The 54,026-nt window shown below is 41.1% G+C and overlaps 3 protein-coding genes across 3 annotated transcripts; all 3 read right to left on the bottom strand.

The window, feature by feature from the left end:
* Positions 1 to 7,258: 7,258 nt before the first annotated feature.
* Positions 7,259 to 9,198, bottom strand: LOC121984268 (glycerol-3-phosphate 2-O-acyltransferase 6-like). The gene is made up of 2 exons (XM_042537120.1): positions 8,428 to 9,198; positions 7,259 to 8,272 (listed from the first exon to the last, which is right to left on the bottom strand). Exons 1-2 carry the CDS (start codon positions 9,043 to 9,045, stop codon positions 7,373 to 7,375), a joined length of 1,518 nt encoding a protein of 505 aa, XP_042393054.1. The 5' UTR covers positions 9,046 to 9,198; the 3' UTR covers positions 7,259 to 7,372.
* Positions 9,199 to 14,710: 5,512 nt separating this feature from the next.
* On the bottom strand, positions 14,711 to 15,896 carry LOC121986579. Its single transcript, XM_042540540.1, has 3 exons — positions 15,368 to 15,896; positions 15,056 to 15,260; positions 14,711 to 14,975 (listed from the first exon to the last, which is right to left on the bottom strand). Exons 1-3 carry the CDS (start codon positions 15,894 to 15,896, stop codon positions 14,711 to 14,713), a joined length of 999 nt encoding a protein of 332 aa, XP_042396474.1.
* Positions 15,897 to 22,550: 6,654 nt separating this feature from the next.
* On the bottom strand, positions 22,551 to 23,537 carry LOC121986578. Its single transcript, XM_042540538.1, has one exon. The coding sequence runs from the start codon at positions 23,535 to 23,537 to the stop codon at positions 22,551 to 22,553; it is 987 nt and encodes a 328-aa protein (XP_042396472.1).
* Positions 23,538 to 54,026: the final 30,489 nt, after the last annotated feature.

Below are 54,026 nucleotides of genomic sequence, written 5' to 3'. Positions count from 1 at the left end.
GAAGCGGCTCTCAAAAGCCATTCTGAATCTGGCCCAAGTGATGTTCTGCTCACCGATGATGGAATGCTGAGTAACCTACCAAGTGTCGGCCTCGTCCCATAAGTGAAAAGCAGCCAGCTCTGCTTTCTCCCACTCTGAGCAAGCCATGTAAAAGAAGGTCCGCTCCATAGTCTCTATCCATGACAGGGCCACACTCGGATCAAGGTCTCCTCGGAAGAGTGTAAATCGACTCTTCATCGACTCTGCTAATGCTGGGATCCGAGCTCGTGCCGCGACAATGCTAGTGAGATGTGTCGGAATGGCTGCCTGAACTGGCGGAAGCACTGGAGCTGATGCTACAGGTGGTACCGCTGGATAGACCGGGGGAGATACTCCCGGTGCTGCTGTATAAACTGGAGCATATGCCACCGGTGGCACTGTAGGGTGAACATAGGTGGTCGCGGCTGGTTGTACGGTAGGTAGTGGTACCGGATGTGGAGCAACCGGTATCGCTGGTGTAGGTGCTGCGGGGTATACAGTAGCTACTGGTGGTACATCGTGAGGCTGCGCTGGAGCAGATGTCGAGTACACCAATGGTACCCCCGATGGTACCGTAAAGGGTAGGGATAGGTACACTTGGCCAACTGAGGTAGGTATCTCTATAGGAGCTATCGGGATTTGAGAGCCCGACGTGCCCGCAGCATGCTGAGTCTGTCCCTGACCGACAGGCTCACTAACAGTGGGCATCTCTGGCATATCCGGAGATCCCGTGGTCCTCGCACGTGGTCGTCCAGACCACGTCTAGCAGCAATCTGAGTAGATCATCTCATATCTGTTAAATTAAATTACGGATATCAATACCAATATAACAACCATAAAATAACAACATACCTATTTGTCGTCTGGAGATGTTCCGTCGTCTGACTCAAAACTAATTCGTAACCTTCTCGATACCAAAAATATGAATCAAATAAATCCAAAATCCAAAACAAAAAGCAAATATCGATAACCTGCTCTGATACCAAAAATATTGGTATCAGATAAACTCACAAATCCATAACACAGAAGCGGTATCATAACCGCTCGATACCAAATAAATTGGTATCGATAACCGAAAATCCAAAATACGAAACAAAAGATCGTAAAACTTGGCTCGATACCACTAAATTGTCACGCCCGGAGGGTCCTCAGAAAATTTGACATCTCCCTGCAGGTGGACAATCGAAACTTTCTACATCTCAAAATACCTCGACCACAAGTACGGAATAATAACGATAAATAAAATCAATCACCACGCGGTTTATATATATATTCAACAACCACGCAATTAATAAAAATAAACAACATAGTAATACTCGAAAAAATCAACCCTACTCAACTACACTCGTAAAGCCCAAATCCGATTTTCTTACCTCGCAGGCATGTAGTTGAGTAAATCCAAATCATACTAAAAGTCCATCCAACGGAAAGATTCCATACAATATCCATATGTAAGTCCAAAACAAAACTAACACAAACACAAACAGTAAATGCATCATGCATATGATGCATATGTCATGATCACCCCGACGCCATCACCGACTCACAACAGTGGGACCGAGTGGGTAGGGCAGCCACACTACTCCCGATGAGTGATCGAGTGGACGGGATGCTGTCGGAGTACATACGTACTCCTACCCCAAATCATAAATGAGGGAGCGCAATGCTCTCATCTCCCGGTACGCTATGACGGGGAGGAATCTCTAACGTGCTACACGCTGCGTCACACTACCCCTGAGCGGATCACAGAACTGACGTGCTCACAACAGAGCACCGAACAGTGATGAAAACTGGCAAAGTGCTCGACAATAATGGAGCAATCTATCGCACAGCATGCGATCATGCAAATGGTGCATGTCACTAAGCATGACAATATACTAAACCAACCTCTAGGCATATAACAATGGCACCATAGTGGATAGATCAAATCAAGACATACTGATCAAAAAGGTATCAAACCTAGGTCCTGAACATGTGAAACATGGTTATATCACTACCCATAAGCATGATAAATCAGGTATAAGATCAATAAGAGATGCAATCAAATAATCAATTAAACAGGTAACATGTATTGGGCAGTGATTAACCGAAACAAGTAAGAAACACAATTAATGCATCTTGTTAATTTAATTACTAAGCATATCAAAGACAATAAGTCAAAAGTACCCGCCTCCAAAAAATAGAAAGGTCAAATCTGACTCTGAGATACTCGTCTCGCGTCAAAGTCCTGTAATACCAAACATATACGAATTATTTAGCTAAATTCCTATAAATAGCTAAATAAATTCTTTAACCTTAATTAATTATCAATTAACTTGTCCACATCAAAACCTAAATCCATAAACATTAAACAAGAACCTTACCTTTCAATCGCTCCTATTAGTCCACAACCAAGGAAGTTTGTTGTCGGAAAGGATTAGTCGCTGCTGGAGACCAAAAGCAATCCCACAACAAGTCCTACTTCATCTCACGATCAAAATTCCAACACCACAGTATCAACCCACAGCACACAATCCTGTTGAATAAACCCTCACTGCTGAAATCAAACATATCAAGAAGAAGACCAGGACTAGGGCTCGGCAGAACCTGGTGGCCGGAATGCAGAGGTGCGGCGGCGGCTGGGATGCACCCACTGTGCCGGCGATAGTGCTCGGGGTGGCCGCCTGTGGTGGCGACGCGAGATGCTAGGGCACAGGGACGGCGTTGCTGGAGTCGGGGCAGAGGCTAGAGTCGGGTCCTCGGCTGCGTTGGCTCGAGAGTCGCCGGCGTTGTCCCGTGCGGCGACGTCGCTGTCGAGTAGAGAAGGCGGCTCGGCAAAGACCCGAGAGAGAAGAGGGCTCGGCAGAAGTCGGCAGCGTTGAGACGCTCCGCGAGTGGTTTGTGCCGTCAAAGGAAGAGGAGAAGAGGAAGGAGAAGAACCACCGAGTGGCCGGCGGTTAGTGCACGCCGGCGGTTAGGGCTTCGGCGCGAGAAGAATCGGCGTCGGGGCCGAGTGAGGCTCGGGAGAGAAGGAAATATAGGCACGGAAAAAATAATAATAAATGAAAAAGAAAAGGAAATAAGGAATTTATAAAAGAAACAATTCCTCGCTTAAATGGGGTAACCTAAACAGGCTTTTCTGGGCCCCGTTTTTATCCCCGTCAACTCGTTCGTACGAGCTCCGAAAAATTCCCGAAAAATGTCCAAAAATTCCGGAAAATTCACTTATTAATATTCGTCTATTTTCGGTATTTTACACTTTAACTTAATTATTACCAAAGGAATTTATATACATTCATAATGATATGTTATTATCTATTTTGGACATAAACCCTCAAAGATGTATTTTTGAGTTCTATCTAAAAGATCTCATATCAATATAGATATTTTTCATCTTATAAACAATGATTTTATATATATTTCTAATGTGATATTTTAATTGTATTCCCAACAAATGTTATAGCAACCCTTAAATACTATAGCAAATCCTTAAATACCGTAGTAAACTCTAAATACTATTCATAATGCTCAAAACCTCTTGATGTGGCAATAAGGAGGAGCCTACCATTGGCCAATTACCAAGGTGTAAGTCAAAGTCAAGGCGATCAACACCAAGGCTTAAGCAAGGCTCGTACGCATGGCTTAAGCAAGGCTAACTCGTGTGGGAGGTGGCTACATCAGCCGATCGGATAAACCACTATTCGGTCGGTCGTCTGGATGAACCAGTGTTTGGTCAGCCCGATCGGTAGGAGAGCAGGCCGAGCAAGCTACCTGTCCGGCTTAGGATATGGCATGACACGTATTAATAACGAACTGATAAAATAATAAAAGAGGAAAAGACTGAAATACTTAATAAGGAGAAGAGGAAATAAAAGAGAACATTCCATCTATCATTGAATGCAACGAAGCCAAGACAAAATAGTCTTCTGCCGATGATTGATACTAGTTCCATAAATGTAAGAAGCTAAGACAAAGATGTCTTCTGTTGGTAATTAATATGGAAGATGGAGGGTCACTAAGAAAAGTATAAAAGAGTATGCTAAGTATGAAGAAAGTAAGATTCATCTCTGTTCTTATTATTTTCAATTTCTCTTTTTCTGTTTCTAACTTGAGCGTCAGAGGGACAACGTCAAGGACCCCTTTCCTGATTTAGTTTGTTTTGCATAGAGGAGTGAGGTCTTTATCTAGTCAGCATAGTCGTCACCTCCCTGACTTTCCAGCTTCACACTTTCGGTTAGGATCACCTCTCAAACTCTAATTTCGAGATTTAGATTTCATCAATTGATTGATATTGATATTCTTGTTTCAGCATTATCAAAGCTTAATTCTTGCCTCATTGCCTAAATTTGAGTAATCTTGACCTATTGAGACTTTATGCCTCATGTCAACTCCTAATTAAACTTCTAATCACTATGTGTCCAGTCAACCGTGACCCACTTAGATTTATTCTAGAGATGACTGGCCCAACCCCATGAAAATTTTTCACCGATCATCAAAATAAATTAGAAAGTGTAAATGAATCGAAAAATATAGATAGATCCAGACAAACAATCCTAGAACCCTAGACCTAACATCACAAGTTTTTTCAAATTTTTTAGATTTAATGTGTCCTACGTTAGATTTGATCCCTCATTTCCGAAAAAAAACTCATCTCATCTCTTACCATCCTACTATAACCTGGGGCCACTTCTTCTTTATGTGGATCCATTGGTATTTTCCATCAATGAATAATCTCCAAGTTACTTACATCATTTGCAAATTAGTTTAAAATATTCTATCTCATTCTTCTCATGTAGCCAGATCAATAAATTTATCCAAATTTAGGATGTGAATGACCTCACTAACTATCATCACATTGAATTATATGAATAATATTTAAAGATCTATTTTTTTTAATTTACGATTTTCAGTTAGATACAAATTCATACGAGTGATGAAGGGGGATCTATTAAGATGGGTCAAAGTATGAAAGAGTGGCTAACATAAAGGTCAAAATTAAAGCGGCCAAAAGCCTAGTACTACAAATTAGATGAGGTTGGCTGAACGAGCCTTCCACGTCGGTTGGACATGACCGATTGAACGATCGTTCATCGAAGACTTGCAACTGGGAGTAAAAGACAAACAGTAAATTGCCTAGTCCATTGTCCCTACCGATCGGATAGCATGTCCGGTCGAGCAAGAGGCAACCCTCCTACAAAAGAGACGCCGAGTGAAGGACATGTTGATAGCTCTATAGATTATATACAGAGGAGGTAAATCACGGGTAGCTACTAGCCTTTGGGATAGTGATTGATGCTTAAGGGAGGTATTTACCTCATCTATGCCGAGATTCGGACCCCAGACTTCATGGTGGCAACATCTCATGAGCGCTGGCCACTAGACCATCTTGAGGGGATTGCACGCTCACTGCTATAGCTTTTTTACTATTCTTCACTGAACTGAGGACTGACTTGAGCATCGGAGGGCCAACGCCGAGGACCCCTTCCCAGTCTGGCACTAACGCTTTTGGTTTTTCAGGACAATATGGAGTATTTATCTAGTCAACCATAGAGCCATCCATATTCCCAACCTACTATCTTCTAACTTTCGGACAGGATCACAGATGCTGAAAATCAAATGGTGATTAGGAGAAACCGATACTATAATAAATCAACAAAGGAGCATAATTTTGTCACAGTTCATACTTGGTGTGATTTGGTAAACTGCTTAAGGGTGTTGGTGCGATTTGCACTAACAGTTTAACTCAAGTTTTGATGAATGACAAGTGAGTTAAGTTAAGTACCTTTGTGATCTAAATGCTTTACGAAGCATGCAGGAATTGACTAGTTTGGAGGACCAGACACCAGGTTGAAATCCAGCTAGTTCCGTGTGGTCGGATAGCTGGTACAAAGTCCAGATAGGTCAACAGGCTGACCCGATATCTGGCAAGAAGTCCGGTTAGGTTTGCGGGATCTGACAACCGACAGAAATCTAGTTGGATCTATGGACCTGACAACTAGCATGAAGACCTAGTGGGTCAAGAGGCTAATCAAACCGACTACAAGTTGGTAAGTAAAGGTAAGACACTAGAAGAGAGTAACTCAGTAATGACGTATCCCGATTACGAGATAGTATGAGTCGGTCTAGTTTAAGTCTATTTTGGATCCCTAAACTGAGACCTTGACTAAATCATAGTCTCAGGAGAGATAAAGTCTAATTGCTACTCAGTATCTTTATGCTAACACTTGTCTTGTAGGTTATTATTTAGTCTATGAGACTAACATATTTTGCAAGGCAAGAAGAGCACAAAAAGTCTCGGATACACAGTACCTGAGGCGCCTTCCAAAAGATGGAAGGCGCCTTCAAATAGTGGAAGGCGTCTTGACACTGTTCATAGAAGGTGCCTTCAATGTATGGAAGGCGACTTCTGCAAGATAAGAATCAGACCTCGTCGTGGATAAGAGCTAATTTGTTCAGGATCAAATTTGTCGAGTTGGAGGCGCCTTCAACAACCTTTATAAGGGCTTCTCGACCTAAACTTCTATAACAACTTCTATATAAACTTCTACGCGTCCATTTGAGGTTTTGATTGCTCCGATTTTCTGCTATGACTCTGCTATGACTCTATTGCACTCGACTATTGCCGAGGAGCTGACCGACACATAGCCTAAGCTGACAATCTTTAAAGGTGTTGGGTAACGAACTTGTAATTTGTGTACTTAATTATTTGCAAAAGGACAAGTACAGTGTGTTGCACTTGTTCCATTTTTTTGTGTACTCGATTCTTTTTTCTGAAGGTATCGGAAAAGATTTTTTAGTAAATTACTTATCGATAGGTCCACAGGACCTGAGTCTTGGAATAGAAGTCGTCGAAGACTTTGAAGCAAATAAACCGACCGAATTTACGTATTTGTTTGCTTGTTCTTTTACTTCGCTTTCTAACTTCCTTTTTCCGTTGCATACTTTGCTTTTAAATTTGAAAAGGAAAGATAAAATTTTTAAAATCATGTGATTCACTATCTCTTACATGCGACTCGATCCAACAAAGGATGCTTTTAGGCATCCGCTTGTAGCTTTCTGATGATCTTCAAAAACAGAAATTTATAGTCGGAGAATCATAATCAGTTGCCTAACCACTTAAAACAGCTACTTATTGTTGCCTGATATTAATTATTTTGCAATTGGATGGGAATTTCTTGTGTTCTATATTTTTTTTTTCTTTCTTTCAGAGGAATCAATTTGGTGATAGTAAAAGCTAATTGACAATACGATGGTACAAAGAGACAGAAGAACTATACGGTCAACAAAGTATCAAGCCAACAAATACAGTAGGAGGTTTTAAGCAACAACTTGTATTATCCAATTCATACTTAATTACTCAAGACTGATTCCATAATCAAGCCTTGTCCTGTTTTTGCTTCTCCTCCTCATTGCTTTCCTTCTTCGAGAGGACCCGGCCGTCGGTGCCGGCGAGCAGACCGTACTTGTCCTTCCTGGTGTAGATGGTGCACTCGAAGCCGAGCGTGACGGCGATCACTCGCTGTATGTAGTTGGCGACTTCGATGGGCGACTTGCCGCCGGCGCAGGTGAACTCCCTCGGCAGCTGGTTCAGGAACGTGATCTCGTAGACGGGCCTCGGGTTCATGAAGAAGAAGTAAGGATCGAATAGCTTCCAGCCCCTGGCGCTGGTGCCGTGGAACATGCTCTGCTTGGTGTTGATGGCCACGGGGACGATGCGGTCGGTGAGCTCGGCGAAGAGGGCGCTGAAGCGAAGCAGGAAGGGCTCGCGGCAGGTGGTGCCCTCGGGGCAGATCACCAGGTCCCCCTCCTCCAGCACCCGCCGGATGTAGGCGGCGTCCTTGTCGCGCTCCCGCGTCAGCGCCACGGTCTTGATGGGCGCGGTTAGCTCCGAGAACTTGCTGATGCTGTAGGTGACGCAGCTGATCTTTCGGCGCAGGGCGACGGCGGTGACCACCGGGTCCAGCATCGTGCGGTGGTTGCAGACGAAGAGCACGCCCGGGTGACCCTTCTTGGGCGGCGGCGGCGGTGTGCCCTTCACCACCAGTTTGATGCCCATGAGGCGGTAGTTGTGGAAGACGATGCGCTCCGGCAGGGGAAGGTTGATGTAGACGCGCAGGAGGGAGAGGAGGAAGCCGAAGGGAATCCACAGGAATGTGACCAGCGCCACCATCGGCTCCGGCTTGTGGACGAACCGGCCGTCGTGGAGGATCACCCGGTTCAGTAGTTGGTTCTTCGGAACCGGCTTCTGTTTGCTGTGCGGCACCATGTACGCTTCCTTAAAAAAAAAAAACAATACAAAGTAAAATTATTAATTTAACCTTGATTTAATTAATATCTACATTAAAAAAAAAGTAATTATCCAATCGATCAAGTCAGTTCAAAAGATATTTTTTTAAAAAAAAACTGAGTTCGTGAGGAATATAATCAGACCTTGCAAATGGACATGAAATCGAAATCGGTCTCGCGGTCGCCAATGCCGACGTCCGGCGAGGCCTCTCCGAACTCTCTCTCGACCGCCTTCCTTTTGAGGTCGGCGATGAGTACGCCGGGGTTCTTGACGAAGCCGGTGGCGCGGCCGGACTTGGTAACCTCCAGCTCCGTCCCCAGCACGGCGTCGGCCCCGAGGAACCCCCGCACGAAGGGCTCCACCATCACGGTGGGGTTGGCGGTGACGACGCAGCGCCGGCCGCCGCAGGCGTTGAAGACGCGCCACGTCTCCGGGTGGACGTCGGCAGCGTAGAAGCGCGGGAGGACGGAGCGCGCCACCATCTCGATGTCGCGCAGCCTGAGGCGCGCGAAGGCGATGAACACGAGGGTCTTGATGGCGAGGGACTCGGACAGGAACACGTAGGTGAGGTAGACGAAGGGGACGGAGAGGAGGAGGAGGAGGCCGCGGAGGAGACTGCCGGCCTCCACCGCCACCAGCATGAAGTAAGGGAAGGCGCTGCGCGAGAGAAGCAGGGTGCCGTCGAGATCGGCGGCGACTGAATGGCCGGACCGCCCCTGGGAGCTGCATTGCTCTATGGACTTGAAGCGAGAGGATCCCATGGCGATCAGTTCAATCTCCGGCGACCTGAATGGACTCAAAGGTGGCGAGAGGAGGAGGAGGAGAAGGAAGAGTTTATAGAGACGCAGTAGGAGCGAACTGTGTCCGATCTCGTTTGGTTTCTTCCTCAATTGTGGCGGCAGAAGTAACAGTAGTAGCCGCGGCACTGCGTAGGAATACTTCACTGATTACCGAGTCATTCATTTAATACATCCCTGTTCTTTTACCGGAAGAGCGGCAAGTCATTCGTTTCGTATAGGAAGGACACAAATGGAACGCACCTATCTCGATCTTCTCCATTGTGGCCAACTGGCCATGCATCCTGTCGTTATTTTTCTTACTTTGCGAGAATGCATTAAGTCGCAACGACTCAACCCATGAGAAAAGGGGAAGGGAAAGTAGATGCAGAGATTCATTTTTACCTATTTATTTATTACTCCACATGCTTCCCACTGACTCGGTCTCCTTTGGCATTGGACGACCATCCACGTACTTGTTCAATACTCCAAGTTAATTACTTCCAGTTACAATCAACCGCCCATGCAACGCTCTAAACATTGTGGGCAGGTGAAAAATATATAAACAAATCATATTGGTTCCAGGTAAAACACTGACTAAAGCAGTGGCTGTTAGACACGGCTCCTTTGTTTGTTCGGTGGGTGACCAGAATCACGATATACAGACAAAAAGTAAGTACGAAAAGTTCAGGCTAATTCACTGATCGCAACACGCATAGAATGTGTTGGAAGAAATACTAGAATTTGAACAAATGCAATTAAATTCCCAGAAAACCAACCAAACTTAACCACAATTTGGGTAGTGGTAGTAATAATAATAATAAATAAATAAATAAAGGAAAATGATGGTTGTCACGAGTTAACCAAAAAACTCGGCCACTAAATGCGAGGGGGACCCAGAACAAGAACGAATTATAAAACTTGCGATAATGGCGGTTAGGTGAGGCGGCTATGACATTTATTGTAAACAACTGCATGTATGGTCCAGTAAAACAACCGCCATTTAATGCATGCACATTATCAAAATAAAATGAAGGGATCATGAACGTACGCCTTCAGGCAAGCAAGACGAGACAAGATGAAATGTGAAATGAGATGGTTCCAACGAGATGAAAACCCAATTCTGTGGATCTACCTCACCTGCACGTATGAATATATTGCTTTAGCGCTGTGCATGGTCCTCTCAGCAAATTGATATACATCATTTACATGATAGAAAAGAAAAGAAAGCCGCCAGTAGGGGTATATTCGGATGATAGATTTATTAGATTGGACATAGGTCGTTCGGGGATAATATCACCTTGAATATGCCCTCCCATTTAGGATGTCATTGTGTACCATGATTTTCTGTTTATATCTCACTATAGATCGATGATATTTGATTACAAAATAGAACTTAATATAAATCAAACAGATATAAATATGTTTAATTTAATAATCTATTGAATTATCCGCGGTTCCTTCCTCAGCAGTTGGCTTCTACATAGACGGTTGATTGCATTTGACTGTTGAATTTATCATACGAACCTAATTTCTAGAGATTTTTTTATAACAACATCAATTATCAATTGATTGACTCATTAAACCAATTCAATTTAATCTATTTAATTAAATTTTAAAATTTAAAATAAAGAACATCAGTCAACCCTATCACCAGGGGCGGATCTACATTAGGACATGATTTTTTTTAATAACATATTTTTATAGAGGGTTTTTTAATATTTTATTAGTATATATATTATTTTACCCCAATTTATAATATATGTATAGTTGGTCTAATGGTAAATTTTATTTTTATTTTAACACACCTCTTGAGTTCGAATCTTTGTAGGACTGAATTTTAATTTTTTTTCTCCTTTATTTTTCATATTTTAACAAATACACATTATGTATTTTGAAAGTTTGGAGAGGTCATTATTATATAATACATTTAATAATTAAATTCATCACTTAGTATACGACCTCTCCAAACCTAAAATCCTAGATCTACCCCTGTGTGTCACTGAATTATTCATTTGTAAATATCAGTCAATCTGAAACAGGTATCAGATTGACCAAATTCGAGTCGACTTTGGTTAAATTTTAAAGTTTGATTGATATATTATTTGGGCATCAATTAGGTCAAGATTAATCGGATACTTAACTATTGATCAATATGTAAGTCGGCAAGAGGAAAGCCAAATGGATCACGACAGACTAGACATTTAGTGTTCAAAAGTCTAACATGAAGTTAGCATGAGGTGAGAACTCCAAGTGGGTCACAGTTGGCCAGATATTTGATGATTGAAAGTCTAACAAGGAGTTGATAAGGGCGAAGTTCAAGTGAGTCATGGAGAACCAGAAACTTGACAATGAGGGAAGTCCTAACAGGTCATGGTTGACTGGATGTTAGGTGTTCTTGTCCGAAAGCGGAGAAGATGACAAGCTGGGGATGTGGCTGAAAGTTTGACGAGGTGAAGACTCCACGTGGTTCGACAACACAACAACATTAGTGTCGGGCTGGTAAGGGTTTCCCAATGTTGGCCCTCCGACGCTCAAGTCAGTTTCCGATGATGTAGAGAATAGTAGAAAATTGTGGCTAAAGTGTGTAGAATAACGAAGTTGTGCATAGCTTTTCCTGTAGATGGGAACCCCCTTTTATAGTGCTACTATAGTGTCTGTGCACACATCTCAAAGCATGCACACATTTTTCTAAGTGTCTTATGAAAAGATAAGTTAAAAAATGTCCCTGACACATTTCCTTAAGCGAGCATGCATATTTCTAATGTAACAGTCTAGAAGCTTCTACCGTACGATTTGCTTGAGGAACATGTTCTATTGTTAGTGACACAAACCTACAAAAGACTATGAGGAGATATACGGGTGGGTCCCACTGTTTGTCGATCGGTGGATGCTCGGCTAGGACACGCTCACTTAGCTGTGTTGCACTGAGTACTCTCCCTTTACTTATCTTTCTCGTTGTGGAAGGGCTGTCTTTCATTCCGACGGACACGCCTCTTGCTTGGCAGGGATGGCGACGGGGGGTGTATTGCCTGTTTGTCTCTTAACCTCGAGTTATCCATTTGGCCATGCTCGTCCGCTCGAACATGCCATCCGCTCAGCCGTAACTGGCCCACTCGACCGACTTTGACTCCTTCCTTGACTTTGACTTTCCCATCAGTCGGTTTTCTTTGCTTTGACCTATCTTTGGTGGGATCCCTCTTCATCACCGCATCACAAACCTTCCTCTCAAGTCTAGTCGAAGGAAGCTACAAGTCCGACTGACTAGACAATTAGTGTGGCCTAGCCTTTCGGGTGTCCTAGGGTTTAGAGCCATCGTTCTGCTGTGATGTTTACTACTCCAGGTTTTATAGTCGTCGCTCGACAATATCATGGCTGTTTTTTGCTTTGCTTTGATCTCTTCTCCAACCGCTCAACCCACGTAGTGCCTTTTAATTATCGCTGACATCACCATAATTTCTCGAAAGTCGTTCAAATCCCCCCATTAATGCAAAGCACGCTTGGCTACGTCCTATAATCATACTTTCTGCCTCCTCGTTAATGCCACCTGTAACCAAATGTCATGTGTTGCCCTTGCATGTCGCCGCATGCGTGACGTGACAAGCGATTGTTTGGATTTGATGTGACGGTTGCCTTTTCGAATTTGACGGTCATGATAAAGCTTCGTTTTCTAAAGCCCTCGATGGGATGGTTAGGGTCAATCGTCCACAGGGTTTTTAAACCCTTAACCTTTTTCTTTCACGTTATTGCCTTCTTCGTCTTCGTCTTCATTGCCTCCCTACTTTCTTTTCTCTATTCATTGCCGATGATATCTTTTTCTCTAGTAAGTCTCTTCTCTTTTCTTCCTTTCAACCTTCGCTTTCTATCCTTTATTCGGCGGCAGTTTCTCCTTCCCCACCTTGGCTGTCCTCGGGCCGTGGTACATCTCCACCGAGTCTAAATTTAATAGGTATGAGGTCGACCAAATGAAACTCATCTATCGCTCCCTTGATGGTTATCAAATCGTCATTCCCTCTGCATACGATCGCCCTCACATGCCTCTATGTTCGTTTTGCCCTTTTTCAAAGACTAATTTTACGCTGGCCTTTAATTTCCTATCCATCCTTTTTTCTCTAAAATTTGCACATACTTTCACATTCCCATCCCATGCATCAGTTAGTACCTAATTTCTTTAGACTATTCTGCAGGGTTGTGGTACTATTCCGTCTGTACTGAATTCCTTTTGTGTATCATATTTTTTATTACTTCTATTACTCGAAACTTTCTCAGCCGAGTACCTTCCTCTTCTAAGCCTAAGTGGGGGCTGTGTATTTTGACAAAATGCCCTCCTCCAATAAACACTAGAAGGAGCATTATTTCTATGTTCATTTGCCCATTCGGCCTGCCTTTCTGATCGACTGGCAAATTGAACTGTCGAAGCCTCCCCCACTCCGGAGGCATCGAAGAGCGCTGGCCTACCTTGAAACAGTTGCGATTATGGTCAGTCAGAAATACCATATATACAGGTTGCTCTTAGAGGGAGTCTTGTATGTGTTCGGGTTGAGCCCTATCCGAACACGGCTATTCGTCCCTCTAGGTATACCCTTTTTCTTCCGGTCATCTTTGAATCTAACTAACTTCTATTTCTTTTTTATAGATCGAATCATGATCCATGCGTTGTTGAGCGGCAAGTGTAGAAGATTTGATGCATACATTAATGCCAAAGGAGTGGTCGAGCTGGAGAGTCATGGCCTGTTGCCTGTCGAACACTCCGACGAGCTGACAGGTGAGGCAAAGGGAAGCTGGGTGGCGGCTAGCGACGCAGTGGTCACCACTGGCGATCTTCCTCCCAAGCACCTCTACATGGTGCTAATCACCGTTCCGTCCGAATCGACCATGTTGGGCGAACCTTTGATCCAACACTGCAAGCGACACCGAGTGAAATCATCTTCCCGTTCAACTACCTTGGCTCTTCAGGTGTGCGCTCCAGTACCAGCTTCCTAACCTTCTTCCGAGTGAGAGGAATCCTCCACTTCTGTGAATCCTGAGAGAGAGGCTGCGCTGCCAACTTCTCCTTCCAATCAGACCCCCTCGCTATCCGCATTACTGTCCAGGATAATAATCGTGTCGTCGGTCGCCTATTTTCCACCTCCACCGACTAGCGTAGAAGCGCTCCTATCCATTATTCGCTCCTCCCTAATGCCCAAATCTAAGAGCCCGGCTACTTCGGCGCCTTTAACTCTGAGCGACGATAGACACTTCAAGGCTATCCTCCGTTTGCCGATCGACTACTGGCACCAACCAGACGACACCATTCCACGCTCCCCACAACATCAAATTACCATACAAATCAATGTTGTCAAAACTGTTTCGTGCACCGTTTCATTTTTCTTATTGAAACGATATATTTCGGTACTGGCTTGTTTCAGTGCACTATTTCAGAGTACACCGTTATAACTAAAATATCCATAATTATGATCCATACACACAAAATACACATATTTTTCATACATTCCATTGATAATAATATTTAACAACGCTACTTATATTATTCATACATTTCACACAATAATGTTTATATTGTTCATGCATTCCACATAGTAGTAATATTATCTAAGCATTTATAAAAGCTACTAATTGTTAAAAGTTCAATATGTAGACAAATAAGCTACTAATCATCATCAAATACATAAATAGAAGGATCAAAATCTCGTATAGGTGCAATATCATCATCTCCTTCATTATCATCTTCATCATTAAAATTAGGAGCTTCTTCATCATCATCCAAGCTCAATGAAGCAAATGGTGCATCAACCATCTCCCAACTCAAATCTTCTCCATCAAGAAGGCTGGGTTCTTCACTTATCCAATCTTCTAACAAGTCAATATTATCAAGACTAATTGGATCCAAAGAGCTCTTTGTCTTACTTAAATTCCTATAGTTAAAACATTGGCATACTAAATAAACCAATTTTAAATATAAATTGACAAATAAATAGTGAGAATATCATTTCACCTTTCTCGAAGCTTGAGATTATAACGAACAAATACCAAGTCATTTAGCCTTTTATGATCAAGTCTATTTCGTTTCTTAGAATGAATGAACTCAAAAACGCTCCAATTTTTTTCGCATCCAGTGGCACTACAACATTGGCTAAGAACTCGAATAGCAAACTTTTGAAGCTCCGAAGCATCATTACCAAATTGAGCCCACCATGCAACTAATAAAAGCATAAAACATAAATTCAATTTAAAGTAGTTCATGAAACATGTACAATCTATATAGTTATGTAAGACTAACATAATAAATGAAATATTGCTATTATACCTGGATTTAACTTCTCACGTTGACGAATAGCTATAGACAAGCCAAAGTCCCCAGTTGAGGTCTTGTACTCTTCAAGTTGTGCACTAATTTTATCTTGAACATCATCATCAGGAACAAGCCTAGTAATTGTTGTAAGCAATCCTCGAGCAACCTCTTTTTGTTTTGTGAATGATGGACTGAAATAAATTGCAGGATTAAGAAAGCAACCAGCTGCATGCAATGGACTATGAAGTTGTTTATCCCATCTTGCATCAATCACCCTAATGTAAGGGCCATATTGTGTAATCTTATTCCTCAACCTTACTTTAATTGTTTCTTTAGCTTTTTCCATTGCCTCAAACAGATATCCCATTGCTGGTTTTTCCTCACTGTCCACCAATCGAAGAACTCGCACCAAAGGTTTGGTGACCTTAATTATATACTGACATTGCACCCAATACTCTTTGTCTTGCAAAATAATTGCAATTATTTCTTTCCCAACACTACCTTTAGCATAGTTTGATCCCACCCATTTATCACAAGTGAACATTTGGCGAAGTTCTTTCTTATATTTAATCAAACATTGAAGACTCAAAAAGTGAGTTGCAAATCTTGTAATACCAGGACGACATAAATCTCTACCATTAGTGAAATCCTTTCTCATCAAAGATAGAACCCAAGCATGATTATATATAAACTTTGTAATTTTGCTTGATTTCTTAATGGTCTCATCAATTAAAGGAAAATATCTAGCATCTGAAATATTCTCCAACATCAAATCAATACAATGTGCAGCACAAGGTGACCAAAAGAAAGTCCCATACCTTTGTTGTAATTGTTGGGATCGTTCGTACTCGGCTAGAGAGGGGGGTGTGAATAGCCGCCCCAAATCGCTCGTTTTTCTTCCTACAATTCGTTAGCGCAGCGGAAAAACAAACAAGGAAACGAAAACAAGAAGATCAAACCTCAATGCGTCGATGTAACGAGGTTCGGAGATTAGGGCTCCTACTCCTCGGCGTGTCCGTAAGGTGGACGAGTCCAGTCAATCCGTCGGTGGATGAGTCCCCGGAGAACCGGCTAATACAATATACTCCTTCTGGGTGGAGAAACCTCGCCACAATATTCTTGCAACAGCAAGAAAGGAATACAACAAGAAATACAAGAAGACAAGAACAATGAATGTAAAAACACAGGTTTTCTTGCCTCCTCGCCGACTGGATTTCGTTGAAGCAGCAGCTCCTCAGAACACCTACAACAGCAGGATATCCCAGTCGAGAAGCTCACGCGAAGCTTGCGAAGAAGAGCTCAACAAAGCTCAAGCACCGTAACGCCTGGGCCAGAAAGAGAAGAGAAGAAGAAGAAGTTGTCGCGCAGCGGCCCTCGACCCCTTTATACCTGCGAAGAAGACGGCGAAGAAACTAGCCGCTTGCGTAGCAGCTAGAACCTGATCGGTCTACGGACCGATCAGCTATCGGCCGATCGGTCCCCGCACCGATCGGTTACTCGTGTAACCTTCATGCGTTCGACGGTCGATGCGTGGACCGATCTCTACCGCGATCGGTCCACGGACCGATCCCAACTCGCGCTGCTCGCGACATCCGTCTCTGATCGGTCCCGACCGATCAGGACATCCGTCGGTCGACCCGTGGACCGATCGGCACCGCCTCTTTTCGCCTCATGCCGCTGCGATCGGTCACGGCCGATCGATAACCAATCGAAGAGTTTGTTGATCGATATCGATCGGTCACCGACCGATCGAGCAAACAGTATCCCGGATCGGTCGGTGACCGATCCGAGCTTTTTTGCCCAAACCAAGTCCCAAGACTTCAAACCAATATCCGGTCAACCTTGACCTATTGGTACTTCATCCTAGCATCCGGTCACTCCTTGACCTGCTAGAACTCCCCGCCAAGTGTCCGGTTAATCCCTGACCTACTTGGACTTTCCAACACCAGTCCGATCCTCGATCCATCTGGATTTTTCCTTGCCGGCTTCACTCACCGGGACTTTCACAGCTTCACTCACCGAGATTTCCACTTCACCACCTAGCTTGACTTTCTACCGCCCGCTTCACTCACTCAGACTTTCCCTTGGCTTCCCTTCACTCACCAGGACTTTCTCATTGCCTAACATCCCAGTTAGGACTTTCCCTCGTGCCAAGCTCCCTGCTTGGACTTCTCCGTGCCAAGTCTCCATACTTGGACTTTTCCCGTGCCAAGTCTCCATACTTGGACTTTTCGCGTGCCAAGCTCCCTGCTTGGACTTTTCCGTGCCAAGTCTTCATACTTGGACTTTTCCCGAATCAGGTCAACCAGGTCAACCTTGACCTACGGTTGCACCAATAATCTCCCAAACATCTATTCTTGTCCCACATCAAGAATAGAACTCTCTCACGAGTGTCAAACATCAACATGCAACACAACTAGGTCAACCTTGACCTAAGGTTGCACCAACAATCTCCCCCTTTTTGATGTTTGACAAAACCATAATCAAGTTAGGTTAACCCGATAACCTAACTTAGGTTTTCAATCATCTTCCAATGTCCAATGTTCTTTCCTTGAACATTCTCTGGACATTCTCCCCTTAGGTTAACCCAATAACCTAACTTGGGCTCTCCAATAATTCTCCCCCTTTTTGACACACATCAAAAAGAATTCCAATGTTCTTCCTTGAACATTCCTTGACATTCTTTCCCTAGCTTAGGTTAACCCGATAACCTAACTTGGGTTCTCAATAATTTCAATGAATACTCTCTTTTGACACACATCAAAAGACAAAGAGGAAGTCAAGGTCAAGAGTTTCTTCTAATGAAAGTCCCATACCTTTCATTGAAACTCTTAATTTCCCCTTGATACTAAACTCAACAATCAACTTAGTGATAATCCCATATCACTAATCCTCAAGAGTCTTAAGGAGTACAAACTCCCCTAAAAATCAACTCCTCTTGACAATTAGGTAAGACTCCCCTAGAGGTCAACTCCCCTTGACCATTGCACCAACAATGTTTTGAGAGTTCCAAACCTTAGAAATCCACAAAACCCAACTTCCAGCTGAAATTTCAGTCAACAATCGAAACCTGATCGGTCCCGGACCGATCAGAATCCCCGATCGGTCCCGCACCGATCCACGCTTCATGATCGCATCGATCACCGATCGGTCACCGGATCAGAACTTCTGGATCGGTCCGGTGACCGATCCACACTCTGAAATCGAGATTTCCTTCCCGAAATTCAGAAATTCCTAAAAATTCCAAAATTCGAAAAATGTGAAATTTTGAGGATACATTCCTCATAACATATACTATCATGGAAAAATAGTTTTCTATGAGAATAACTTCCATTTTCAAATCTTGATACAAAATTCAAAAACTTTGAAATAGTTCAAAGTTAAGTCAACTTTGTATCACAATGTTCCATGATGAATGCTATCACTAGGAAAGCTTCATCAAGGTTTTTCAAAACAATTTTGAAATGATTTCAAACCCTTTAATTTGGGACCACAATCTTAGGGCTATATGTACATGACTTGTACACAAGCTTTCCCTATGATCCTCCTTTTCTTGAATTAGGCTCATCTAGGTACAAAAACTATGCACCTTGATTCTAACTCATGATCCTAATATCTCACACACATCTAAGGTGTATCAAACCACATTCAAGTCAATTTGATGTGAGATATGGGTTAAGGTCAACTTAGGCTAAGTTCTCATGCATTTTCTAAACTACATTTTGATCTCAATACCAAAATGTGTTTTTATCCTTAAATTAATTTCATTGATTCTTAATGCAAGAGATGATGACATGACATAAATTAATAACATAAATGAAAACATGTGCCAATGTCATGATGTCATGGCATAAAGTTTGAAACGAAACTAACACATGACATATAGATAACCTAAGCATTATCATGACATTTCAAATGATAATAAAATAAGTATGATGTCATGGCATGGCATATGGCAACCAATCATGGGAAGTTAGCACAAATAAAATACCTAAATTCCCTATCTAAGTATCCTTAGCCTTAGCTAACTTAGAATCTAACCCTAGATTGCCCATATATCCCTTAGAGAAAACCAAAATCCCAATTATGGTATTTCTCTAGGTTTTCTTAAATTGTGCCAAATAAGATTGAAATCGATATTTTTCAAATATGGCACAATTTACTCTTTAAGGAGTAAATAATAATTCTTTTTCATTTTCAAAGGTTATCAAAACCTTGAAAATGCTCCTTGAGTGTCAATTTCCTCAAAGTTGGGTTAACTACCCTTCTTATTGGAGTTGACACTCTCTAACCCATCTATGGGGTAGAGAAAATGCTCCTAGGAACCCAATACCTACTTGAGCTCAAATATTCACTAGGGATAACTTCCCTAGCAACCCTCCTAATGACCCTCTTAGGCTTTAAAGCCTTGGCCATTTGGGACTCATCAAGATCAACTCTAGGGGTGACTCCCCTTGTGACCTTGGTGTTGGTCTTCCTAGCCCTAGGTTTTGTTCCATAATCGAATGGAACATCATGATATGTGGGCTTGACCATTTGGGACTTAGGTTTGTGACTCAAACCTTTCTTGTCCTTGGACTTTTGACCCTTAGGCCCTAGAGTTGACTTCTCTAAATTTTTAAGGGCCTTTTCTAGGGTATCAAGCCTTGACCTCAAGACTTGATTCTCCTTTTCTAATACCTCAATTTTTGATTTATCACTCTTCCTTGAGGTATTCCTAGGCATATGTCTAGTTGATTTAGGGTTTCTACCTAGGTTTTTCTTAACCTTAGAAGTGTTAATCCTAGGGTTAGCATTCCTAGTAGTATCCCTATCTAGGCTAACATGTTTAGCTCCTAAGCACATGTATTGGTTCCTAAAGTTAACATGCTTATCATTATTAACAATTGCAACAAAACTACTAGCATGAGTTTTATTAGAATTGCAATAATGAACCTTAGAGGTTACCTTAGGGTTTGCCTTAGCTCCCCCTATCGATGTGCATCCCTTGTCCTTGTGAGGTTTCCTCCTCTTCGGACATTGGCTCCTATAGTGTCCCCGTTGCTTGCATTGAAAGCACACCATGTGCTTCTTGCCTTTGCGTGTTGGGACTCCGGCTTCCTTGACCTTTGGTGCCGGTGGAGTCTTCCTAACTCTCTTTGGACATTTGCTCTTGTAATGTCCACACTCCCTACACTCAAAGCATATTATATGTAACTTATTTGAAATTGAGATGCTTGAGTTACCTAGGTTTGGGGATGGGTGTGAGCTTTCTTCTTCAACCCTTCTGGAGGTGGAAACTTCTTCTTCTTGCTCCGAACTTGAACAAGAGGAACTCTCCTCCTCTTCTTTCTTGGATATTGAGTAGCCCTCAACTTCCAATTCGCTCCCTCCATGATGTGAGCTACTTGGCTCACTAGGCTCCTCTTCATGGCTTGAGGTGGAGCTCTCCTCATGGTACTTGGCCAAGTTGTTCCACAACTCCTTGGCATTGTTGTATCCTATCTTACACAAAATGTTAGTAGGCAATGAAAATTCAATTATTCTCGTTACCTCTTCGTTGATTTCGGATTTGTGAATTTGTTCTCTTGTCCACTCCTTCTTCTCAAGTGGTTTTCCTTCTTCATCCACCGGAGGAGTAAAACCTTCTTGTACACAAAACCAATTCATTATGTTAGTCATAAGAAAATACTTCATCCTTACCTTCCAATACGCGAAGTCGTTCATAGAAATGTGGAATGGTGACATCTTCTCCATAGAGATCCATTCTCTAGCTTTGCTCCCACGGTGTTGATCCGTCAAGAGCGGCCTCGCTCGATACCACTTGTTGGGATCGTCGTACTCGGCTGTGAATACGCCCCAAATCGCTCGTTTTCTTCCTACAATTCGTTAGCGAAACAAAAAGGAAGCGAAAACAAGAAGATCAAACCTCAACGTCGATGTAACGAGGTTTGGAGATTAGGGCTCCTACTCCTCGGCGTGTCCGTAAGGTGGACGAGTCCGATCAATCCGTCGATGGATGAGTCCCCGGAGAACCGGCTAATACAATATACTCCTTCGGGTGGAGAAACTTCGCCATATTCTTGCAACAGCAAGAAAGGAATACAACAAGAAATACAAGAAGACAAGAACAATGAATGTAAAAACACGGGTTTTCTTGCCTCCTCGATTTCGTTGAAGCGAACACCTACAGCAGGATATCCATCGAAGCTCACGCGAAGCTCGAAGAAGAGCTCAACAAAGCTCAAGCACCCAGCAGAGAAGAGAAGAAGAAGAAGTTGTCGCGCAGCGGCAGTCCTCGACCAAGACAGCGAAGAAACTAGGCGTTGCGTTAGAACCGATCGGTCTGGACCGATCGAGGCTTGATCGGTCCCGCCGACGATCGGTTAGCTGAACCTTCAGCGTGCGACGATCGTGGACCGATCGGGCTGATCGGTCCACGCCCGATCCCAACTCTGGCCGTGCTTCGCGACATCGTCTCGATCGGTCCCTCGATTTGATCGCGATGCCGACCGCCTCTGTTGATCGGTCACGGGCCGTCGAGCAGATTCTGATATCGATCGGTCACGAAAACAGATCACCGATCGGTGACCGATCCGAGAAACCAAGTCCCAAGACTTCAAACCAATATCCGGTCAACCTTGACCTATTGGTACTTCATCCCTAGCATCTGGTCACTCCTTAGAACTCCCTGCCAAGTGTCCGGTTAATCCTTTGACCTACTTGGACTTTCCAACACCGGTCCGATCATCCACGATCCATCTGGATTTTCCTTACCGGCTTCACTCACCAGATTCCGCCTAACATCCAGTTAGGACTTTCTCCTGGCTTCACTCACGGGACTTTCCCTCCGGCTTCACTCACCGGGACTTTCCCATTGCCTAACATCCCGTTAGGACTTTCCCTCGTGCCAAGCTCCTGCTTGGACTTCCGTCCCAAGTCTCCATACTTGGACTTTTCCCGTGCCAAGTCTCCATACTTGGACTTTTCCCGTGCCAAGTCTCCATACTTGGACTTTTCGCATGCCAAGCTCCCTGCTTGGACTTTTCCGTGCCAAGTCTTCATACTTGGACTTTTCCCGAATCAGGTCAACCAGGTCAACCTTGACCTACGGTTGCACCAATAATCTCCCAAACATCTATTCTTGTCCCACATCAAGAATAGAACTCTCTCACGAGTGTCAAACATCAACATGCAACACAACTAGGTCAACCTTGACCTAAGGTTGCACCAACAGTAATGCTTTCCCAGCAACTTTGTAACTTGCATCATTATCAGTAATGAACTGAACCACATTTTCTACCCCCACCTCATGAACAACTTGATCAAAGATCTCAAGTAAAGTATCTTTGTCCTTCCTAAGTCCTGATGTGTCAATAGATTTTAGAAACATGGTACCTTTTGGACAATACATTAAGAAGTTTATAATTGGCTCTTGCCTTTGATTTGTCCACCCATCAGCCATAATGGAGCATCCATAAACCTCCCATTCTTTCTTAATCCCTAAGAGATAAACATTGACATCATGAACCACCTCCCTCAAAAGATTGCACCTCAAATCATGATAAGATGGTGCTTTAAACCCAAGGCCAATTGAAGTGATAACATCCACCATTGGTTGATAATAATTTGATTTTGCTGCATTGAATGGAATATTAGCATCATACCACCATCTTGCCATAGCCATGGTTGCATTATGAATTGGTTCTTTTGTGGCAAGTGCACTTCTAATCCCAGGTTGTGCCCCTTGTGTTGTTCTAGGAGGAAAAAAGCTTTGAAGCTTTGGTTTTGATCCACTTTGACTGCTACATCTTGCATTTAGGTTAGAACTTCCTCCAAGAGTAGAAGAAGGAGTATCCATTACAGGTTCTTCCCGATCATTGACAGATGCACTACTAGAACCTCCAATTTCATTTCTCAATCGCTTCCTTTGCTCTTGATTTTTATTCAAGCTATTAATTAGTTGCTTCATTTGCCACTTCACATCATCAGAAACTTTTTTACAAGCTTCAACATTTCCTTCTATTCCAGCTAGATGATATTTGAGGCGTGAAATACCTCCTCTTCTGATTGTTTTGTTGCAAATGACACAAATGATAGTACTACGGTGTCCTTCCACTGCTATCCCATATTGCCATGCTAGATCACTCGATATTGCTGGAATAGAACTTATGGATAAAGAACTACTACTTGAAGCATCAGCCATATCTGCATTCATCAAGTACATATACAAGGTTAAAATTGCAATGCCATTCAAGTAATATTTGCATTCATCAAATACATGCAAGATTAAAATTGCAATGTCATTCCACTAAAATTGCAATGCTCAATTAATACAATCATCTATTGTTGTATATTATCATTACAAGCCAATAATAAATACCTAAAATCAAAATAGCATAACAAAAATAAAAAATAAGTGAGACTGGTAGTCACAAAAACCACATGTATTGTCTGAAATTTTATTAGATTTACTTGATCTTGGAAACAAAAACAAAGCTATGGTAATATTGAATTATTGATACCTTGATAATCAACCAAAACATAGAACATCAACTGGAATTTTAGGTTCACGATTTGAGAGAGCATCCAACTAAAATTTCATCAGCCAAACAAACACAAAGCTACGGTATCCTAATTTCAATTTCACACAAAGCCGAACAAACAATGAATTACTAAAACATGATTTTATTTCTAATTTCGAACAAACATTTAATTACCAACACAATCGAAGCAATGAAATTCTCATACCTGTGATTTTTGAGCTCGTCTATCTTCCTGCGATTTTTGAGCTCGTGAACATCTTTGTCTTCCGTCTTTGATCTTCTCCCTGTCTTTGAAGTTGATTAGCTTTTCTCTCTCTCACTGTCTCTTAAGTCTTAAGTTAAGTGGAGGAAGCAGATGGTAAGATCAGAGAGATGCATTAAGGGCTAGAATACGGTTTCTAAGATCGAGGCAGATATGCAAATGTGGAAAACATAATTCGAAAGGTGTCTTGCTCAGCAAGTCATTGAAAATTTGATCTGCTTTTCAGTTTTCTCTCTCTCCCTGCTTTTTGAGTTCATGTGCCGGTTTGATTTCGAAATTTCATCTGAAATCAGTGTTTCGTATATTTCGGTCGGAATCGGCCGAAACCCAGCGATACAAATCCTGGTGCGATATCTTAATCATGTTGTTTCATTCAAAGGGTCATTTTCGCACCGTTTCGGCTGTGCCGGCTGGAACGGTACGATTTTGACAACACTGATCCAAATCCCTCTAGCATAGGTCTGGGCCAACGCTAGGGCTCAAGCGACGACCATCCCACCTGGGGAGCTTGTTGACAGTTTCACCCAAAAAATCATTGGGTAAGTATAGCGGCATCTTTTCTTTACTTTTCTCAATCAGCATTAACTAGATTCATTTTACTTGCAGCACTGGATGGAAAGTCTAGCCATGTGCTAGCAGCTTGCCCTCAAAAACTAGAACCAGCAGCTTCTAGCATCAATCGAGCAGCAGGACACCTCACGAGGTTGAGTTGAGCAGCTAACCGTCGAGGTTGCCCAACTGAAAAAAGACTTGGACACGAGCTCCGAGCAACTGCTGGGGTTCGAGTGGGCATTTACAATCGAAAAGAACAAAAATCATGATTAAACACTCTAGTTCGACCGGCTGACCAAGCAAGCCCACCACTTGAAGTCGAAGATAAAATTTTCCAATACCAGGAAACTCAGAGCCATCAAAGATTTGGAGACCAAATATAAGGAGGCTCAGGTCTTGGCCAAAAAGCTGGAAACTCAGAGCCATCGAAGATTTGGAGACCAAATATAAGGAGGCTCGGGTCTTGGCCAAAAAGCTTGAAGAGGCAGAAGCAACACTTGCGACTGAGTAGGTTAGCCAAACGGTGGAGCAAGCAGCGAGTGAGCTCCAGCTCGAGGAACAAAAACAAACAATAGACAAGTAAGCTGCTGAGCTGGCTGCATTGAAGCTAAGTTGGAGGCGTCCTAGGCTGCATTTAATAAGTTCAAGAAGGAGGAACCCGATTGGAAGGAATCTTTCAAAGTGAAGTACCTTTGCTCCTTTGAATTCAATGAGATGTTCACCGACTAGACTCTCTGACTTTTTGACTACGGTATCGATGGGACCCTACAACAATTGAAGGATGGCAGCTACCTCTCCCCCGATCTATCGAGAAAAATTATAAAAAGGGAGAAGATCTCAGATTCACTCCTGACGATGTGCTCAACTACCTTGCTTAGTTTTTTTTTTTTTAGTTTATCGATAGCCTCTCTACCCACCCCAAATATTCTGTAAAATTGTCTAAGTATGAATTGATGAGCGCCTGTTCGGTGCTTTTAAGTTCTGTGTTGTTGCGTTTTACAGTCTTTCAGCTTATCCTCAGTGTACTTAACTTGACATTTTATATTTGCCCGTGTAATATGCCAAACGAGATCTGAGCTCTGTTGAACGACCCATGCGTCCTAGGCATGTAGTCCGAGTACTTCCTCGCTTGCTTATATTAAAGCCAAATGGCGCGCGAGTCTCTGCTACTTAGCGTGAGTTCTTAGCTCACTTATAACTTGCCCAAATGGGTCGAGAGTCTTTGACACTTTGCATGGGAGTTTAGCTCACTTATAACTTGCCTGAATGGGTCGAGAGTCTTTGACACTTAACGTAAGGGCTTAGCTCACTTATAACTCGCCCGAATGAGCCAAGAGCTTTAACACTTAGCGTGAGGTCATAGCTCACTTATAACTCATCCAAACAGGTCATGGATCTTTGACACTTAGTATGAGGGCTTACCTTACTTATAACTCGTCCGAATGGATTGAGAGTCTTTGATACTTAGCGTGAGGGCTTAGCTCACTTATAACTTACTCGAATGGGTCAAGAGTTTTTGACACTTAGCGTAAGGGCTTAGCTCACTTATAACTCGCTTGAATGGGTCAAGAGTCTTTGACACTTAGCGTGAGGGCTTAGCTCAACTTGCCTGAATAGTACGTGAGTCTTTGACACTTAGGCATGAGGGCTTTGCTCACTTATAACTCGTTCAAACAGGTTGAGAGTCTTTGACACTTAGCGTGATGCTTTAACTCACTTATAACTCACCCGAACGGGTCAAGAGTTTTCAACACTTAGCATGAGAGCTTAGATTACTTATAACTCACCCAAACGGGTGGAGAGTCTTCGACACTTAGCGTGAGGGCTTAGCTCACTTATAACTCGCCCAAATGGGTCGAGAGTCTTTGATACTTAGTGTAAGGGCTTAGCTAACTTCTAAGTCGCCTGAACGGGTTGAGAGTCTTTGACACATAGTGTGAGGGCTTATCTCACTTATAACTCGCTTGAACAACACATGAGTCTTTGACACTTAGGCGCGAAGGCTTCGTTCACTTATTGTTGGTGTAAGATGCATCAGAATCAAACCTGAGTTTTGATGTTGTCAAAGGTTCAAGTTAAGTCTTGTTATGATCTAACAAGTTTACTGAGTGTGCAGAATGTTTACTCAACCGGGAAAGACCTAGTTGGAGGCTAGGCAGGAGAAATCTTAGCAGATTGTGGAACCCAGGTGAAAGTCCAAGTAGGTGGAGGGGAGACGAAGCTTGGCAGTGTGATCGAGAGGTCTGAAGGACCGAAGATCAAAGGAAAAGTCCTGGGGAGCCGATCAAGGCTGAGTGAGAAGTCCAAACTAGATCTGGAGGATCAAAGTTTGGCAGGTAGGTTGAGGTAAGCAAACTGGAGGAGCGACAGTGAGGTCGGGTTCCCGGAGGGAACAACCTTAGGTCGCTGATCCAACTGAAGAAACCGGGAAGGTTTCCAAGTTGAGATCAAGATAGTTCTATTGCTGTCTTTTATATTACTCATTATACTATCTTTTATTCATTATTATACTGTGTGCTAACATCTGTGTTGCAGGAAGTTTTTGTTCTAACACTGTGTTGCAGGAAGTTTTTGTTCTAACACTGTGTTGCAAGACAGACTGGATCGGTCGACCAAACCAGCGGTTCAGTCGACCGAACATGAGCATAACTGAAAGCAAACAGTTCAGAACAGATCAAAGTCAAAGTTTGATCAAATCTTGATCGGTCGATCGAACTTGATGACTCAGCAAAGCCAGCTCGTCAGCACCGATCAGCAAGCAAAGGAAATAAGTTGATCGGTCGACCGAACCTGGGGATCGGTCGACCGAACCTGGGGATCGGTCGACCGATCCAATCAACATTAATCGCCCATTAATTCAAGATTCTGGCAGACTTCGATGAACAAGGTAAAAGCTTGTTCGGTCGACCGATAAAAGGGTTCGGTCGACCGAACCATTGAAGGCCAGTTAATGCAGAATTTACGAGCCAGCGTCAGATTCCAGCTGTGGGTGATCGGAGCTGGTTCTGTCGACCAAACAGAGGGATCGGTCGACCGAACCTCAGTCCACCTATAAAACCAGGCTCGAAGACAGAGGCGATAACAACTTTATGATCAACCAAAACTCTGTTCTGCAAGCAATTTGAGCTACACGTCTTCGTTAATTCAGCAAGCCACATTGCCCGGAAGTGCCGACCACAAGCTTTGTCTTTCAATCTTCTTGTCGGTATAACTTTACTTTTTGCTTGCATTGTATTTAACTTAAGCAAGATAGTAGGGTGTTACTATCTTGCTCATACTTGTACGATTTGCTTCTTTTCGAAGGATTTCGGAAAGAAGAAATATAGTGATTGTCCATCGGTGTGGTCAAGGACCGCGGGCCTTCGAGTAGGAGTCGAGCTAGGCTCCGAACGAAGTAAAACATTTGTGTCTCTATTTACTTTCCGCTGTGCACGACTTTGATTTAAATACGAAAAGAATAGTTTTTAAAAAGAAGCGATATTCACCCCCCCCCCCCTCTATCGCGCTACTCGATCCTATCAATTGGTATCAGAGCTAAGTTAGCTCTGAAATTTCTTAACCGATTTTCTAAGCATCTTTAAAATCTTTTCTTTTATTCAAATTTCTTTAATATTTTTCATTATCTCTATTTTTTTCAAGCACTACTAATCCCAAGACAAAAGTCTTGGAAATATTTTTTTTTGTGCTTTGCAAGGATGTCGAATTCATATCAAGAAGGCTATAGCACAGTCCGACCTCCACTATTCAAAGGAGAAAACTTTAGCTACTGGAAGAATAGGATGGGGTGTTTCCTGAAGTCCGACATCGAGCTCTGGTTCACAATTTTGAAAGGTTATACTCCTCCAACGAAGGACGGAACAACTCTAGAACCGGAAGAATGGACTCCACAAATGGTCAAAAAGGCACAACTAAATTACAAGGCAATCAACACCATTCAGTGTGGACTCACAATGGAGGAATTGAACCGAGTTGGTTCCTAGGGCAACGCCAAAGACTTGTGGGACTCACTAATCAAATTACACAAAGGAACCGATGACTCAAAGGTAAACAAACGAGATCTTCTTTTAAATAATTTACTTAATATAAAAATGTTTCCTGGAGAGACGACCTCGCAACTACACGCCCGACTGAAAGACATCCTCAACGGTCTTCACTTGATCGGACACGAACACGAAAATCGCAACATGATAAGGTACGCTCTGAACGCCTTTCCGAGGAATACTTTGTGGGCATCAATTGTAGATGCATACAAAGTTTCCAAAGATCTTTCAATTCTTAAGTTAGACGAATTGTTTTGCGAGTTGGAATTACATGAGCAATCTAACATGAGCCATGTCGAGAAAGGATTTGCTTTGTATGCAGGTTCAAACAAAGAGACAAAATCAAAAACGAAGATCGAGTCTGAAAGCGAGTCAGACTCAGATTCAACAAACGAAGAAGAACTAGTCAACATGGTCCGAAGATTGTTGACTAAGAAAAAGTTCAGAAGAAATACCAAAAAGATTCCACCGAACCAGATCCAAAACAAATCAGGAATGATTTGTTATGGATGCAACAAAAAGGGGCATTTCAAAAACGAATGCCCTAATCGGAAAGAAGAACTACCCAAATCGACAAGGCGGAAGAAGGCACTTCAAGCGACTTGGGACGAAACCTCTTCCGATGAATCTGACACGGAACAAACGAAGCACTCGAGTCACCTTGCATTTATGGCAAGGAACGAAGATTCCGAGTCCGAGTCCGACGAAGAATACGAGTCCGAGATCGACCTCGATTCCAAGAGAAGCCCCGGATCGAAAGATCTGAATATGGTAACGATTTATTCAAAGTCAAATTTACTTAAAGTAGTTAAATGTCTATTTAAAATATTAGCAAATTCGGAAAAACAAAATAACTTGTTACTTAAGGAAATAGACCACCTTAAGCAACAAGTTAGCTTGAGTGACTCGACTAACCAAGTTCAAATCGGAACTTCAACTCAAGTTGAAAAACTTACGGAAGAAAATTCGGATTTGAAAGGTCAAGTCGAGCGACTCAAGAAAACTTTTGAAAGGTTCGAAATGGGATCCAAGTGTCTAAATATGGTACTTGAATCGCAACGAGCCGTGTACAACAAATCGGGGCTTGTCTATATGTTGGTTGCTACTCGGAAAGCCTAGAGGTTCCACTGTACAAAAATTTTGTACAAAGGTCTGAACCTTTTCCTAGCTACCATGTGTTCTTTTAAATTAAATTTTGGATCGCCTGCGGAACTTAACACGTTTGATCCAAAACTTAATCTATTTGTTCTTTTAGGTTTTGACTTGGATCTCCTGCGGAACTTAACACGTTCGACCCAAATCACCTTAAGTTATTAATTCCATTAAATATTAATTTCCATAATTGGTTCCCAGTACTGACGTGGCGAGGCACATGACCTTCTTGGATATGGGAGCAACCACCACCGACTAGACAAAACCTTTTATAGAAATCTAATATTTAATTTCCTAAAATAACTTTAGGTTAACCGAAAAGAACAATCAAATCACAAGGAAAAAAAAAACAAAAAAAAAACACAACTTCAAAAAACATATTCGAAATACTAGAATCGTAAGCCTCTTGTATTTGATATTATTTCCATAAATAACTAGCATGATGCGGAAAGAAAAAATTACTAGTTATACCTTCTAGAAAGACCTCTTGATCTTCTACCGTATTCCTCTTCTAACCTCGGACGTTGTGTGGGCAACGATCTTCCGAGATGAGAAACCACCAAGCACCTTCTTTTCCTTTCTTCAAATTTCGGCCAAGCACAAAGCTTCCAAAAGATGAAGATCTTTTCCACCAACCAAGCTCCAAGGGATGCAAGAAACAAAACCTCCTTTCTCTCCTTCTTCTCCTAGCTAGAACCGGCCACCATCAAGAGCTCCAAGAGGGGTTGCCGCCGGCCATAAGAAGAGAAGAGGAAGAAGCTAGGGCCGGCCACCAAGGAGGAAAAGAGAGGAGAAGAACAATAGAGTTATCCTCCCATGAAGGCACCTCTACCCCCTCTTTTACAATCCTTGGTCTTGGCAAATAAGGAAATTTTAATAAAAACTTCCTTAATTCTTTTACCATGAAAAGGAAAATTTATTTAATTAAAAAATAATTTCCTCCTCATAAATATCATGGTCGGCCACTTCTAATCTAAAACAAGGAAAATTTAATTCACACAAGAATTAAAACTTCCTAATTTGTTTCTAGAAATTTATAAAAAAATTTCTAATAATTTTAATTCCTTCATGATTGATTAGTAAAGGAAATTTAAAATTAAAAAAATCCTCTCCTTTTAATTCCACGTGATCGGCCTTAGCATTAATCAATATTGGCAAGCTTTTCTCACGTTGACTTAATTTGCAATAAAAAACGTGAGTTGCTTAAACAAGCTTCTCATGTGAATTTGCAATCAAATATGTGAGTTGCTTAAACACAAGCTTCTCACATGAATTTGCAAACAAAAACGTGAGTTGCTTAAACAAGCTTCTCACGTTGAATTAATTTGCAAGCAAAAACCGTGAGTTGCTTAACATTGATATCTCAAAGCTTCTCAAGCTTCTCACGTTGGCATCTCAAAATTTCTCACGTTGACACATCACAGCTTCTCAGGTTGACACATCAACGTTAGCAAGCAAAATGTTCACAAGCTTCCCGTGAGTTGTTGTTCTATTCATGTTAATTTCAGCAGTGTGAAGCAACACAAACAACATGAATTAGAAGATGGACTTGGATGGATATAATTTTCTATATACAAGAGGCTATGATAGGGACCGAGAGGAGGAATTGGTTTTGGTCTCCCGATGAAATTAAGCTTTCCGTGTTCGCCCTGAACACACAACTTAACTTCATCAATAATAATTCATACCACTAAAGAATTATTATTGAACTACCGCACCAATCCCAAATTACATTTTTGGGCTCCTTCTTATTATGAGTGTGTTAGTCTCCCTGTGTTTAAGATAACAAATGTCCACTAATTAAGTAAGTTACTGACAACTCACTTAATTAATATCTAGCTCCAAGAGTAGTACCACTCAACTTCATCGTCATGTCGGACTAAGTCCACCTGTAGGGTTTAACATGACAATCCTTATGAGCTCCTCTTGGGGACATTCTCAACCTAGATCACTAGGACACAGTTTCCTTCTATAATCAACAACACACACTATAAGTGATATCATTTCCCAACTTATCGAGCTTATTGATTCATCGAACTAAATCTCACCCATTGATAAATTAAAGAAATAAATATCAAATATATGTGCTTGTTATTATATTAGGATTAAGAGCACACACTTCCATAATAACTGAGGTCTTTGTTTCTTTATAAAGTCAGTATAAAAGAAACGACCTCTAATGGTCCTACTCAATACACTCTAAGTGTACTAGTGTAATTATATAGTTAAGATAAACTAATACCTAATTACACTACGACCTTCCAATAGTTTGTTCCTTTCCATTATGGTCGTGAGCTACTGTTTATAATTTATAAGGTACTGATAACATGATCCTCTGTGTGTGACACCACACACCATGTTATCTACAATATAAATTAATTGAACAACTACATTTATCATAAATGTAGACATTTGACCAATGTGATTCTTATTTCTAGATAAATGTTTATACCAAAAGCTAGGCTTTTAGTATACACTCTAACACTATAAACCGAACAAAACAAACAAATCATACATGTCTCTAATCAGTCAAAATGTTAGAAGCCAAGTCCAAGCATGGGTTCAAACAAAACACTTAATCAAATCAATCAAACCAAACCACTACTTGGTCCCTAAGAGTCAAATCAATTACTTAGATAGACCTTATCTAAGCTATGACTCAGGGGGAGCAACTAGAAAAACAATTCAACCAACTTAATTAAACCAAACTCAATACTTAGGATTAGGATTATTAGAACGGTTAGATGAAAAAGGTTTACCAAACCCTATAACATAGCACCGGAATGGATTGGGATGATAGTACGTCAAGGAAACTCTGTCGAAGGCATGTTTAGGTTGAATAGACTTAGTGGATCTGACCGAAGCTACCCCAGTCAAACATGGGCAAGTTAGACCAAAATTTAGTATTAAGTTTTTTGGGCAGGAACAGTTTGGAAAGTCTTCAGCAAGTGGTCTAATGATATTCAAGTAGGTCATATGCCTCGCCACTGAACTGAAACTTATCCTTAGGACGCATGCTTGATTAACCCAAAGCTAAGTTTGAATCTAACATGAGTTCAATAACCTCTTTCAATAAAATTAATTCTAATTTGAACTAAATTAATTTAATTCAAATCTAATTCAAACTAATTAAATTTAAAAAAAATTAATTAAATAATTTTAAAACTTAATTAAAATTATTTTAAACTTAATTAAATAATTTTAAAACTTAATTAAATTATTTTAAAACTTAATTAAATTATTTTAAACTTAATAAAATTATTTTAAAACTTAATTTAAATTATTTTAAAACTTAATTTAAATTATTTTAAAACTTAATTAAATTATTTTAAACTTAATTATTTTAAACTTAATCAAATTATTTTAAACTTAATTAAAATTATTTTAAAACTTAATTAAAATTATTTTAAAACTTAATTAAATTATTTTAAAACTTAATTAAATTATTTTAAAACTTAATTAAATTATTTTAAAACTTAATTAAATTATTTTAAAACTTAATTAAAATTATTTTAAACTTAATTAAATTATTTTAAAACTTAATTAAAATTATTTTAATTATTTTAAAACTTAATTAAATTATTTTAAAACTTAATTAAAATTATTTTAATTATTTTAAAACTTAATTAAATTATTTTAAAACTTAATTAAATTATTTTAAAACTTAATTAAATTATTTTAAACTTAATTAAATTATTATTTAAAACTTAATTTAAATTATTTAATTAAATTATTTTATTAAAATTATTTTAAAACTTAATTAAAATTATTTTAATTATTTTAAAACTTAATTAAATTATTTTAAAACTTAATTAAAATTATTTTAATTATTTTAAAACTTAATTAAATTATTTTAAAACTTAATTAAATTATTTTAAAACTTAATTAAATTATTTTAAACTTAATTAAATTATTTAAAACTTAATTAAATTATTTTAAAACTTAATTAAATTATTTTAAACTTAATTAAAATTATTTTAAAACTTAATTAAATTATTTTAAACTTAATTAAATTATTTTAAACTTAATTAAATTATTTTAAACTTAATTAAAATTATTTTAAAATTAATTAAATTATTTTAAACTTAATTAAATTATTTTAAACTTAATTAAATTATTTTAAAACTTAATTAAAATTATTTTAAAACTTAATTAAATTATTTTAAAATTAATTAAATTATTTTAAACTTAATTAAATTATTTTAAACTTAATTAAATTATTTTAAAACTTAATTAAAATTATTTTAAAACTTAATTAAATTATTTTAAACTTAATTATAACTATATTAAACTTAATTAGAATTATTAAAATTATTTTAAACTTAATTAAAATTATTTTAAACTTAACTAAATTTACTTTAAACTTAATTAAAATTTTTTTAATTAAAATTATTCTAAACTTAATTAAAAATTATTATTAATTTAGATCCGTCGACCGAACAATTGGTTCGGGCGACCGAACCGAACTCTGTTTAATATATGCCACGTTTATTATGTCATATGACGACTGTTCAATTATTCGGTCGACTGGACCATTTTATCGGTCGACCGAAAACATAACTTCAACTACCCCCTCACTCTCCTTGTATCCGTGCCAAAATTAAAGTTCCGGTCGACCGAACCGTTTTATCGGTCGACCGAACGTCTGCTCACCGGTCAAAAGGACGAGAGATTTAAGGGATCGGTCGACCGAACCCTTGATCGGTCGACCGATCATCTTCTATATTAGCAGCCGCGAGCAACCCTCACAACTCATCCAAATCCATTCTTCTACTCTTCTATCTCCTATACTATTCGCCGATTCCAGCCTCTTCTCCTCCGAAAATGCCTCGGTAACTTTCTTTTATTCTATTTCTTTTAATATTTTTGCACAAGTTACTTATTGCATTTTATTTATTTATTTTATAGTGAGAAAAGTAGAGCTATTGCACAAAGAGAGGCTAGCTCTCTTAATCCTAGCCAAGATCCTAGGTTCTCTACCGAAGAATTGCGTCTATCTTTTCCTAATAAAAAATTTAAGGTTATCGGTACTCGTTGTTTGGATCTCCAATTCTATCAAACCTTTTGTCCTGAGGTCATAGAGATCAATCAACACTATCAACTTGATAGCATCATCTTTTGTAGACATACATACAATCCTATTCTCTGTTCGGAATTTTACCATAACTTGTGCGAACTTGATCCTCATCATTTTAGGACTAGAGTTGCTACTCGAGACATGTTGTTTGATCTTGACATGTTTCTTCGATTTCTACGAATCCGACCATCAGTTCATCGTATCTTTTTTAGTAAGTCTCTTCCTGATCCGCTACCTGCTCCTTTCTCTCATTTGACTCTAGATCTCATGTATGCTGACTTCTTTGAAGGACCTCGTCCTAAAAAGATGTCAACTGTACCCCTTAGTCCAAGAGACAATGTTTTTTATAAGATGATCGTGTCTTGCATTTATCCTTTATCATCTGGAGATCAGGGCGTTTTGCGACCAGTTCATCTTTTTCTGATGTACGCTCTTCGACATAGACTAGACTTTGACTTAGGATACTGGGTATTCAGATCTATCATTTACTATTTAGGGTACAACACTTCATTTAAGGTTCATATGATTCAGTGTCATGTTCTCACTGCTTATATTGCCAATCTCGGAGTAGGGGTTCATCGAGGCAAGTTGATTGAGTTGTCTGACTTTGATCTTGTCGGGGTTAGGCAATTATCTTTGGCTGGGATTAAGACGAGCGCTGACGGGCTTGTGTACAAACGAACTCATCCACACTATATCCCACCAGCTGTCGACGATCCTATTGATGAGGATGATCAGATTCCGGTTACTGCACCTCCTCCTGTGTTTATTGATCCTGGATTTGCCATGACACCCTTCTTCGATTTTCCTCAAAGCAGTTCATATGCTCCTCCTCCTCCTCCACCTAGTGACTTCTTTACCCATCTGCAAGATGATATTTTCAGTCATTTTGACTCATTGGAAACAAAAATGGATGATCAGTACAGCTCTCTTCAGGGACAAGTTGCTGATATTCGTCATGAGATGATAGAACGTACTGATGCATTACAGAAGGAGCAGCAGAGGATTTTTGATTATCTGAGAGATGATGAGGACGAGGATGAGTGATTTCAGGATTTACTTTTTATGACTTATTGTATTTATTACTTAACTTGGGTTATGACTATGCTTAATCTTCAGTGTTTTTCAGTCTTTAGTAGCCCTTGTTAAATTTTGTAGAATAGGTTATTTGTTTTTGAAAATTACTATGTAGTTTATTTTTTTTTTAAAAAAAAAAATATTTTTGTAAAAATTCCCATTTCAAATTTTTGTTTCAAAAATACTTAGAAATTATTTTTCATTTTATGGAATAGCCTAGGTTTTACCGTAGAATTGCATGATCCTATAGTTCTAGGAGCCAGCATCTCACAAGCACAGTAGGATCCCTTGTTTGATAACTTAGAATGGGTGAGATGCTTAGGTCCTAGCCCTAGATTTCAGATGCTTATGTCAGTGCATCGCTATAAATCTGGGCTTTAAATAACAAACATTGATCAATTTGAGTTGACTAGTAAGTAAAACCTTGCTAGTTATAAATGCTCAAATTGACCAACCTGAGTCAACTTGCTACTATCTTGTGATAGCTAGTCTTGGATAAAGGTTGGACATTTCATCATAAGGACAAATTTTCCCTTAGTTTACCAAACCATACTTGGACTTCTAGGATAAATATCAATTTTAGGGGGAGTTATCTTCAAAATAGTTTTATAAACTTTTTTATTGTTTCAAATTATTTTCTTTAAACACGTTTTCAAATTTTTCACTTAGTCTATTTATTTTCAATATTGTTTTCTCTAACATCTTTTTCAAAAAAAAAAAATTCAAGATTGATTTTCTTTCTTCTTTAACTATTTTCAAATCATTTGATCATTAAACTCTTTTTCAAATTTTGATCACTTAGTAAAATTATAGTTTTGAAACTTAGACAAATGTGATATCATTTCAAAACTTAGTATATTTTTGAACAATTAGTTTTCCTTTACTAAAGAGTTTTACTTCTCTTTACTTGTTTAATCTTTCCTCATTTTCAAAAATGTTAGACTTTCTTATGTTCTATGTTTAGATTTTTTGACTTCCCCTAATTTTGATGTGTGTCAAAGGGGGAGAGATAGTGAATTCAGGGGGAGATGATTATTTCAAGGAGAGAAATAAGAATTGAAATTGCTTGTTTATTTACTAGTTACATATGTTTAACTTAACTTTGAACCTTGGTTGCCAAACATCAAAAAGGGGGAGATTGTTGGTGCAAGCGACTGTGAATCAAACCGAGTTTTGATGTTGTAGGTTCAGTTAAGTCTTGTTATGATCTAACAAGTTTACTGAGTGTGCGAATGTTTACTCAACCGGGAAAGACCTAGTTGGAGGCTAGGTGAGAAATCTTAGTGCAGAACCCGGTGAAAGTCCAAGTAGGTCGAGGGAGACGAGAGCGGTGTGATCGAAAGGTCAAGAGACCAAGATCAAAGGAAAAGTCCTGGGAGCCGATCAAGTGGAGAAGTCCAAACTAGATCCGAGGATCAAAGTTTGGTGTAGGTTGAGGTAAGCAAACGGAGAGCGATAAGAGGTCGGGTTCCCTGAGAGAACAACTTAGGTCATCATCCAATCAAGAACCGGAAGGTTTCAAGTTGAGATCAAGATGGTTCTGCTGTCTTTTATATTACTCATTATGCCGTCTTTTATTTATTATTATTGTGTGCTAACATCTGTGTTGGTGAAGTTTTGTTCTAACATTTGATTGCGGCGATGGATCGATCGACCAAACCACATCTACCGACGACCAACGGAAAGCAAAGCAGGTTTAGAATAGATCAAAGTCAAAGTTCGATCATTGATCGGCTCGAATAGTAAGATCGTCGACAACTTGACTACTAAAGCCGACCGTCGAAGCCGTCAGCCAAGCAAAGAAATATCGCGGCGATCTCGGGACTGACGACCGATCCAATCAACATTAATCGCCATTAATTCAAGATTCAGGACTACGAACAAGGTAAAAGCTTGTTGGTCTTCGATAAAAAGGGTTGGCCAAGAACCAATCACAGGCCGCTTAATGCAATTCACTCAGCGAATTCGAGAGCAGGATCAGTTCGGATTCGAGTTGCAACACATGAGGGATCGATCGAACTCCATCCACCTATAAAACCGTGCTCAAGAAGGCAGGCGATAACAACTTTCGATCAACCAAAACTCGCTCAGCAATTTGAGCTACACGCCTTCGTTAATTCAAAGCCACATTGCGGAAGTGCCGACCACAAGCTTTGTCTTTCAATCTTCTTGTCGGTATAACTTTACTTTTTGCTTGCATTGTATTTAACTTAAGCAAGATAGTAGGGTGTTACTATCTTGCTCATACTTGTACGATTTGCTTCTTTTCGAAGGATTTCGGAAAGAAGAAATATAGTGATTGTCCATCGGTGTGGTCAAGGACCGCTGGCCTTCGAGTAGGAGTTGAGCTAGGCTCCGAACGAAGTAAAACATTTGTGTCTCTATTTACTTTCCGCTGTGCACGACTTTGATTTAAATACGAAAAGAATAGTTTTTAAAAAGAAGCGATATTCACCCCCCCCTCTATCGCGTTACTCGATCCTATCACTTATGACTCGTCTAAACGGGTCGAGAGTTTTTGACACTTAAACTCTAATACTTAAGCCTGGAGGTTTAGAGTTCGAATCCTGGGGGAGGCAAAAAAAAAAAATCCACTGACCAGGGGTGGAAAGTCCTAGTGAGTAACGACACGGCCAAGGGTCGTCGGTCGACGACATGAGAGGTCGCCAAATGGGACATGGGGTCGTGCCGCACCGACAGGGTCGCCAAACGGGCCGCCAAATGGGCAAGAGGGGCCTGGTTACAATAAAAGGGCCTTTTATATTTTCAGAACGACCAGGCGTGGCAACCTCGTTGTGCGATCGATCGACGGCGTCGGCGATGCCTCCTCATCACTGGGCGGATTTCCCTAGTTAAGTTGAATTCTCTAAACCCTTGTTTTTGAATCATGGTAACCAGTGATTGGTTACCATGATTCATAAACCCTACTTAAGCCCCTGGAGGTTTAGGTTCTAATCTGAGGGAGGCAAAACCAACGCCGGTGGGAAGACCTGTGAGTAAAAAGCGCCAAGGGTCGCCTATCGAGAGGTCGCCAAATGGTCGCCGGGCGTACAGTGACTGGCCACATGGAGGCCACCAAGGCCAAAGGGCCGGGTTGTTACAAATATCACTCACATCTCTCCATATAAATTATTGCATACCCAGTGATCGACCTTATAATCCACCTTGTTATAGGTGATGTTTGTTGATACACAAGTACACAACTCTTTTTATAGAGTACATATTCTCTAATATATACTCATGTGTCAACTTAATATCTTGTATCCATGACTTGTGAGATTAAGTCATTAATTAACCTACATGCTAGTCTCAACGCATTAATATTACCTTGGTATATTAATATTTGACTATGAATAGTTTATATATATATATATATATATACACACACACACACACACAGTCTCCCACTGTCAATTAAACAAGTTAATATACTATAGAATAGAACCTACTACCCTAGGATATTATTATATTTATTCAACTGGCACAGATCTGAAATAAATATAATAACCATAAATATTTTATTTTACTAATAAAATATGATACAATATGTCCCTTATCAATCATCTTATAATTGACTCTTTGGGCTAATACTAACAATCTCCCATTAGAATTGTTAGAGTGTATACTAAAAGTCTAGCTTTTTGTAAACATTTATTTTGAAATAAATAATCACATTGGTCAAATGTCTACATTTATATCCTAAGTGTAGTTGTTTAATTAATTTATATTGTAGATAATATGATGTGTGGTGTCACACACAGAAGATCATGTTATCAGTTCCTTATAAGTTATAAATAGTAGCTCACGACTAAGATGGATAGGAACAAACCATTGGAATAGTCGTATTGTAATTTGGTATTAGTTTATCTTGACTATAAAATTACACTAGTACACTCTGAGTATATTGAGCAGGACCATTTGAGACAGTTTCTTTTTATACTGACTGCATAAAAGAACAAGACCTCTGTTATTATGGAAGTGTGTGCTCTTAATCCCGATATAAGAATAAGCACATATATTTAGTATTTATTTCTTTAATTTATCAATGGGTGAGATTTAATTCGATAAATTAATAGATCGATAAGTTGTGAAATAATATTATTTATAGTGTGCGTTGTTAATTATATAAGGAAATTGTGTCATAGTGATCTAGGTTGATGATGTCCCCAAGAGAAGCTCATAAGGATTGTTGTAAACGCCCGCCCTTCTTACCCAACCCAAAGGCGGCGCTACATTCTTATACTACTTACGTACATGTTTTACTATAACAGCGGAAGAATAAAAAATTTAAACCATTCATTTTATTTAAATAAGCATGATATCACAGATTAAATATGCATATATTGATTCTATAACTAATCATATTAATCTGTCCGAATCGTTCTTTGCCGAGCCACCACCACACACATCATTATCCGCTCCTCCTGTTGCTCCTCTAGTTCATCCAGTTCTTTTATCTGCGGTATAAGGAAAGTAAGCTGTAAGCACTCATGGCTCAGTAAGTTCCTTTCCTACTCACTAAAACCGAAAATCATCGTATATTAACATCATGCGTAATATCATAAGCATACAACATACAAAGGTATCATATTCATATCATCATGGCATCATATCAAATCATTAGCTAATTCAAGCACATATGCAGGCAATGCATCATGAATTTGAAAACTTATACTTGTAAGTACTTGAAATTAATATCATCATCATTGGGGATCCCGGTTTGTACCACATACATCATACGTAGGTCCAAGGTAGCAAGTCTTGAACCCTACCATACATACATACTAGGCCCGAGTCTTACTCCATCGACCTAGGGCATTCGAAGCCCATTTCTGACGCCCGGGCGTTTACGGAGCCCACCCTTGGTACAAACCATACAAAGTAATTTATCATGCATAACTATCATATCATATCCCTAACAATCTTTCATGCATTTCATTTTTCATTCTTCTCATTATGTATAGCATTTCATATGCTATCACATATCATGGCATTCACATAATTTCATTCTTCTCATTATGTATAGCATTTCATATGCTATCACATATCATGGCATTTACATACATTTCATTCTTCTCATTATGTATAGCATTTCATATGCTATCACATATCATGGCATTTACATATATTTCATTCTTCTCATTATGTATAGCATTTCATATGCTATCACATATCATGGCATTTACATAAATTTCATTGCATAACATTTCCTAGGTTTCTTTCTTTCCTTTTTTTTTTTCTTTTATTTCCTTCACATGGTCGAAACCTACCATTCTTTAGCTAGGTTTTTAAGTAGTCTAAAGCATGAAAACCTAAGTGAGTTTCATGGTAAAATTTACTAAGAAACAAACATATAAATTTAGTTCATGAACAACTTGGCCGAAACATACAAATCTTTTAACATCTTTGTATCCTACCTCATGAGCATGTTTATTTAAATTTAAGGGTATTCCTAACCCTAAACCCCTTCTTGGCCGAAACATATGGGTGGGTTTCCTTTTAGTTCAAACATCTTCTAAGCAAGAAAACTAATTACATGGTCCCTAACATTTCTTAGGAAGAACCTTGTACTAGTTGAGTAAAACAATGAATTTCTCTAGCCTCTTAAAAATATTTTTGGCCGAAATTCTAGGGTTGAGTGCTCCTCTTATCAAGCATCATATAGGTATAAAAACATGAAGAAGAATCCTTTTCCATGGCATAGAAAATCTATCATTTAGTGAAGACTAGTTAAACATCACTAGATTTCGAAAGCTCTTCTTAACCGAATTTTCTCATACTTGTTTCTAGGTTTTAAAATCCTCATAAAATCATAAAAACATGTAAAAAGCCTTGTACCACAGGTGAGGGGAAACTTACCTTCTTCGCTTAAGTTTCCTAGAATTGAGAACTTGCTTGGACCTTTCTTCTTGCTTGCTAGGTTCGGCACCAATGGAGGGAAAGGAGTGGCTAGGTCTTTTGGTGGAGAGGGGAGGAAGAAGAAGCTCCTTCCTCTTGTGTTGCTCGGCAACAACAAGGAAGAAAGAAGAGGGAGGGAGTGAGGAGGAAGAGGAGCTTCCTTCCTCTTGTGTTGCTTGGCAACAAGAAGAAGAGGAGAGGGAGAGGGAGAGGAGTGGAGGATGAATTTGAAGTCACCCCTCCATGCCTATTTATACTAAAATGAGGGGAGGAAATTTGACTTGATTCATCCTCCCCATTTATTCCTCTTCTTTATGATAGGAATATTCTAGAGATATGCCTTGTGAGTTCTCTCTTAATCTCTCTCTTTTCTCTCCTTTAATAAAATTTTCTATCTCTCCTCTTACAATATCCTCTCTTATCCCACTTGGTTAATACATGCATGCATCCACAAGAGAACCAAGGTTCAAAACTTGGTTATGTATATTTTTATTTCTTTTTACTTCCTTTTTCTTTTAAGTAAAAAGAATCCTTTCTTATTCTTAACTACTTAATCCTTTCTCTCCTTATCAATAATTCTCCTATCCCCTTTGGTATCCTATACATGTTCCCTACAAGAGATCCAAGGTTCAATCTCTCTTCTAACATTTTATTTTCTTTTACACATAATAATTCATATATATTATGCATTATGCATAAATATTTCATACATGTACATATTATCTCTTATTTCTTTCTTTTGTCCACATTAATTCCATACATTTTAAATCATGCTTAGATGATTATATTCTCAACTTTATTTTTCTTTCATAAAGTTTTAATCATCTAAATCCATCTTAATATTTAACATAGAGTATTTACATCCTCTTTTCATTCGTACTCCCATTACCCTTCTAGGCTTTCTAGGGGTGTTACAATTGTCATGTAAACCCTGCAGGTGGACTTAATCCGACATGACAATAAGGTTGAGTGGTACTACTCTTGGAGCTAGACGTTAATTATGTGAGTGTCAGTAACTCATTTAATTAATGGACATTCGATATCTTAAATACAGGGAGACTAACATACTCATGATAAAAAGGAGCCCAAAATATAATTTGGGATTGGTGTGGTAGTTTAATAATAGTTCTTTAGTGGTCTAAGTTATTATTGATGAACTTGAGTTGGGTGTTCAGGGCGAACACGGGAAGCTCAAGTTCATCGGGAGACCATAACCAATTCCTCCTCTCGGTCCCTATTGTAGCCTCTTATATAAAGCTTATATCCACCCAAAGCCTAGCCTCTTAGCCCAAGCTAGGGGTCGACCCCTATCCTTGCTTGGAGCCCAAGCAAGGGGTCGGCCAAGCCAAGATTGGAGCTAAGGCTAGGGCCGGCCAAGCCTTGCTTGGTGCCCAAGCAAGGGGCTGGCCAAGTGTGAAAGGGAAGAGGGATTTTATTAAAAATAAAATCTTGATAAAATCTTTCCTTTTATGTCTTTATCCACATGGTTTTAAAAGAAAATTTTTAATTTTAAGATCTTTCCTTTTATAGATTTTCTACAAAGGATTAAAAGAGAGATTAGATATCTTTCCTTATTTGTAGATATCTATTATGTTAAGAGAAAGATTTTAATTTTTAAGAAAACTTTCCTTTTTTATAACCATGATATAAAAGGAGTTTTATTTTTAAATCTTATCTTTTATAGATATCCATAAAATGATTTAAAAGAGAGAGATTTTAATTTATAAAACATTCCTTTTATAGCTAACCACAAAAGGGATCTTTATAAAAAAAGAGATTTTAATTTTTATTTAAAATCTTTCCTTGTTTATTTAAACATGGTGTGGCTGGCCATAGAGAGGAATAAAAGGAAGTTTTATTTTTTTGTTATAAAACTTTCCTTTTTTGGATTCACCAAGGATTATAAAAGAGAGGGAGGGGTGCCTTCATAAGACACACAACCTATTCTTTTGTTCCTCTCTTCCATCTTTGGTGGTTGGCCCTTCCTCTTCTCTTTCTCTTCTTCTTTGTGGCCGGCGGCATTATCTCTTGAGGAGCTCTTGGTGGCCGGTTGCTTGGAGGTGAAGAAGTAGAGAAAGGAGGCATTGTTTTCTAGCATCCCTTGGAGCATTGTGGTGGTGGCCGAAACTTGGAAGCAAGGAAAGCTTTGGTGGATTTCTTCTTGGTAGATCGTCGCCCACACGACGTCCAAGAGAATGAGAGAAATACAATAGAAGATCAAGAAGTTTTTGTTAACAAAGAAAGGTATAACTAGTTGTCTTGTTCCGCATCATACTAGTTTTCTTTGTACGGATTTTGAATTACCAAACACAAGAGGCTAACGATTCTAGGCAATCGAATTTATGTTTCAATTTTGTGTTTCTTTTGTTTTTCAATCTTGTGATTCGATTGTTCTTAATGGTTAAACCTAGGGTTACTATAAGGAGATTAAATATTGAATTTTGTTGAAAGGCTTTGTCTAGGAAGTGGTGGATGATCCCATACCCAAGAAGGCCTAGTGCCTCGCCATGTTTAGCCTGGAAGTCGATCTTTGAAATAAATATTTAATCAACTTTGTAATATGGGTGGATTTGGATGAATAATGTTAAACATCGTTTGCAATCCAAGTCAAAACCTCTAAGAACAGATAAGTTGAATTTGGAATCAATAATGTTAAGTTCTGTTTGCGACTCCAAATTTAATTTCTAAAGAACACAATAGGTTGTTAGGAAAGGTTCAAGACTTGTACAAAATTTTTATACAGGTGAACCAGTACGATATTTCGAGTAACAACCAACAAGAACTAGTGCTAATCATTGACAAGTGACCTAGTGTAACCATCATACTTCCTCTATACCAATGCCTTGGTCAGAGGATCTATAATGTTAGCATTGGTCAGTACTCTGCATAGTCTCACATATCCTCTATTGATGGTCTCTCGAATGAGATGGAACCGTCGTAGTATGTATGCGTTTGGATCCCTGTTGAGAGCGAGGTTTCTTAGTCTATTTAATAGCCCTATTGTTATCACAATAGAGGTCAATTGGGTTCGCTATGCTAGGAACTGCATCAAGCTCTGTAATAACTTTTCTGATCTAAACAACCTCTTTTGTTGTACCAGAAGCAACAATATACTTGATGTCTGTAGTAGAATTAGTAACTGTGTCTTGCTTTGAACTCTTTCATCTCGCGACACCACCATTTAAGCAAAATACATACTCTAACTGCAATCTAAAATCATCCTTGTCTATTTGGAAGCTTGCATCGTAGTTACCCTTTATAGCGATCACCGCCTCCAAATATCAAGAAATAATCTTTCATTCTTTGCAAGTACTTAAGAATATTCTTGACTGTTGTCCACTGAATTTCACCTGGATCTGACTAGTATCTGCTCATCATAATTAACATATATGAGACATTAGGGCGAGTACATAGCATGACTTATATAATAGAACCTATAACACTAGGTCAATCAGTGCATTTTGACTAAACCCCCCTAAATGACCTAGGCTATTTGGATTTTTACAAACTTGCAACCACTAGAAAGAGTTGAGTTTTTAGAACATAGATATGATGTGAAGTATTAGTTTAGAGCATTGAGAAGTTAGTTATGGTCATGTGTCATTTGACATAGAGTTTGAAGCAAGATAATTATTTTAGGCTTGATATGATTAGTTTACATTGACGATTTTCACTTATCAGCACCACCATGCCAATTTGGACATTGTTATGTCTATTTGACTAGACAATCAAGTTATTCCATTCATTATACACTTCTCATATCATAGATAACATTGTATAATACTCAACCAAAACTACATATACTACATACATTAGGATTAAATATAATTTGCGAATCAAAGATATAAAAGTAACAACATTACACAATTGTAGTTTTACATTTCCTACCCAACTACTTTTCTTACAGCAATATGGATAATTAATCATTTTTTTGTAGAACTTGTCCCTCAAAATCGATACTAATACATCAATTCTAAATTATTTCATGACTACTTGTTTAAAGTTCATCTTCAGATCATATAGCAGACATTGAATATATTGCATCACAAAGAAGGCACAATCAACGTTATAATTAGCATCACTTTACTTACTTGGATTCTTGTTGTGAACATTCTTCTATGAGAAAGATTCATTGGTCTAAGGGATGATGACTTTCAAAATAAGGATGAATTGCAGCAATTTCCTCATGAGTATATTGTTTAAATTTACATACTTGTAAGAATGGACAAGAATATAAAATAGATATTAACTAGAATTTATACTACAATACTAACATACACATGAATATTAAATGCTCACCGCTGCTTTAAAATTAGATTTTGAATTACAATGACTTGCAAGAGAATTATAATGCTTGAAAGCCATTGTTTTGGCATCGACCAACAACAAGTGAAAGTGTACTTGATCAGTGGTCAAAGGTATAAACATATACCTAACCCCTTCATCTTCCATATCTATATTTATCACTTGTTGCATGATAGACTTCCTTGAGGATTTTAATATTGACTACAAATATGTAAAGACATACATAGTTAACCAAATAATAAATATATTATAATATTATATATTCTCAAATCATTTAAATTTCTTATAGTGAAGAAAATTGAACATTATATAGACTTATTTTATGACCTACCAGATGAGGATGCCCCCTAAATATAATAATACAATAAGTGTCAATTAACTCCCCTATTATAAAAATCTCTTCATTCACACTAGATAAGAAGGATGACATAGTTAAACCAAAAGGTAGCTCCTTCTAAACTAATTCAGTTGTAAACCTGCAAAGTAAATCAATTACTATAAATTGGGGAAAATAAATTTTAAAATATAATTACTTAATTTGTTATTTAATTAAATAAACTATGTAATTTAAAATTTAGACTAACATACTCTAGATTAATCAATTGTTTTAACAAGTAGGTCACATCTTCATCTTATTTTTTCTTCTACAAAGTCTTAAATTGCTTCTTGATATATTACCACCATAAACATCAAACATATTTAATTAATAATTTAAATCAAATGACAAATTTATGTGCAAATACACACTTATGGCAATAACTTATTTTCTCATTTGTTAAGTTGGGCAATCCTTGTTCATCCTTCTCCACCTTTTCTTAGAAATTGCCTTCCATGATTAAGAGAGTTTCTTTCCTTTTCCATATCATCCTCATCAATTTTTCCTTTCCCTCGTCGACAACATTTTAAGGTTCTTTTACAAATTTTTCTTCTTGTAAATTTGTATCTTGCTCCACTTACTCCTCTTAGGTAAAAGTTGGAGCCACAATAGACTATCAATTGTAGTATTCCTGTAATTATAGTGAATTCAGTCACATTCTGTGATACTCCTTATTCCAAAATCCACTAGTTCAGGATGAGGATTGACTACAAGATCGCTAGATTTAGCATGCATGCCATTATTTTCTATTACTTTGAGTAATTTTTTCACCCTTTCATTTAGCTGCATGTTCTTTAGTTTCTTGATTTAGTTTACTTGAATGATGTATGATCCGGTTGTAAGAATGGGGGACCCCCATCTGGTGGAGTCGACGCCACGTGGAAGTCAAAGTGGCAGGTGTCCGGCCGGAGAAGGGTGGGTCCGCCATACGCCCGGCTCGGTCAGGTGCTCACGACGGGAGGGGTGGTTTCGAAGCAGGCAGGCGCGTCGGACGGCTCGCACGGCCAAAGACATTAGGAAACATCCTGCTCTGGGTCACACGCTACCAAGAGTCTCCAGTAAATCATCGTGATGCGCCTATGGGCGTTGATGAGGGCCAACGCCGACGACGGGATCGGGAGCAGGGAAAAGGACAAGAGACATCTCGACAACGGTCATGTTCAGGCCATACTCCAAATCTTATGACAGGGGTTCGATGTCCCATCGAGGACATCTATGTCAGAGGTGAAGCGGGCCGTAGTCACGTGACAAGCCCATACCGGATAATGGGCCGAGGACACGTGTGCCTCGATCTGTACTCACGCCCTTCCTAGCTCTATATAAGAGCCCTTACCACGGGAGAGGAGGTTTTGGGAGGTATTCTACCGGATCCACTTTCTTGCTTTGAGCTGGCCGACCGACCGCTCGGTGAGGGTCGCCACGAACCTCCCGCCCGACTTTCGGTGATCGCGAGCATCGTGCGCTTAGGGAGACCCACGTCCGGCCAGCAGGGAGCGCCACGTGCCCAGTCCGTTGGATCATCATTCGACAGATCAATTGGCGGCACGGGGGAACGCTCCGCATCCGATCGGAAACAATGGGCGGTCGGACGACAAACACGGTGACGCTTAGGGAAGAACTCGACGCCCGGTCGAGATAAGGGCCGCCAAAATTGTTGAACAAAAAAAATGCCGCGACGAGCAAACAGCAACATCGGGTGGCCGCGCGAAGCACCTCCACCACCGTCGCATTCCACCGGCCTTATTCTCGCACCCTCCGGACCAGCCCGAGAGATAGAGACTCTTCTTAAATGCCAAGGCGAGATGGCGAGAAAGGAAAGCTCACCATGGATTCATCTCCGGCGGACCAATCGCCAATTCGAGGCTATTCTGAGACCTCTACCCAAGCACTACGGTCCTCTCGACGATAAGGCGAGTACAATGGAACAACGGACCGGATGACCATCCGGTAAGTTTGACAACACACGCCTCCATCAATACACGATGGAGTGAAATGCCGCTCTTTCTTACCACTCTCGGATCTCCTCAGCGGTGGTTCGGAGGTCTTGACGGATCCATCACGAGCTTCAAGGAAACGGCCTTCCTCCACCACGCCATGCGGTATCAAAAGACAAGTGTCGACTGTTCGCCATCACAAGAGCCGAGAGAATCGCCCGAGCTTACATCTGCTGATTCAACCAAGTGCGTGGACATCCCAACGCCACCGAGGCGATGATGAACGCCTTCACACAAGGCTCTTGGATGGGGACTTCTTCCGGTCGCTCATCCGAAGCCGCCCCGAGATTATGATCACATGCTACATCGAGCCAACGAATATATAAATGTGGAAGAAGCACAAGCCGCCAGAAGGAAGGGCGACCGGCTGAATGCCGAGCGGAAACAAGACACCCCGACGGGGAGCCAGGGCCGACGCTCATCCGATCCCCATGCCGGATCTCACGTACAAGAGGTGGCTGCCGCTCCCAAGCCAAAGAAGAGGTGGACCCCATGTTCTGCACCTCCATCGGACGGATCGCACAACACGAGGGATTGAAGCCTTCCTTTGTATCCAACTGCTCCTGTCGAAAGCGACGATCTCCTCCCATCGGCGAGACATAGGACCCATGAAACGGACCGGACCCGCACCGAGAGGCGACATCAAGACACGGAGAATCGCCGAGCGTCCAGAGAACGGTCACGACCATCCACTCGGGAGGAGGAAACAGAGCAATACTCCCGGGCGAGATCAACGTTGTCATGGTCGGCCGCGGAGGAGACTCCACCGAGCAGAAAGGCGTTAACCCGCAGATCCACGCGGGCGGCTCACTGAGCTAAGAGAGGCAAGGACCTGAAATCACTTTCGGCCCGAGACTTAGAAGGAGTAGAAGTGCCACCGACGACGCCTACCGCTCATTAAAGCGGTAATAGCAAATTACACCATCCACCGCGTATTTGTTGACACAGGGAGCTCGGTCAACATCATATTCAAGAAGGCGTTCGATCAGTTGAAATTGATCGAGCCGAGCGCCCCCATGACGACCCCGCCACCGGGTTTATTTGAAGCACGGTTCAAATGATTGGACAGATCCTACGGCCACCTGGGAGAAGAGCCGTCCAGAGGACCAGACAATAAACTTCGTGGTGGTCGACTCTCCGTCATCCTACAACGTCATTTTGACGAATTCCGAGCGGTTGTCTCAACCTTCCACCAAGATAAAGTTCCCGTGGCGGACAAAGTAGGAGAAGTGCGGAGATCAGCTAGCGGCCGGCGGTGTTATATAGAGATGATCCGGCAGAGCTCCCTCGAAGGCCCCAATTGAGGTACACGCCATAACCGAGAAACCTCCCTTTAATTTATGATGAAAAGGAGGAAGTTCAAATCCACCCGATCGGAAGCCACGACTTTTATCGCCTCGATCCGGAGGAGAAGGAGAAGCTGATCCAATGCCTCCAACGAAATCATGATGTCTTCGTCTGGTCGACACATGAGTTACCCGGAATTTCGCCAAGCCTGGCGCAGCATGAGTTGCATGTCCAACCGGACGCTCGGCCAGTAAAACAGAGGAAAAGAGATTTCAGTGTCGAACAAAATGCCATCATCCGGGCGGAGGTAGAAAAACTTCTGAAGGCCGGCCACATACGCGAGGTGCAGTTCCCGAGCTGGCTGGCCAACGTAGTATTGGTCTCCAAGCCGAGCGGCAAGTGGAGGGTTTGCATCGACTTTCGAGACCTAAACAAAGCATGCCCCAAGGATTTCTATCCTCTGCCCCGGATAGATCAGCTGGTGGACTCTACAGCCGGCTGCGAATTAATTTGCATGCTTGACGCCTACCAAGGATATCATCAAGTGCCGCTCGCCCGGGAAGATCAAGAAAAAGTAAGCTTCGTAACGGCCGACGGCACATATTGCTACAATGTGATGCCGTTCGGATTGAAGAATGCCGGAGCCACATATCAACGCTTGATGAACAAGGTGTTTAAGGAGCAGATCGGGCGGAATCTGGAAGTTTATGTGGACGACATTCTTATCAAATCCGTCCGAGCGGCCGATCTTTTCAAGGACATGGAAGAAACCTTCCGAACACTGCGCAAATATGGAGTCAAGTTAAATCCCCAGAAGTGTTTATTTGGGGCGAAAGGAGGACGTTTTCTGGGGTACATAGTGACCGAGCGGGGAATCGAAGCAAATCCCAGCAAGGTGAAGGCTCTACAAGACATGCCGCCCCCAAGAAATATAAGGGAAGTGCAGCGTCTGACCGGTCGGATAACTGCACTGTCTAGATTTATCTCTAAAACCGCCGACCGGAGCCTACCATTCTTCAAGATACTGCGCAAGGCTACTAAGTTCCAGTGGGATGAAGAATGTGACCGAGCGTTCGAAGAATTGAAGACATATCTTAATTCTCTACCTGTACTTGCCAAGCCGGTCGGGGGTGAGTCACTCTATATTTATCTGTCTTCAACTGAGCATGCTGTAGGCTCAGCACTTGTGAGGTCGAGCGGTGAAGAGCAGCCGGTGTATTTCCTGAGCCACATTTTAAAAGACGCTGAATCTCGTTATACCGGGCTCGAAAAGCTAGCTTTCGCTCTGGTTCTCGCCGCTCGGCGACTTCGTCCATACTTCCTGGCGCACACAATCGTGGTCAAAACCAATAGCCCGCTCGGACGTGTGCTATTAAATCCAGAGGCATCAGGACGGCTCATCAAATGGACGACGGAGCTGAGTGAATTTGATATCCAATATCAGACCCGCTCGGCGATCAAAGCACAATCCTTGGCCGATTTTGTGACTGAGGTGCAAAGGTCGGAGCCAGAAGCCATGTGGAAGATATTTGTGGACGGATCGTCCACTCGGCTCGGGAGCGGTATTGGTGTGATACTGCTATCTCCGCAAGAAGAAAAGATGCACCTATCCGTCAGGCTAGATTACAAAGCTACTAACAATGAAGCAGAGTATGAGGCCCTCGTAGCCGGATTGCAGGCAGCACGGCATGTGGGAGCCGGTCGGGTGACACTCTACTCTGATTCACAGTTGGCCGCTCAGCAACTTTCCGGCACCTTTGAAATCAACTGTGTTCGGCTCAAGCTCTACGCTGAGGCCTTTGCAAAACTCAAAGCTACTTTCCGAGAGGTGCTTATTCAGAAGATTCCCCGAACAGAGAACCAGGCGGCCGATGAGTTAGCCAAACTCGCGAGCTCAATAACGCCGGTCGCCATGCAGCAACCAATTGAAAAAACGCTGCTGGTGGCACATGTCGACCGGATGCAAGGCCTCACGTTTCCAAGTGATTGGAGGACACCTGTTATAGAATTCCTCCGTTCGGACACCACACCATCCGATGAATATGCGTACCTCCTCCAAGAAGAGGGTCGGTTTACACTCATCGAGATCACCATAAGAAAGCTCCGCCCTTCTTTGAAATGTGTAAGCTCGAGGACTCAGCACATCCTTCGAAGTACATCAAGGATCATGCGGGGTCATCCGGGCGGACGCTAAGAAGATCCTCTGGCCGGATACTTTGGCCAACTTTACAAACGATGCCGCTCGACAAGATTCACCGCCTTTCATGCCGTATATCACAACTTCTCCCACCGACCGTCAAGAAATGAAGGCGTCAAGCGTCTCATGCCCGTTCGACCAATGGGGAATGGATATTGTAGGTCCATTTCCGATGGCAACCGGGCAGAGGAAATTCTTATTAGTGGCGGTAGACTACTTCTCCAAGTGGGTGGAGGCCGAGCCGCTGGCAAAGATCACCGAACAAATGGTTAAAAAATTCATCTGGCAACACATCATCTGTCGGTTCGGCATCCCGCGGCGACTTGTGTCCGACAACGGGCGGCAATTCACAGGGAAGTTGCTTGAAGATTGGTGCAATAGCTATGGGATTGAGCAACACTTCACATCCGTGGCTTATCCCCAGAGCAACGGTCAAGCCGAGGTGACCAACCGGGAAATTCTCCGCATTCTGCGCACTCGGCTCGACAATCTCGGAGGAAGCTGGCCAGATGAGGTACCGGGCGTCCTGTGGGCCATCCGAACGACGCCGAAAGAAGGAGCAGGAGTCACACCGTTCCATTTGGTATATGGCGGTGAGGCTGTCATTCCGGTCGAAGTTGGAGTTGAGTCAACCCGGATCCAGAGCTACGATGATGACAACGCCGAACGAAGAAACATGGAGCTGGATTTGGTCGACGAAGAGCGTGCCAAGGCATCCGTTCGGCTGATGGCATACCGTCAGCGGATGAAGCAAAACTACAACCGTATTCCCGTGATCATTCTGTGTCCGGGACCTTGTCCGAAGAAAGTCGCGGCCACGACGCAAGCTTGAAGCCCCATGGGCAGGTCCCTTCAAAATCATTGAAAAGCTCCGCTCGGGCGCGTATTACTTGGAAGAAGAGGACGGTCGGCAGCTAGACAGACCGTGGAGCGCGAACCACCTCCAGCCTTACCGGGCGGGGTGAAAGGTGTATCACTGTAAATCACCCTGTGTACTTCATTTTTCGACTGAATGTTTGAAATGCAGAAACGAAAAGTCAAAGGAGCGAATACAAGGCATTATCATCGTAAATCGAAGGCCCCGTACCGTTTGGACGGAGGTAAATTATCTGAGCCAAAATGTTCGACGAAGCGGACCCTGAGCCGTCCGGCCAGAAGTACGTGCTCCATGCTGGGTAAAAGGTGCGCTAAATATAAATTTAGGTATTTTTTGGTCGCCTATATGCTTGCGATGCAGGAAGCACAAAGATAAAAATACATTGAGCATTCTCCGCTGAACGGTTCACCGTTCGGCCAGGGCATATTTATTGTCCGATCCAGTGGCTCGACATCGAAGACCGAGCTGTTCGGCCGGGCTGCATACTATTATGGCAGGATGGGAAACCAAAACCCTGCGCTGGTCAGGATGATAGAGGGAGGTTATTGCCAGATAACGAAGGCCTGAGCCGCTCGGCCAGGTACATTTTAGCCGAGACTACCTCGAGGAGAATTATATACGAGAGCCGCGCCGACCGGCTATAAATATCCGCGCTGACGAGCACCGTCGTTAAAAATCAAGAGACGAGCCGGCGTCTATAAATAATCCGAGCGGATGAACCGACGAGCACCGTCGTTAAAAATCGAGAGCCGCGCCGACCGGCTATAAATATCCGCGCCGACGAGCACCGTCGTTAAAAATCGAGAGCCGCGCCGACCGGCTATAAATAATCCGCGCCGACGAGCACCGTCGTTAAAAATCGAGAGCCGCGCCGACCGGCTATAAATATCCGCGCTGACGAGCACCGACGTCAAAGATCAAGAGACGAGCCGCCGGCTATAAATAATCCGAGCGGATGAACCGACGAGCACCGTCGTTAAAAATCGAGCCGCGCCGACGCTATAAATATCCGCGCCGACGAGCTCGTCGTTAAAATCGAGAGCCGCGCCGACCGA

Source organism: Zingiber officinale, chromosome 5B (assembly GCF_018446385.1).
Source record: "Zingiber officinale cultivar Zhangliang chromosome 5B, Zo_v1.1, whole genome shotgun sequence".
In the NCBI taxonomy this organism is placed as follows: Eukaryota; Viridiplantae; Streptophyta; class Magnoliopsida; order Zingiberales; family Zingiberaceae; genus Zingiber; species Zingiber officinale.
Note: the sequence above shows the minus strand (reverse complement) of the source record. Positions and strands in the feature narration are given on the sequence as shown.

Coding starts and splice junctions, on each gene's coding strand:
- LOC121984268 (XM_042537120.1), bottom strand. CDS start 9,045: ATGGGATCCTCTCGCTTCAAGTCCATAGAGCAATGCAGCTCCCAGGGG. Junction 8,273..8,427: donor ATTTCATGTCCATTTGCAAG/GTCTGATTATAT, acceptor TTTTTTTTTAAG/GAAGCGTACATGGTGCCGCA.
- LOC121986579 (XM_042540540.1), bottom strand. CDS start 15,896: ATGTTCACTTGTGATAAATGGGTGGGATCAAACTATGCTAAAGGTAGT. Junction 15,261..15,367: donor ACGTGAGAAGTTAAATCCAG/GTATAATAGCAA, acceptor TGCTTTTATTAG/TTGCATGGTGGGCTCAATTT. Junction 14,976..15,055: donor AATCTCAAGCTTCGAGAAAG/GTGAAATGATAT, acceptor TTTTAACTATAG/GAATTTAAGTAAGACAAAGA.
- LOC121986578 (XM_042540538.1), bottom strand. CDS start 23,537: ATGGCTGATGCTTCAAGTAGTAGTTCTTTATCCATAAGTTCTATTCCA.